At 29.4% G+C, this 72089-nt stretch overlaps 1 protein-coding gene and 2 pseudogenes across 2 annotated transcripts; 1 reads left to right on the forward strand and 2 right to left on the reverse strand.

Annotated features, from left to right (window-relative positions):
• Nucleotides 1–11892: 11892 nt before the first annotated feature.
• Nucleotides 11893–14456, reverse strand: LOC145180407 (uncharacterized; annotated as a pseudogene). The gene is made up of 4 exons (XR_016451314.1): nt 14177–14456; nt 13697–14038; nt 13160–13352; nt 11893–13080 (listed from the first exon to the last, which is right to left on the reverse strand). The product of XR_016451314.1 is annotated as an uncharacterized LOC145180407 (transcript).
• Nucleotides 14457–24512: 10056 nt separating this feature from the next.
• Nucleotides 24513–25623, forward strand: LOC149890534 (histone-lysine N-methyltransferase SETMAR-like). The gene is made up of 2 exons (XM_090081122.1): nt 24513–25489; nt 25599–25623. The coding sequence occupies exons 1-2, from the start codon at nt 24513–24515 to the stop codon at nt 25621–25623; spliced, it is 1002 nt and encodes a 333-aa protein (XP_089937248.1).
• Nucleotides 25624–33536: 7913 nt separating this feature from the next.
• LOC145181614 (uncharacterized) lies at nt 33537–35995 on the reverse strand (annotated as a pseudogene).
• Between the last annotated feature and the right edge of the window lie 36094 nt (nt 35996–72089).

Here is a 72089-nt window from a genome sequence, read left to right on the forward strand (position 1 = left end):
ATAATAATAATAATAATAATAATAATAATAATAATAATAATAATAATAATAATAATAATAATAATAATAATAATAATAATAGTAATAATAATAATAATAATAATAATAATAATAATAATAATAATAATAATAATAATAATAATAATAATAATAATAATAATAATAATAATAATAATAATAATAATAATAATAATAATAATAATAATAATAATAATAATAATAGTAATAATAATAATAATAATAATAATAATAATAATAATAATAATAATAATAATAATAATAATAATAATAATAATAATAATAATAATAATAATAATAATAATAATTATAATAATAATAATAATAATAATAATAATAATAATAATAATAATAATAATAATAATAATAATAATATTGAAATTATGAAATTAATAATGAAGTTTTCGGTCATACTCAATTTGTGTATCGAATAGTACACTATTCTGTTTCCGCTAAACAAAGTTGTTTACGTAAGTTTAATATACAAGCCAGTGCACCCGAGCAAATTGCTAGTAAATAGTTTGCTCTAGCATAAGGAGCATATACTAGCCATGTTAAGGAACGCCTCTTTCAGACTGCTGATGCACCCCAACAAAAGAAGATATCACCACAAAAATGAAATTGTTCAATTTAAAGACAATAAGACTTACTACGCAAAATCCTTCCTAAAAGATAGCGAGAAGTATTCTCTCAGCACTTTTACAAGAATTTACAACCTTTATTAGAGGTATAGCATCCATTGAATATACCGTAAAGTTTCCCGAAGACAAAAGCATCAGACTAGGAGTTAAGTTTCTTACGAAAATAATAGTTAACATTTAGAAGTAAGACATTATATCTTACTAAAAAAAACTAATGTAACAACTTCTATAGCATTGTATCTTTATGACAATTAAAAAAAACATGTAATTGTTTCATAAATTTACGAGACTTTAAGAAGAATATTATAAAATATGAATAACTAAAAGATTTTGAAAATGCAACAAATAAAATACTCATAACCACAGTGAAAAGAAGAGACAAAAATACCCGGAATAAGTAAAATAACTAATGGTGCAAATACAAAAAATGTAAAATAAAATCTCCAAAATGTGCAGGCATTTAAGTTTTAAACCGCAACGAGAAAACTTTTTTAATCTCATTTAAATAAATAACTGGTCCAAAATTATCTCTGAAGATAAGTAAAACACAACATACTAAATGTTTTATTATTTCATTTCAAAGTTTTTGCCCTTTGATGTAGCTTTTTAATATCCCTAAATCTTACTTTCTCTACATTTCTACATAGTCATACTTTGTCCTGTTTTAAGTAAAAACTAGAGTGGGACAGATGCCTTCAGAAGTGGCTAGGAGTGAGCGAATTGAACCTTTCCACCGTTTTTTACGAAACAATCCAGCCGGCAACCTTTGATGTAAAAACAACCAAAAAAAGGATCGCTGGCTCGCCCTTGATGGTGAACGTTATTGATTGCTTTCATTTAAAGTTTAGGGTGACGTTATATGTGTTGTGTCGAGTAAGGGTTATGTGGAAAGGGTAAATGTAAAGGTTAGGATCGAGGTTGAGGGTCTGGGGATCACTTGACTAGCAAAGGGCAAGGTTTGGGGACAGTTTGGTTTGAAATGGGCATGGTTTAATCAGTAAAGGAATAAAGTTTTATTTACCATCCTCGGTATATTTTCTTATGCAATATAATTCAATTAACGTTCTATTAGTGTGTAATGGTTAGCACTCTTATTCATAAGTTTTTAAAATACAAATAATACTCTCATACTCTGCTTTTAGTTTTTTGATAATGTTTTTATCAACTACTCCTCTTTTATTCTTCTTTATTATAAAATTCTTATTTATCTTATTTATCATTCTTCTTTAAACAATATTTTTTTTGATTTCTATTAAGTTCTTTACTTCTTTTAATTATTAAAAGTTTTTTCTTCTTTTTCTCTTTTGTTCTTTTTTAAAACTCCTTATTTATCTCAATATTTTTTAATCGAAAACGTTCTCACTTTGAAACTTTACTTAAAAACTTTTTTAAATACTCTCATTTAGTTCTCTTTAAAACTTCTTCGCCTAAAAGTCTTTTTTTCTAAGTTTTTTATAGTTTTTGATTGTTTCCGTTTGCGATAACTAAAATTTATTTATATGACAAGCTGATGGTCTTCGGGTTCAACTCTTTTCCCAGTTGTTTTAAGTTTTCTGCTTTCTGCTATATTATTTACTCATGTGATAGGTTGATAAATCATTGTGTGTAAATCATCTCCCGGTCATTGTTTTTGACTTTTCTTCTTTTTGCATTATTATTTACGAGTCTTCGCGATTACGTCTTTTCTTAGTTGTTTTTAACTTTTCTTCTTTTCGCTTTATCATTTATTTATCTGACAGATTGAATAAGTCTCCGTATGTTTTGCTTTTCTCAGTTATTATTTTTAACTTAGTTTTTTTCGCTTTATCATTTATTTACATGAAGAGTTAACGAGCCATAGTGTGTACGTCTTTTCCTATCGTTGATTTTTATTCTCCCTTTTCACACATTAAATAATGTTTAGAATAAATATTTTGTCCACACCTTAAAGCAGTACCCAGTTGAACTAATCTGAAAAAATTTTAATTTCACTATATAAAGTTGTAACATTTATAGACACATTGAAAGTTGCGTTAAAAAATGCTACTTTAATATTTAAATTTTGAATTAAGCTGTAAATAACATCAAGTAAATATTTCAGGTCTTCGGCAAAAAATGCATATTGAATGAAGAAAAAATAATCAACCCAACTTACTGCAGATGTTGCAAGTATAATAAAAGATAAAATTTATGTATTTTATAAACAAAATGTCTGAGACCACCTTAGTTTTGGTACAAAGTTTCTTGTTTTACTGAAAAATTTTGATTTGTTGTTTCATTGCTTTATTGAAAATGTTTTTAGGATAAAGGTTACAAATTACATTTTCTTTCAATAAAAATTGGTAAAAAGAATGATATCCCGTTAGCCAAGTAGTTTTAAAAAAAAACAGTTTCAAACGTGAAAATTAACAACTAAAAACTAAAGGTGTGTGGTTGTTGATTTTTTTTTTTCAAGTAAATGTATCTGTAAAATTAAAGTTTATACACTTTTATGTTTTAAAGATTAAAATCAAAGTACAACTTTAGGTTTGAAAGAATTAAATTGAGGACAACTTTAGGTTTGAAAGAATTAAATTGAGGACAACTTTAGGTTTGAAAGAATTAAATTGAGGACAACTTTAGGTTTGAAAGAATTAAATTGAGGACAACTTTAGGTTTGAAAGAATTAAATTGAGGACAACTTTAGGTTTGCTAAGGTTAAAATCAAAAGCAAATTTTTTTTTCATAATAATGACAAGAAAAATCATTGAATTAAAATGTGAAGAAACTTTCAAATATGCAAATCATTATGAAGTTTTCTTTGATATTAATTGATGATGATAAAAAAACTGAAACATAAAAAGTTAAGCAATTGGACTTAAAAAGAAGTCGTCAGCTGTACACAATCTAGCTGTTGAAAATTGACTCTTGAATAAATTGGTGGAGTTGATATTGTCTAAAAGGAAAATATATATTTTCAGGGATAATTGAGTCGAAAATTAAGAACAATTTTTTTTTTCTTTAGTTATATCTAAAACTAATCCCTTCGCTAGGTTTAAATGTACATATAAATCATTAATTAAATTGTTTAGTATTTACATTTATTAAACATTTGTTTAGTTAATGCTTTCTCAAAACGTTTTTTATAGTACTATGCATACAAACTTGTTCCCAAAGTTTTCACAAAAAATTCCCCGTTGACTAAATTGCTATTTTTTTAGCTCGTTGACTAAATTATAAACATGATTCTTGCTAATAATCTCGTGTTTAACTCTAAATTTTTTTTTTTGTTTTTGCTATTATATACTTTTTGATTGTGTCCAATACACTTTTTGCAGATTTTTCTTTAGTAAGAGGCTAATAGCGTTACAGAGCTAATTTGATTTATGTTTCATGATTCGAGAACTGCATGAGATAGCAATAATCCAACTGACTAGTTGAAATTGAAATTTGCTTTTCTATTAGGTTGCAATGGTGCTTATAAACAGAACTCTTTAATGTAAGTGTTCAACTGTGTTGTTTTATGTTGTTTTTACTAATATCTTTTAACGCTCAAATAATTGAAGCTTGTTTAAAAGTCGGACCCCGAGTACAACAGAGACAAAAATCTGAATGCACCATCAATGAATGTGTAACTTTCAAAAATATCCCTTTTTTTGGAATGATGAAGGCCATTCTTTCTGGATTAAATGTTAATAGTGCTATAACCTTAAAAAATCAGTTTTTAAAGTTATGGCTCTATTCTTTTCTAAGTGTGATGTGTTTCTAAATATTACAACATGACATCTCCATTTTTAAAAGAATGTTAACGGTTGTATTAATATTTTTAAACTATGTTAAACTATGACTGTACCCAATTATTATGACACGTGATTTTTGAAGTATTTTCAAAACCAGCGAATCAATTTTGATGAAGCATCTTCCTTTTTTAAAGCATCTCCCTTTCAATAAATATATAAACATTTAAAAATATTGAATGTAAACAAAGAAAATGTATTGCAAGTAAAAATGAGAAAAAATGTTTTTGACAAATGGCTTAAATAGTGTAATGTTCCAATTTATTCGCTAGCAGAAAAGTATAATATTTAAAGGAAAACTGTGATTAGTACCAGTAAACCTTTGAGTGAGGTTGCGGATTTGGAAGAAAGTTGAAAAACTGAAAATAAGGTCTGTCAAGTTTAAAACTTGGCCATTAAGTGAGCAAGGGGATTGCTGCAAATCCAGTATAAATCGCTCGAGAATTCTTAAAGTAAACTGGCGCACCCAAACTGAGTATTTAATATTTTCGTATTTATGTGCTCCATTTTTCGTTTTATTCCTTTTTGTTAAAATATTGCATTACAATATTCAAATTTTTTTCTAGTTTTCTTTGTTCTTTTTAACCTTGTAGAGGTTTTGTGTTTGTTTTTTTTTTTAAATCTTTAAGTGAAACTTGATACGGTGAAATGGAATTAAAAGTATTTAGAGCCTGTATATTAATGGGTAAAAAGACCTTTTTTTGCTTCTATTGATCTCTTTCCTTTTGAAGCAGTAACCTGACTAGGAGTATGACTGACTGAGAACCCAATTTTATATCCCATCCATTTTTTCAACAAATGTGGAATGCATCTTTTTTCACAGGAACATTTTTTAAACTTATGTTAACCCGAAGAGTCTTTTTTCAATTAAGCTAACTAGTTCAGGGTCTTGAAAAGAGTATATTGTTCAAATCGGCATTATTTTTACACACTTGTCCGAAAATGAGAATAATTACTCCGAAAAGCACCGAAAAAACCCTTTGGTGGGAACGATATACACACCTTCCTGATATGAAAAATCCAAAAATTGAAATCTTTTATGACCGTCCGAGAAAAAAAATTCACTTTGAAGTTTTAGGCATAGTCAAAAGAGTTTAAAGATGTAACATTTTTTATCTTCGTAATAAAAAACATAAAAATAAGTCAGAAATGGTATGTTGACTGCTTTGAGAATCATAATAAAACAATTTTTGCTTTTCTGAACATTTTATTCTCAATAAATACAAGGTTATTTTTCCTTATGTAAACAAAAATTTCTTCACAGCACTTTCCTCATGTTAAAATTCAAAAAACAAACAGTTTAATACAGTTTTAGTTTTAATCAAAGTTTTAAATTTAAAATGATGGTTTTCTTGAAATATTTCAATAGGTTTTCAAGATGAGCCAATGCTTTCACAAGTTTTACTGTTGAAATCAACAAGACAGTTTTGTAGGTTTTGCAAATATTCTGGATGGTCTATTGGCTTCTTGTAACTTTACCAATGTGTCCTGAAGTTGTGATGCCTCTGTGGCCTGCTCACTGTACATGCCAAGAGATTCCTTCCTGTGATCAATGAATTCCTTAACATGAAAGAAAACGGCGTGGACTTTAGGGGTCACACTTGCCTTTGGCAAATAATGGAAGGAACTTTTGAACTGTGTGATTTTTTCAGCATAGTTACTCTGCAACTTTTTTCCAAAACAAGAGGACACAACTACATCAAACTTTTTAAGTATATCAATCCATGGAAAAACTTGGAATGCTGAGTCTTCTTTAGCAAGTCTTTGAAGAAGATCAACATGTTTCAAAAGTTTTCGGCACTCATTGTCAGCAAACTAGCCTCCATGAAATGGCTGAAGCTTGATGTGAAGTTCTTTTGGCCATTCATCAGTTTTATCCTAGGTTTCTTTCAGTGCTTTAAACAAATGGTTCACCAAGTAAAAGATGAAGTTCCATGGGTGGGATCTTGTCAAGAACAAAAGTAGAGTCATGCACATCTAAGAGTTGATCATGAAAAACATTTGGAAACTACTTGGTCTTCTTGTAGTCTAGACCTGAATCTTGAAATGAAGCAAAGCACACTCTTATTGAGCCAAAATTGTGGAGTTTTCCACATTGTGACAAGTTACAGTGATCCGCATCACATCAAGTACATGGATGAGAGCTGGCATGGGGTATCACAGGTCAAAGAAAAATCTACTCCACTTAGACAAATTAAAGATAAGATGCTTTTAAGGTTATCATGATTTTTAGGAACAACCTCAGAAACTGCAATGAGAAGTTGGCGCTTAACTCCACTGTCTCTGGGTGGTTGAAATAACACAGCTATTTTGCCTGGTGGTAAAATGGATGGAAGTCTTGTTTCTTCTGCTTGAATGCCAAAACTGAATTTAAGGAAACCACTTCCACCACCAATGCCCAACTTCACCAAGTAGTCACCTTGAACATGACGTTGCAACAAGATATCATTCAGTAGCTCAGACAGATTTGTGCTCTGCCAATTGTTTTCCAATGTTAAGAAACTTTTCTTTAAATCTTGGCTCGACAACTTTTGTATTTGTGACTTGGTTTAATGTAGACGCAAGTTTTTTGATGTTGTTGTTTGACAGTCCAGTGTTGTTTTGTATGCAGACAAGATCTTGAGCTCGTAGAAGTGGCACATCACCAAACAATTTCTCGGGGTTTGAAGGACCTTTAGGAAAGAAATTTGAAAAACACCAACTTGAGATAATTAAACAGCAGTGGCCTTGATAAAAAGCAAAACGTTTTATGAAGTACTTTTACTGTTGAAGTATTAAGCATGATTCCTTTTACCTGGAGTAATTGGCATGGGACGGCCTCCACCACTTTGCGCAACTTTTACAGTTCCATGAAGTGAGGACTGTTTTGCTGAGATAACGGTCGATGCAATCTGTTCACTGGCTTTTGGATCCTTTGAAGCAAGTTCTTTAAGATTTTCTCTAAAGGTGTATTGATTGCACTGATGTGACACTCCTCTTGCAACAAGTGTGAGACAGTCTGAACATCTTCTTTGATTTTTGCGAAGCTCCTGAAGATTCTGATTTGTCCAAAGGGTGCTTTTGAATTGCTTTTAAATGACCAATTCGACAAATAATGCAATCACAAGGCTGACCACATGTCTCTGATCTAACCAGGACTTCTGTGAAATCATAAAGTTTTGGGAGAGCCACATTTTCACCTTTTCACTTTTTTCCAAAAAGAACCCTGCAGGTATTGCATATTCCACTTGGAACTTGTGAGACAGAAAAGTAAATTGTGAATGAAATTGCTTTCTTGATTTGTTCAATCAAAAAACTTGTCAATTCTCGAGTACATTTGTTTAAACATAGGAAACAAACTGCTTTCCTACAGCCATCATGTTTTTTAACAGAATCTGGCGTTTTTGCCTTGAAGTTAAAAAAAAGTTGTCACGCAGAATTTAACACTTCGTCACCCTAGAATTGGTTTGTTCAACAGACCAATTTACACTTGTTGGTAAAACGCGGTTAAAGTTTACGAGGTTGTTACTGCTCTCGTATTTTATTTATAGCTAGTATAGATGTTTTAATGTACAATCTTTACTTTAAAATTATTGATAAATTGAAATATTAAGCCTGTTTACCTAAAATTAAGACGATATTAGCATATCTAATTGGGACATTGAACAAAACTGCACTGAGTACAAAATCTTTGATAATTTTATAGGATATTTAACAAAATTTCAGGATAATGAGCAAAACAACACTAATCACAAATAACATATAATCTTTTTTTCTTTAACAATTTTTCAAAATGAAATACCATAAAAAAAATAAACTTAAAAATAATTCTTTTAAGCAAATATATAGGTTTGAACAGTAGAAAACTGTTGAAACTGTAGAAACACCCATAAAGGTAAACAAAATCTGCGAAAAACAATCACCAGTTAGAAGAACTATATTATAATTATAATATTATGTAGTTTTATAATTATAATACTATGGTTTCATAGAGTCTTATAAGCAGTCTTCTTTCTTTTTTGGTTTTGTTTTATGGGTTTTTTAGTTTTTAAAATCAATTCATATTACTGTTTGTCGATTTCATGGGGAATATACTTCAAGCTAAATCTCTCTTTTTATTTTCCGATAGTGAAAAGTGCTCAGTTTTCAGGGCCATAACATTTGGCAATTGCAGTAATTCAGTAGATTTTTGTTTCCTTGTACTTCATTTATATCCAATTCTAACACATTTAAAGTCTTCATTAAAAGATGTTCTAAAATTGACTTTTAAAATTGAATTTTTATTGTACACAATTTGTTTTATTTTCGTGTAAGGAATTTTAGGAAATAGAGAGGTTGCTGCTTTTTGATAGTCCAGAAAATCTGTGGAACCATCTACAGGATTTTAAAGTTACTTGATTTTGTAGGCATGTTTTTTAATACTCTTATCAGGCCAATTGGACTGTATATTTCTAAATTTTTAGTGTAATGCTCTATAACACTGTGCTGCATCAATCTCTTGTAAGTTACCGTGTCCTGGCTCTGAAAATTTTTGCTCTATAATTTCAATCTTCCCGCTGTCTTCTGACTTTTAAAAGTTAAGTAATGCTAAACTCATTATTGAATATTTATTTTATGGCACGCAACTGTCCGACCACAGAATGATTTTACTTATATAAGGAATGTCTTTTACTATATATTTTAACATTTTCACAACTGCAATTGCAATATCATTGCCAGATCTCCCGCTTAATATTTCGGACCATATGCTGTTATATACCTTTTTGTTAATATTACAATGAGCAGTTAAATTGTAAACATTAAGTTTACTAAAATAATAAAAGCTTGATACATTAGCTTTTGGCAGATTAAAAACATTTTCAAGATCAAAAACAACAACTATTATACCGTTAATTAACTGCCGCTCCTTCATTCTTTCCTCAAATCCTTCTACTTTTCTTTGGATGTGCAATTCTTGCTGATACTTTCTTTCCTCTGATGGTTGTTCAAGGATTTTATACTCTTCGCATTCATGACACCTATCTTTCTAAGGTTTAAAAAATGTTATCATTTTCTTGATTAAACTCCTCATTGAAGAGTTTTCTGTAAATGTTTTCTTTTACCTAATTTTCATCTGTAACCTTGTACAGATCATACATTTTTGTTAAAGTTAAACTACTATCTAAATATTGCTTGTTACTTTTGGCACGACAGTAATGTGATTCGACAACAGGAAATGATTTAATGTGATTTTTAACCCTTTCTAGTTTTTTGTTTGATGTAAGTTTTTTGACATTTCGATTGGATTTTGAATTTTTTCATGAAAGTAATATATACGTTGTTGACTGATGCTCAGTGCACCACAAAAAAATTCTTTACAAACTTGCACACGAGTATTGTTGTGTTCTAAATAATACTTGTACACATATGATTTTCTGCTCTTTTCTTTGTATGTTCGCTTCCGAAACGGTTCACCCCTAATGGTGTACTTACTATAAAAATGTAGTAAAAATGTAAAACTATGACTGCATTTCGGTTTACAGCCTCCTTTAACTTTTTGTTTTCCTTATATTTTTTTGCCAATTTTCAGGGGTCCTTTTTCTATTTTTAGTTAATGTTCCTTTACTTTCCGTTGTTGAAATCAAAGATTTAAAATTATTTAAACCATCTTCATTCTTTTCTGTAGATGTAATGTTACTTTGTTCCATATGTTCAATGTTGTAAATATCCTCTGTCATACTCATGGTTTCAGTTTCATTTATAATATTATCATTATTTTCAATTACTAAAGATTTATCCAATATAAGTGTTTACTAACTGACAACAACTTTTTATCAAACAACTTGTCACACGACCTCATTAAACAGAGCAGAACTAACGACAATTTGGAAGTTAAACCACAATTACACTCGCATTAAAATAACGTTTTGGTTTGTTCAATATCCAGATATTAAATAAAATGTTATAAATTAATGTTTTCTTATTTGGATTTTGAACAAAAGAGATCTGAATATTTTGATAAGAAATGCAGATTCTGTATATTTTATAGTAGATATTAAACAAGCTTATCGTAAAATGAAATTCTGTATCAGTAACTCATTTTCATTAAAAAGTGGATATTGAACAAACCAATTCTAGGGTGACGACTTGACAAAAACTGCTTTTTCCAGGAATTACAAAAACTTGTTTAGAATTACATATTACTGACTAGGGCTTATTAATAATAAAAAAATGTTTTTAATACAATTTCTGACTTATTTTTATGGTTTTTATTCCAAAGATACATATTGTGCCATTTTGCAAACTTTTTCGACTGTGCCGAAAACTTCAAATTGATTTTTTTTCTCGGACGGTCATAAAAGATTTTAATATTTGGATTTTTCTAATAAGGAAGGTGTGTATATTGTTCCCACCAAAGGTTTTTTCCGGTGCTTTTCAGAGTAATTATTCTCATTTTCGAACAATTGTTTTTATCTTTATTTTGTTTAAGTTTCAATGTCTGTCTTATTGTTCCAAAAAGCGCCGCATTTTTCTGATTACTTCAAAATTTTAATACATCAGCAATTGCTTTTTTAGATTTAGAATCGACCATTTGTTGGAAATTATAATACACACACAAAAACATATATGTATACTGAAATACATAATGTGGGGCCAAAACTCAGACATTATACCATTTTTTCTAAACATTTCCAGCAGGCCTGTGCGCCCTCCCGTTCTTTGGTCATACTTTGTGCATATCATCATGGCGATGTTTTGAAGCTAGTTTATCTTAACATATCTATAGAAACTATTTGGGAGCCAATTAATACCTTTACATGTGCTATTGAGCGGCCGGATCTATATATTGAAACTTTTTTATATCTTATTCACCACACCCGCACCCAATGCTATTAATTAAAAACCAGCTGTAAAATATGGTTATAAGTCATGAATTTTTTAAAAAGAAAATTTTACAATAGTAAATTGAGGGTTTTGCTTTCTCTTACAAATAATACAAACTATACGCCTTAGAAAATATATTTATAAAAAGAAGTGAAAAATTTGCTTACTTGCGTTCTAAATAAAAGGCACCCGCCAATAACTTCCCACCGCATTAAAGTAAGTAGAATTTTTTATGAAGCAATTATTTAGAAGTGATTTAAAATACACTGAGGTTCTTAAAACTTATTGAATGCAAAATAGTAAACTTCACGTATTCTCATTTTCCTCAGATGCAAATATTGTCCCCAAAATACCGAACAACCGAGAAATTGGGAAATTCGGAAAAAAAAGTAAACGGTTGCAATAAAAAGCAATTATGTCAACGGTGCACTGTGGACTAAAGAGACCGCCAGGTTTTATGTCGTGTCAATCGAATGAAACCTTTTTTATATAAGAGCATTTGTCTTATAATAATTGAAAAGAGCATTTTAAAAATCTAAACAAAGTGCTAAGGGTCATAAATGGGGCAAAAGGGTAAAATTGAGGGGCCCAAAGCCCATTTAAGAATTTTTGAGGTCCATTACAAAAAATAAAACTTTGTTTTTTTATTCTTAACTAACTCTTCTTCCGTTAAAGTCAATCACAGATGAGAGGAGTCTTCCTCCATGGTCTTTGTTTTCTTCTTGTCTTTTAAACCTATTCCATGTTGGTTTGAATTTAGAGTGAATTGATTCACCACATTGTTCAGAAAATTTAGACAAGTCACAATTGTGGTACTCAACAAAGGGTTGCACATGACACAAGAGTATGTGTACTTTCCAACTTACTGAAAGTTTTTTTCCAAGAATACCTGCAACTTCTTGAGTAGATAAAAATGAGTTTTTAAATTTTATTATTGCCTGCTGATATCCAGGCTCAAGTGTTCGACCAAAACAAGAATCTTTTACAGCCTTGAAGTCTTTCATACATTGAACTATTGGAACAAGACCAGGAACCTCAGATACTATAACATTTTCCAACTCATCTAAACACTTAAGTATCTGGTTTGAATTGTTTCCATCCCAACCTCTGCCTTGATATCCTCTCTGTAATACACCTCTAACTTTCAAAAAATTACCAAACTCTGGCCAAAGATTCATTAATAAGCAACCTAGTGTGGTTACTATTCCTATCAGGATATGTAATTCAGGAGGAGGTACTAAATGTTGGATTAGAGTATCTGGATCTTCATCAAGGTAGAGAATTCTTGGATAAATCACATTCATAAAATGATTCATTTTTGATTTCCTGGAATTATTTTCAACATTGTACCTTTGATACCAATAGTCAAGGCTTCCAAGTGTTCGTAGTTTACCACATACTTCACTTGAGTGTCCTTCACACCAAAGACAAGCTTTTTTTCCTGCATGACTTGATATTCCAAAAACTGCATTAGCACACTTCAAATCAAAAGCTGCTGAAAACATTAGATTTTGCAAAGTGAGTTTCTCCAATATCAGTCTTAAATTGAAGTTTGATTCTTGCACATCTTCAACTATGGCTAAGATTTGGCAACGCTGTACACCACTATTTAAGTATAAATCTGAAGTAGTATTTTCATTTTCATCAAAAACATTTACAATAACCTTCATGAAACCACCTCCTCCATCCATAGAAATCCGAACAAAAGCAGATTGGGGATTTAGATGACGTTGGTTTATCAAATCTAGAACAAAGCTAGAAGTGTCTTGAACAAAAACAAGGTCTTTTGTAATTGTGCCATCAACACTGTCAAGGAAGTTAACCTGAACAATAGCAATAATAACTCAGAAAAAGGTTTTTCTCTTTATCTAATTTAAATAACAAAAGATATATAAATGTTACCTTTTCTACTTGATAAAAATGTGATACGGACTCTTCTAGGTCACTCAATTTTCCAAAGATGTTGTTCTCTACTGCAGACTTACTTCCCATTCCTTTCCGAAGAATAGATACCAGCTGGCCTGTTTTATTCAGGGAAAGTTCTAGGATAATCTGAAGTTCCTTAATCACCTGAAGAGATACTTGCTTCATAGACCTATGTATAAAATGTATGTAAGTATAAATATATGCGCTTGTGTGTGTGTTTGTGTGTGTGTTCACATACAAATACTATACACATAGTATACATATGTAGACATTGCAAAGAAATTAAAAACAAATAAAAAGTAATGTTAAATAGTTATTCAATAAAATAAGTATAGACATAAATATATAAAACAAATTAGTATAACTGACTTTCATCATTTCTGAAGGAAATAATGAAAGTGATTTGATGAATTTTGAAATAGATCTGTAAAAGATAAGTGATTTATGCTATTTAATTTATATCATATATATAATATTTTATATATACTTATTTACATAGAATTAAAAAGGTACCTTCTCTTTGCCTTGTTATCAGGACATCCAACTGTAATTGTTAATGGGTTTCCACCAGAAGACAGAGTAAATGATTCCCCACTTGCAATTTCATGTCTTCATTTTTGCTTTTATTATTCCAGCAGCAACTTGCTCTGCTTGCAAACTTCCTAAACTTAATGCTAATAAGATCAGGTTTGCAACTGCAGATGAAGAAGAGCAGTTGTGTAAATGTCCTTGTGCAGCAGTTGTAAAACACTTACTACAAAGTTTAGTAGCCACAATTGAGGTTGACTTATCTGGAGTTTCTTCAATTTGAATCATTGTTGATGAAGCTGTTCTTGTCATCATCCTCCATTCAATCTTAAAACAAATTTATAGATATATAAATTTGTTTATATATATATAAAATATATATATATATATATATATATATATATATATATATATATATATATTACAAACAACTTTTTTCAATAACTTTAAAAATCATTTACACACTTGGGCAATTTTTTCTCCCCATGAACCTCTAGCAGGTTTTCCTGCCCTCAACAGGTAGAGATTTCTCTGACATCCAGAACATATAACATTTGGATAGCTACACACGTCTAGAGAATACCCTGGATAAACAAACAGCTTCATCATATCTTCAACAGTTGAATTAACAATACTTAAAGATTTAGACCTTGCTCCGAACATTTGCCAACAACAGCAGCACACAGCATCTCGTTGAAAAACAATATTTTCCATTTAAATAAATGTTTTTGTATATAATTTACTTTATGCGATTTAAAATATAGTAAATTACATTCTAGATTATATATATATATATATATATATATATATATATATATATATATATATATATATATATATATATATATATATATATATAGGCGCTACTCGACTTTCTCCCCCCCCCCCCTAATTTTATGATTGATTTTGATAGAGAATTTTATGCTGATTAAGAATCGTATAAAAACATGGGTCTCAAAATCAATGGAAAGTGCTCTAATTCGAAGTCAAAGTTGTAAAAAATCCCACTAAAAACCCTAATATTCGCCATTTTGAAAATACTAAGTTAATGATCTTTTAGCTGACAAAAGCAAAACATTAATAGCATGGTTTTTACGTTAAAAAATTCGTTAAAGTATGTTTATCTTGCGCAATTTTTTGTGGCTATGAAAATAGCCGTTTTTTGATTTATTAGAGAAAAAACTATATTGCAAGTAATGTACTTTTGTAATAAATTTAAAAAAAAAATTCAACAGTTTTGTTTCCTAAAAGAAGAACTTATGAAACTTAGTACATAGTTGTTCTATCACATGTAAAATTTAGAAAATGTAACCTTCAAACCGTTTTTTTAATAAAAAAAACCAGCGTAGGATACAATAATAATTATTCATCAATTTTTCTACATTCTCACATTCTACGTTCAACCTTTATTTGAAATCTTCCATTAATTTCATTTCGTTATAACACTTTCGTTACAATACTTTAAAATAATAATGCTAAGGCTTATGGAAACCAGGTCTGTTTATTGCGCAATGTAACGGTAATTAATTTTCGTTAAAAATGAAAGCGTTTTGAAAAAAAATGGCGAATATTAGGGTTTTTAGTGGGATTTTTTACAACTTTGACTTCGAATTAGAGCACTTTCCATTAATTTTGAGACCCATGTTTTTATACGATTCTTAATCAGCATAAAATTCTCTATCAGAATCAATCATAAAATTAGGGGGGGGAGAAAGTCGAGTAGCGCCATATATATATATATATATATATATATATATATATATATATATATATATATATATATATATATATATATATATATATATATATATATGTCTGCAAATTAATGGAAAGTGCTCTTTCTTAAACTTGAAATAACAAAAATTACACTAATATTCTTTAATAACGCTAATGTTAGCCATCTTTTCAAAAATCTTTTTATAACTATTCCGCCTGGATTTTATTTTTGTTATTAAAAATGTTATATTAAATTTTATTGCTTTAAATTGACTAATGGTCAGCAAACCATAAAGATAGGCAGAGCCATTCTAGAGGAAAGGGGGAACAGGACATTAGGCCCACGCCAAATAATTCTGCTGTTAAATCACTAATCTAAACAAAATAAAAAATCAAACAATTTTTCTCTAATAGTAGTACTAAATGGTAATAGAAACCAGCCTTTTTAATTTCCGTTAAGTTTGGTGAGTTATGAAAAAATTTTCAACAAGATGGCTAATGCTACAAGTGTTTCGAGAAAATTTTTTAAAACTTCAAATTTAAATTAGAGTAATTTTTATTGATTTTCGGACCTATGTTTTTATACAAATCTTGATCAGCATAAAATTTTCTATAACAATTAATTATAAAAAGAAGAGGGGTAAAAACTATATTGGTGCCCCATTTTGGCCCTTTTTTGGCCCTTTGCACCTAAAAAGAATTTCAAAAGCCCTTTTTTCTCTAAGTACACTACCAACACTCTTATAAAAAAAAAGTTTCAACTAATTGACACGACATAAAACCTGGCGGTCTCTTTGGTCCACAGTGGGTGGTATTAGAGAAAAATATGCTCAGTCATCTTATTGATCCGAAACTTTATATTTGAGAAATACATTGGTATTCTCAGTTTTAAAATTACTTAGGAAAAAATTTTTACTTATTATAGGAAATATCACAAAAAAAAAAAAATTGGTCATTGACCAATGGCAAATCGGTCATTGACCAATAGCCAATTGACCTCTTTATGGAATTTTTTAAAGTTTAATTTAACACAAAAAATATATATAGAAATTCTTAACGTTTAAAGTCAAATGAAATACATTTCACCGGAAGATCAAGGGGTTTGCATGGGTTGAGCTCAGTGCAGCGCTTCAATTTCTTACAAAAAAGCTTCTCTGCTACTTAAAAGAAACTGAAGTAACTGATATAATATTTCTTTAAAATGTGAAAAATTGTGTTTGAGAAAATTTTTCCAATGATAGGAAAAACTAAATTTTGTTTGCAATCTATTGCCATTATAAACTTTTTTTACAAAAATTTCAATATTCGAAGTCTCGTGTAACTTGCTATTCTTTTCTAGATACAATTTTTTTACCTGGAAAAATTACCATAAAGTAATCAAATATTATTACAACATTGCAGAACATTCATAAAAACTGTTGCTTCATTTAAAATGACAGATTTTTTAAATACTAATGAGAATATGAAAAGATGAATATAAGGTGTTTGCATTATGGGTGTCTAAAGATGGATATAGGGTGTTTGCATTATGAATTACATCAAACCCAAAAGCATAAATAAATTTAACAAACAACAGTCTAAGTTTTTGGATTGGTTTTGATTTTGAAAATAATTAATGGATAAAATTATTTTATTTATACGATGGTTTTCTTTGTTATTATTGCTCTATAAGCATAAATGAGTAAACCATTTATTCCATTATTGATAATGCTTCAAGAACGTTTGAGGATGTTAAAGTATATGCTTTCAATCTATGGAGTAAACCTGCAACTGGTTTTGTTTCAAGCATAATTATAACCACCAATTGAAAAGGTTGATGTTACCGTTTTTTCTTATCACTTCTTTCTTAATGAAATGTTTGGCTGTTATTGCCATTTTATTTTACTACTTTTTTTGAACTAACTACGCTTCATCAATTAGACTTTTATCATGTACCAGCTTAAAGTAGATAACCAAAAACAGAAAACATGCAACATAAGTTAAAATTATTCACAAAATAGTATAGCTTATTTATTAAATTATTATCAATTCACTATATATTCCGATGATATCACTGGTCCAAAAATTTTGAGTTTTGCAATAAGTAAGCAAGTTCTTTGAGATAAACTCAAACTTAATTTAGATAAACAGGTAATTTTTTTTTGATTTGGGTCCCTAAAATTGTTTAATTTATGATAGCAGCACTTCAAAAACGTTTTTAAAAAATACAAATGCGATTTTGATAGACCTGATTATGTACAATTAAAAAAAGGTTCAATGTTATATATACAAATTATACTTAAATATTGACAATTGACTTAAAATAAGTACATATTCTAAATTGAAAAGCAGTTCCAAGTACCCCCAATATCCGGATGGCTCCAATTTATTAATGAGTTTTATGGTCCCCAAAATTTTGATGAGAATTATTGTCAGAGAGTAAGAGGATAGTTTCAAGTAGCATACAATGGGAATTTTACTTTCTACATTTCTTGTGATAACTTTTGTCATTTGTATTTAAGTGTAGGTATTGATCCTGGCAACAAAACTAATATTATTAGTCAGAAAACATTCACCCATTATATGCAGTGGAACAAGTAAGATAAATAATATGAAAAAACTTTGTATAAATAATCTAGGACAATTAAGACCAAAAGATCCTGCATTTTCAAACTATCGCCTGAAATTATTATATTTCTAGTAAACAAATTTAAGAAGATAACTTTTGGTGGTTGTTTAGAAATGCTTTATTCTTAGGCTCTTTTGATCTGTTTAGTTTAAAGACTTTTTGTCAGCAGTTTTCAGGTGCTGAACCAACCAGCTTTATTAGGAATGAAAGCACTAGTTAAATAGCTCTCCATAGAACTGCTCTCCATAACAGTTTTATCGGATTGCCAATATTAGGTTTTGGCTATGCGTTATATTCACTTTGCGACATCCCCTTTTGGGGTAGAAAAATAACTTTAGATGAATAGTGTTGATTGCTTAACATTTACACTACCAAAATGGATTTGGTTTCTGAGGGTTTGTAAATATGTGGGAGTGTCTCCTGGTTCTGTGATGTGGTGGAGTTTTGACTTTACGCACGAAATGTTTTCAGTAACTATCTTCTTTTTTTTTAGATAATATCATCAACAAAAGTAAATTCTCAAACTTTAAATATGATCAAAGTATTCTTACTCTTCCTTTTTTTTAATCTAAAAGTCCTTTATCTGAATATATCTAGCTGTAAATTTTCCGACTCCTGTTCATCTACTGATATGTTTTCTATGACTGTAACTCGTTTTCCGCACATTTTGTAACCTTGAAACCTGACTTTTAACCACTTCTCAACTGTTCCATGTAATAACCTTTATATATATATTTGGTCCTTTGTTTTCGGCGTCAGCGTTTTTATATTTTCTATTAGAAATACCTTGAACATTAATGGTTGATCTTCGGTAATCAGATTGTTACAAATGTCATCTTGCTGTAATTTTTTATTAGAAATACTTTTCTCACAATATGGCATTACTGTGTAAAACTCTAAACAACTTTTAAAACCGCATTTTTGTTTCGAACTGACCTAGAATATAATTTGGTGACCTCATTTCATGTTCTAAGTCAAAATTTAAAAAGTAACTACATTATAGCGTGAAGTGAGAGAATAATTAAATACAGCGAAAAGTTGTACAAACAGAGAGTTATTCACCCTGTCATTTAAATTAACAATAAAACGTTAAAACATAACGATGAAAAAAAGTTCCGCTGTTTCTAATAAAGAAAAAAAAAGATATTTGTTTAAAGCCAGAAGAGATAAAGAGGAGTAATTGATAATAACAGTAGTAAACACTAGAAGTAGAGTAAGACAGTATTATTTTTATATTATAAACATAATGAATACAATAGAGCTTACCATTTTACACTTAAAGAACATTTCTTGGAATATATTTTATAATAAAATACACTGAGGACGGAAAACATAACGTTAACAGTTAAATCTTACCCATTCCTAACCAAACAATCCCAAAACTCTCAGCCTCAATCCCAACCTCCACATTACTTTTCCACTGAACCCTAGAACCATACCGCTTTTAAGCCTCCTATAACCTTACCACTGCAACACACTAACAAAAAACTGGTAAAAATATTAATAACACAAAACCGACCTTACAATATTAGGATTTTATAATACTAAAATGCTCTACACTTTAATGTTTTAATAAACATTATGGGTTATTAAATACAACAAACAGAGATTATGGGTTATTAAATACAACAAACAGATGTTTAAAAAAATATACGTTTTCACAACGATGTTAATCAGTTTTATGTAACTAATCGATTGACAAGCATTCTTTCAAAATGTAACATCCTAAATTAATTACATCAATATAATTAACTACTTTTGGTTGGTAAATACTCATCTTTTTAACACCTGTTCCATAAAATTTGTGACTAACTTGAATTAGCGATATTTAATTAGTAAGCTTGATAAAGTGATTAGTTTTTGGTATCAAATGAAAGCTCTATCTTTCCACTTTCAATTAGCATATAAATTCTTTGATTATTTTTTGTTTAGTTAATTTAAAATCCCAAACCAACAAGCCCTAAAAAGTCCTGTGTATAATTTTTATAAAAAAAAACATGAAGATAGAAAACACGTTATTTGGAACCATTTCAAGATGGAGGGCTGCTCAAAAGCTACAATTTACAGATAAATGAACAGTTACGATCAAAATAAACCATTGGGTTGCAAAGCTGGAAGTGGAAGAAGACCTACTCTTAATACACAAAACAACCGCATCAAATTAAGGAAAATGTTTAACAATCGAAGAAGTGTGTCCATTTCAAAGACTTCTAGAAGACTTGGTTGTAGCAAAAGCACCATCGGACGAAACTTAAAATGCTTTAAAAAGCCTATTCTTTGTTATATATAAAAAAAAGACCAAGCAGAACTCCTGAACAGAGGCTTTGGAGTCGCCGAAAATGTGGTCGGTTTTATTCAAAATATCGCAATGATGAATTTTTTATTGACGATGAGTCATACTTGACTTTATCGAATAGTACACTGGCTGGTAATAATACATACTATTCAAATGATCAAAAATTGACACCAGACATTGTTAAGTATTATGATGTTGCAAAATTAGAAAAAAAATTACTTGTATGGATCGCAATCTCCCCTCAAGGGGTAACATCTATTTACATTGTTCCTTCTGGCCGAGTGGTAAACCAAGAGATCTATTTAAAAGAGTGTTTGCAAAAGCGCTTGCAACCTTTTATTTATAAATATTATCGAGAAACCAAGTATATCTTTTGGCCCAATTTAGCATTATCTCACTATGCTAATTCTTTAACAAAATGGTTAAAAACCCAGAAGATACCATTTGTTCAAAAAAAGACAATCCAGCAAACTTACCAGATGCTCGTGCTATAAAGGATTTTTTGGCAATTCTTAAGCGGGATGTGTACAAGAATGGATGTTCTACAAATAATATATCAAACCTTGAACGTCGGATTCGTTATTGTGCCAGTTGACTTGACCTAAATGCTGTAGAAAAGATGGTACAAGGTACCGATACCAAACTTGATTAAATTCGATGGTATGGAGTCTTGTGATAAATTTATTTTTATTTTCCTTTTCTGCATATTTCGTTCTAAGAACTCATCAAAGAAAAAATTTTTATCGTGTTTACTTAAGTTTTTATTCAAGTTTAAAGCCAGTCTGAAATTTTATGGAATTGGATCTCCATTTAAAATTGGTTTTGCATCTGATTGTTTTCGATGTATGAAGAGTTGATCTAACTGCCAGTTTTCGCTGACGCATCATTTCTAAACATAGTTACAAGATAAACAACTTTTAGTTTATGAAAGGAATTCCAATTTTGCAGTTAAAAAGAGGAAAAGATTGAAAAGCAGATTGCGGTAAAAAAAAAAAAAATAGTTACACCTTATTGAATGCAAAGAGAGCTGAACTGGAGTGTTTTTGCCGTGACTCTTATATAGTTTCTCTATCTAAAAGTTAAAAGGTAACATATTTATTTTGTAAAACCTCTTGAAAATGTAGTTACTAAGTAATTTCTAACTAAATGTTTACTTCAGTTTTGATTGCGAGGAAAGCTTAAACTAAACAAAACTAAATAAGAACTTCGATCAAGAACAAAGTCTACTACGCTATGCTCAATAGCTTGTGGAGGTAGAATGCTCAGAGGTAAAGGCTGACAGCATTATGAAATAAAAATACAAACTTTGTATTATTTATAAAGTTTTGTACATATTTTTAATTCTTTTTGTGTTTTAAAATAAAAATTTTGAATTTTAACCGATGAATAACTTTCACACTTAATGACAGAAATAGAACTAAAAGCATCGGTGCATTATTGAGCAAACTAAAAAAGTAGAGGAGGTGCAATATGCTTTGTATGCCATAATCTATGTGAGAACCTAAAGAATGATGCAAAAATGCAAAGTTTAGCAAAGCAATTTACACCCTTGGAAGAGAAAAATAATCCCATGGAAGTTGAGCCGTGACATTAGATTTTTTCATCTTACAATGATGAACCTTTTATAGTCAAAACACATAAGATCTGAAGCTTGAGACAGAAGTTTTCTTTATACCCCATTTAATACTGTTTAGCTGGTTAAAAATCAATGCAATAAATTAAAGTAGCAGGCTCCAGTGCATTAGTAAAGCTTTCATAGAAATGATTCAAAAAAATAGTTTCAACAAAAAAAATTAACCCTCAGCACTTTGACAGTAATACTGAAGATCAGATTCTAAAGAAAATCTTTTAGTATTATTGGAAAATATAGAAAAAGAAATAATTCGATTGACATTAATTTATAGTATGTTTTTTTGGGTGAGAGAATTATTTGAAGAAAAGAAAAACCACATTCAAATGTATTTTGTATGCTGTACTCAAGTTCATTTGGTGTTTATAAAAAATTAAAGTAAACAACCAGCTAAAAGAAGATAAATAACCAAGATAATCAATATAGATTGATATATTGACTTTCAATGCAAAACTCTCACTAATGCCATTATATGAAGCCGCACTAAAACATATGAATGATTTAGAAATGGTTTATGGTAAGGACTATCCAGTTTGTATGTTTGGGTACGAAGCAATTTGTAAAATCTAAAACCGGGACAAATACATTTGTCAGAATCTATTTCTAGTTCTATGTAGAGTACTGTACGTCAAAAAATGAAAATCCTATCAGATGGAACACTGTCTTTTTTTCTTTTACAACATGTCGCAGCATTAGTTTGTCTAGAAAATCATGCTGCACTAACTTCAAAAACTTTAAATTGAGTGAATAATAGTGAAGAAACAGCTTATACAAGTCAAAACAAGTTTAAAACATAATTTACTCTTTACATGTTCCGAACTAATATAATCATAGGATAACTCCTTAGTTCAGAAAGATTATTTATTATATCTCCAGTATTCTTTAGCTTCTCTGCGAGAAAGTTTCAGTCACAAGAAATTTTACAATCAAATTTAGTGACATGAAAAAAGTTACAAGTAAATTCTGTGAAACAAAAAAACAAAAGAGTTGAGAAATTACAGCTAACTATGGCTTTAAAAATTTCTTTATAAGTTTTCAAAAAATTCGTAGCAAGATGTCAGCAGAATATCTTACCTCAACACTAATTTTATCTCTTAATAAACTTGTTGGTTCTTTACTTATATCAGAATATTGTTCTATGTAATCTTCGTTGATTAAGGACACAAATACATTTAAGGCAACTTCTAAATCCAAAAAATTAACAAATAAAGCAAGGATATTGCATTTCTTGAATCATGACTGCATCCTCACATATAAAACAAATATATTCCTTAAAGTTATTCAAAACCTATTTTTATGAAAGATATATCCTAAACACCAGCAAAAGAAATTCAATCTACTTTTCAGTAAATAAAAATAAATTACTTTTGCATTCTCTTGAAAAACATTTTCTTGTTTCCTTCCTGATACCTTTACATATAAATCCATTAAATTGTGATTTTAAACTATTACACGATTGAAACCTGGATTGATTGCCATCGCTACATGTTGTTTTCTCGCAGCGAACACAACGTTTCAGCTCTACATTTTCTCTTCTCCTTAAAAATCCCTTTACAAAAAGTTTTCCTTCAATTTATACTATACAAAGAACCTCAAATATGCTCATAAAATAAACCGCTTAAACTATATTTACAACATATCAAAGAAACTACGTCAATCAAACCCGCCGTAAATAGTTTCTTCACGCAATTCAATTACACCACATGGTTGGCTCATTACATTCAGGTAAAGAGTAGCAGTGGTTCTCAAAACTTCAGCTGCTCAATTGAATTTTGATAAAAACTGAGTAATATACTCCTAATAATTTTTTTTTAGCTTTTCTCACACTCAACAAAGATCAAAAATTCCACTTCAAGGTATGATGCTATGGTCTTAATTTCATATTTACACTATATTTTGGTGCTTATGCTTCTATTTAACAATGTCATATTAATTCACTTTAGATGAAAAATTAGCCATAGTAACATTCAAATGAAAAAGGCGTTCTAATCAAATAATTGTTTTGTGATTTTGTGTTCCCAAGAATCTTTTGAAGATTTGAAAAAAAAATTTTGCTAAACAGTTGGCTAAAGAAATTTGCTCAAGAACTGATAATCAAGATTGTGATGAAAATTTGTTGCCAATTTTATTATTAATCCACCACTACAATTATACAAAGTTTTATACAGCAGACAACTACCTTTAAATGGCCTCACCGCTAGAGAACTAATGAAGCATTATACAATGCAGAATACAATGCAGAAGTCACTAAGGTAAATGTTGAGAGGCTAATAGTTGCTTATTATGATGTGGAAAAATCTAAATTTATCAAGTAAGATCCTTGAGCAAACTTATAATATTTGATATCATTTAATATTACTTAGGTCGTTAGGAAAGTTCGTAGAAGTTCATCTATAAAGATACAATGAGACAGGAAATAATTAAATATTTATATATCTTTTTAAACTGCGTTTAATTATGAACATTTTAAGTACTTGTTGAAGTATTTTGAATGTTTATTAAAAAAGTTATTTAAATTTTACTATATACGTTTTCAAGAAAAAATTTAAAAATGGATAAATTTGAATATCGAGCATATATTAAAACCCGTGCTCTACTTGGAGTTTCAGCACAAGCCATAACCGATGAGTTGGTTTTAGTTCATGGTGACCAAGCTCCAAAATATAGTACAGTTGCCAAGTGGGCTACTTTATTTAAAGATGGTAGAGAGAGTCTCGAAGATGATCCTCGCTCAGGGCACCCTCAAACCACGTATACAGCTGAGAATATTGAACGTGTGCGAGCCATTATTGAAGAAAATCCTCATGCAACACATGATATAATTGAAGCCCTGACATCGATTAATCGCTTTACAATCAACGAAATCATTCACAACGCACTTAAAAAAATAAAATTAACATCACGTTGGATACCCCACGAGTTAACCGATCAAAATCGCAAGAATAGAGTTGAGGCATGTAAGGAAAATTTAGCTCTTTTCAGAAACGGTCCATGGAGGCTATGTGATATTATTACAGGGGATGAGTCGTGGTTTTATTTGAGACAAGTTGGACACAAGTCGGCTAACGCTAGTTGGGTCGGTGAAGGTGAAAGTCCAAGAACTATAGTAAGATGCGACAGGTTTCAGCCGAAAAACATGTTCTACATCTTCTTCAAAACAACAGGTGTTGTTCATTTGGGTTATGTTGAAAAGGGAGACACCATTACTAGCGAATATTATATAAAAAATTGTTTGAAACCTCTTATATGCGAAATAAATAAGCAAAGACCTAAAACAGGCACTCAAAATTTTAAATTTCTCCATGATAACGCTCGACCCCATGTGACTGAAACCGTCACAAATTGTCTAAACCAAGCTGGAATTACAATAATTCGCCACCCACCATACTCACCAGACTTAGCTCCATCCGATTATTGGCTATTCGACTTGATAAAAAAAAATCTTGATGACGATACTGACGTCGAAAGTCAAAAAACTCGCATAACGAAGCTACTTCAAAGTATACCCAAAGAAGAGTATAAAAAAACGTTTGATAAATGGCTTGAAAGGATGCAACTTTGTATAGATAACGATGGACATTATTTTGAACATTTGATAAAACAAAATTAAAAAAAGCTCTTCTTTTTTTTTTTTTAGAGGGGAGTTCTACGAACTTTTCTAACGACCTAAGTATTTGATTACAAAGAAGTTTTCCACCCTTAATTACTATGAAATAAAATAAAAGGATAAAAGTAAATTTTCATTCAATTAAGAGAAATCAACTCTATGAACCATTCTATAGTTTGGTGTAAAAAACTTGACTGACACTTACTTGCAGCAATTATTAAGTTATAATTACAAATCCTTTCTCCCCATAAAAAATCCTTTCTACAAATATTTTGTTATCAGTTTATATTGGCTCATCTTCCAAAAACTACCTCAAATACCATAACAAAAAAATAACCACTCAAACAATATATATAAGATTTCTTGTAAAAAGATAGAAATAAATTTTTTAACCAACCTTATGCAATTGTTTTGACACATTGTATATATATTGACCTCATTACGCTAAGGAAATATTACAAAGTAAAACTTTATTATAATGTAAAAGTTATTAAATGATTTTTGGTCTTTATCAGCATACATATTTAATTTTGTAATGGTTTTGAATTCTGAGATTTTCATATTTCAGTTTTTTCTAGAAGCTTGTGAAAGTTTCTACTCAATGGGAAGTTATTTAAAGTTAAGTTTTTGGAAGGTAATAGATGAAAATGCTCTGCATTTAAGAAACTTAAAATAACCACTCCCTAAGTTTATTTAAGCTTAATGAGTAATTCACAAGCATTTTTGAAGAATCAGGTCATTTTAACACATTTTTGGTAACAAAATTAGCTTGGATGTTTTCTAGAGGTAAAAGGTTCCATTAGTTTTTTAATTCAATTTTTAAGATCTCAGCAGTTTTAAAAGTAACAGCTAACACTTTTAAGGAATTAACTGTTTGATATGATTTTCTTCATCTATCCTAACATCTGAAAAGGAATGGCAGAATATTTAACTTAAAGCTTCTAACTCTAAGCAAATAATCTGCCTAAAGCATGATAACACTGTGCAACAAACAGATATCTTCTTTTGCCCGTTTTTAAAACTTTGAAAATTAATTTTTATACAATTTCTCATGGAGACTTCAATTACTTGCTCAGAATAAGGTAACCAGCTCAAGTTATTGAGAAAATTACCCCTTTTTTTACTATTATAACCACCCCTTTTTGCCCTGGCATATTAAGAACAATACCTGTAGTTTTTCTCGTAATCAACAAATCAATCAATAGCAATAATCTTCTTTCTTAACTAAAAACTCTCCTTTTTACAAATTTTCTCCTTCATATATACCCTATGCTTTTCCTAAAATATCCTTCCACAAACCGTCATAAATCACCGCAAACGCATATTTACAATTCTTGTTGGTAAAAATTATTAAAACTATTAAATCCCTAACGTCATTAAATGTTCTAGAACTTTCTGGAATTACAATACCAAATCTGACCATAGTTTTCCCTGTTGCTAATCTACACAAGATCATTGATAAATAATAAAAAGCGGCAGAAATTGAACAGAAAAGATTTTTTTTTTTATGAGGAAACTTAAAACTCCCATTCAATAACAACAAAATATAACATTAGTAAATGTAATATTTCATATGTAATAAGTATCATACCTGGACATTTAAAAAGCTCACAAGTTTCTGTTTGAAACTCGTTTTCATCATGATTAGTGAGAAGATTATGGTCAATTGGATATCTTACTTTGCGCCCTATTCCACAAGTTACAGTGCACTCACTCCAGGAACTCCATAGAGTATTAGACTTGTCTAAAGATTTTAATGAGGTTTTTTAGTAGAAAAAGGTTATACAAAGAACTAAATAAAGTTTACATCTCATTTATTTATAGGAATATATATCTTACTTATTCAAAGAACTTCCAAAAACAGAGTCAATTGAAAAGGAAGCTTATTTGCTTATTTGCGAATCCTTTCTGCTATCACTTGTCACAAACTAAAGCCTGATGATTGAGCTAAACATTTTCCTTTTTGAAACTATTTATGAAATTTAAATTCACAGTACTAAATTATAAATTGTTAACCTAAGATTTATTTTATTTGATAACTTTGATTACCAATGAAATTAAATTCACGAGTAACACTATATTTCTACTAATTTGTCACTACAAAATGAGTATGTTTTGTAACTGACCAAGACCAGAAAATAAATTTGGTAATCAAATTTCTTCTTAATAATATTTTTGCGACTTGTTTGAGGGTAATATAAGCATAAGAGCTAAAAATAATTCTAATTTTACGTTAATTTCTTCTAAATATCATTTACTAGTAATTTATACAAGCGTTTTGTTGTAAATAAGAGCATAATTTTGAAAAAAAATCTCTTAAAAAGTTTTAAAATAAAGCCTAAGTGCAGAGAAAGAATATCCTAAACTAAAAGATTTTAAAGAACTGACAAACTTTTATTAAATTCTAATTTTAAAAGATAAAATTCCCAAATATTTTTCTCAACAGTACTTTTAAATGCTTAAGTTATAAGAAGTGTATAAAGTTTGATTGATAAGAACTGTTCTAAATTTTATTGCAATAATAATATCCAACTAATAATATCCTACAAATAATAGAATGAAAAGATTGTGACTATAGTAATTTTAAATTTTTAAATAGTAAACTTCATCATAGGGACACATGAATCTCATAACTGATGTGTCCATATGAAGGCTTTTACTCAAAGATAATATGATTTACCAAACCCTAATCAGCTGCTAAGAAAGTTACAAACTACAAAGACTAACTGTTTTTAGATTTTGGTTCAATTTAAAAATTTACAACAATTTCAGTCAATATATTTCAATAACCGGATATTAAAAAAAAATAATATTCTGGTTTTGCTTAACACAATTCATACAGATTTTTCTGGATTTGTATTTGTTTGCAAAACTCTTTTAAATATTTGACCTCTAACTTCATTTTTGAACTGATATTTGTGTATAGAAATATAGAAAAGCAACTTTAACTTTTGATATATGAGTTTGATTTTTTATGTATAGTTTTAAAGTTTAGCTTAGAAAATTTTTGCATGAATAAATAAAGTACACAATAACACTTATAAAGGTATGTTGGTTTAAGTTATTATAAGATGTTTATAAAAAAAAGTCAGTATAAATATTTAATATAACCATTTAAGACCATCGATTTGTTTTGTAGTCTACTATATTTGAAATATAGTTTCCCTTTTTTTGCTAAATACGAAAGGAATGATTGATCCTGCTATTTTGAAATAAATTTACATTTACTTTTTAAATTTGAACATTAAATATTAAAGCATTTTGTTTGTTGGGCTTTTCATCAAAGAGACTTTTTATGATTCAAACAATCATCACTCCATCTTCCAGTAAATAAGAGTTACATTAAAATGTTTAAGTATTTAAAAACAAAATGAAACATCATTACTTAAAACATAGTCTAAAATAAATCTGTCAAGATGATACTTCTGTTTGATTGGGAGCTCAGCTTCTTAAATTTGAGAGTAAAAGAATCAGAATTGATTATAAAGAGGTTTTTAAAACAGGTTATAAACAAAGCTCAAATAAAAAAGGTTTGTTGAGACTGGATCTATAACCAACAAAACAAATGCCTTTAAATAACAAGATCCTACTCTTTTGGCTTTATTTTTCTGAATATTTTTAAAAAATTTTTAAGCTAATTAATATTTTTTTAAAAAGCAAACGATTAGTTTTCATTTCATATCATTTATGCTTGTAAAAAACAAAATCATTTAACAAAGAAAAGAGAGCTATTAATTTTATTAGGAACTGTAATTAACCTAATATTTGCTTAAAATTCTAGGAGTTTTTATGACAGGACATTCACTATTATTGACAAAACCGAAAAAGAAGCTTGTCATTTGCTTTATTTTAATGAACTATATATGATAAGTTAAAAGAGGAATAAATAAGTAGGAAAGCATCACCTAAGTTTTAAAAAAACCAGAGTTTTAATTTGCTGTTTATTTATTTTTTTTATGAATTAGAAGCTATTGTTAAGATATATTACAGAATTATTCACAGTTTTTCACTTCCATTTTATATTTTGAAACTGATAGATTTTTTAAACTGGGAAAGCACAAATATCTCAATTTATTGTTAATGAATTCCAATCATAAGAAAGAAAATTGAGAGATAACATACTTTAGTTGATATTATTTCAGCTACCTAAGTCTATTTCAACTATACTGACAAGTATAAATGTAAAGTTGATTTCTCCATAGTAAATAATCTTGTAAGAGCTAGGTAGATTAACTTTTGGACAGAAAATTGAAAATAATTGGTGGTAAGTTTTTAAATTTACTTGCATTTCATAAAATATTGAGGTAACTTTCAAAAATAAACAAATGATTACACCTTATCTTCAGCTCTAATACGCAATAGCCGTCTGATTAACTTTTTAGATTAAAACAGTTTACTTAAAAGTTTTTTTCATTTATTTTTAAGCCTAAACTAACAGCTAAACTTTTACTAAAATTTTTCCATATACTTAAAAAAAAAGTACATGAATGTTTTTCATTTTTACCTTGGCATTCCAAAACTGTGTGATTAAAAAAGTAGCCATATGGACAGTGGCATTCAAAAGTCCCATTCAAGTTGGTACAAGTAGAGATTGTATACTTACAGCTCACTGAGCACTCATCAAAATCTAAAAAAATGCATATTTTAATATTGTGGTTAAGTGGATAAAGTTCTGAATCTATATGAGAAAATAAATAAATAAAAATAATGAAAAATGATTTGATCAGAGCTTGGGCTATACTCAAAATCCTCAAAAATCCAAATGAAATCTAATTTTAAACTTTGAGTGAAACTGCGCAAACTATAAATTTAGATAGCAGCAGCACGGATATTAACCTTGACATTCCCAAGTTGTATGATTAAAATGGTATCCTGGTGGACATTTGCATTCAAATGTTCCATTCAAATTTTTGCAAGTAGAGTTTTTGTACATGCAGCTTACTAAGCATTCATCAAAATCTTAAAGTATACAAAAAATGCATGCATAATAGGCAATAAGAACAAAGCATTTATTGCATCAGCTCTTCAAAGTCAACCAGACTTTCGCAACAAAGCAGAAGTTTAGAAAAAAAATCTTCTGAAACCTGTGTAAATTAGCTAACCTTAAGTTAAGAAACAGAGAAAAAGCTGAAGTTATTATTAAGTGTAGCGGTATAACAGATAATTAATCACCTTGGCATTCTAAAACTGAGTGATTGTAAAAGTATCCCTGTGGACAAATACATTTAAATGTTCCATTCAAATTCAAACAGGTAGAGTTTGCATACTTGCAGCTTACTAAGCATTCATCAAAGTCTAAAATATTATACAGTAATATGCACTGCAGACAACTTGAATTAGAAATGATTTTCAACTTGAATTAGAAATGACCATCAAAAGCTAAAAATAATTTAGCTTTGAAGCAGATTTTTTAATAGAAAGGATTTCTTGTTTAGTAAAGTTTAGCACATTAAGCTTAACTTTATTTCAAAGTGAAAAGTAAAAGTTATCATAAATATACAGTTTTACTTAAGAATACTTATTCACCTTGGCATTCTAAAACTGAGTAATTGAATAAGTACCCTTGTGAACAAATGCATTGAAATGTTCCCATCAAATTTAGGCATGTAGAGTTTGTATACCTGCAGTTTTCCAAACATTCATCATAGTCTAAAATAATGAAATACATTTATTTCTGTAGATGATTCGAGTTAGTCTTGATAATATCAGCTCTTCAAAAAACAAAAGAAGTTTCTTTTGAAGCAGAGTATTTTTTAAATATTTCTTAAGAGTTTTACATGTATGATGCAAATTTTATAAAATATGTAAAAACTTAGTAGCATAAAAGATTATTTATTGACCTTGACATTCTCCAACTGTGTGATTAAAATGGTATCCCTGTGGACAATTGCATTCAAAAGTTCCAACTAAATTTGTGCAAGTTGAATTATTGCTCAAGCAGCTTACCAAACATTCATCAAAATCTAAAAGTTAACAAAAAAGTGTGTACAACAGAAAATATGAATAAAACATTTCTTTTATCTGCAAATTCATCAAGACTTAAGTTATAAATCTGCTCTTTGAAAAAAAACACCTAAAAGTTAATTGCATTCACTAAACATTATGGTAGAAATATAGGTAAAGCTTAAATTATCAAAAGAGTAAATATGTAATGAAAGATATATACCTTGGCATTCTAAAACTGTCCAATTAAAAAAGTGTCCTAACGGACATATGCAATTAAATGTCCCATTCAAGTTTATTCAAGTAGAATTTGGATATTTACAGCTTGCCAAACATTTTTCAACGTTTGTGAAAAATAAAGTATAAATTTGTGCAACATCAAATGTAAAGAAAATGATACTATCAAAAAAAAGGAGGAAGGCATGGTTTACATGGAATGATAGCAAAATACTTGATTATAGTTTTGCTTGAGATCATTAAAGTAATTATGCGCCATATTTAATTTAAAAATTTCACAAAGCATTTCCATTGAACTACAGGTAATTGATTATAGCTATCTAAAACGTTGCTAAATAAATTTTTGAAGTGGTATATTGTTGTCTAAGTAGAAAATATTTTCAACTCTTAAATGTATATAACGCAATACATATAAAAATGGAGTGGAGCAAAAAGATGAAAACTCATATGAAGAAACAAACATTGTTAATGAACTGATTTGATTTAGAAAAAAAAAAAAAAAAGAAGTACTGAACATAATTAAAACTAAGAAATAGCATAAGAAATATGAAACCTCATAAAAGAAAAAAAATTGGGTGCCGTATGTGTGCTGGTTTATTTGCACCATATAGAATTCAGAAAAAAGTTAAAATTGCTTGAACTTAAGTGTCAAGTTACTGATTGCTGCTTTTATTTACCTAATTTTAAAATTTTTATTGAAAAAAAAGGAGACGACTAATGAACATTTTTGATATTGAAAAAGAGATATCAAATTATATTTTGCAATAATATAACAGTGCTTGTGGGTGATATAACTAGGATAGCTCATACATACACACATATATACATAGAAACAAAAATACATTGATACCTACATGGAAACATTTCAGCTGTTTTTTAAATATTGAAGCCCAAACCAGTTTTAAGTTTTTTTGAATCAATTTTTTTTGAAATAGTGATTGGTTTTTTAAATTGAATTTTCCAAACTCATTTTAGTTTTTGTTTTACTCTATGAATTGCCCTACTGCACAGTAGAGGGTTGAATTTTTCATTTTTTCACTTAAGAATGAATACGTATATTTATAAAAGCTGACATTATTAAATTTGTTTATAGAAAACATGCTTTTAGATTTTTGGTTTCAAAAATATCCCCCGTAGAAACGTTTTTCTTTTTCAAATTTTTTTTTTTTAAACAAGCTAATAAGCACAAGTCATAAATTTAAGGTTTAAGTTTACTATCCGAATACCCCAAAAATGTTAACAAATATAGTAAGTGGGGCATCTGGACACTTCATTTTCATATTTAGAAAAATCTGGGAGGTATCACATTTTTAGAAAATTGATATAGAAAATCTGCTAAAAAGTCATTATTTTTGTACTTAAAAAAACTAAATATATTGACGGAACAGTAAAATTAACATAAAATAACTTTATATTACAAGTTTTTATGCTCCTAAATTTTGTATTTACACATCAACTTCATTAGACAGCTCTTAGATATATCTAAGTTGGTAAAAAAGGTTTAGATATGCTTGAATTATTTTAGGAACATAGTATGCTTAGTAAAGTAGAACATATTGATAGTATATAAATAATTTATTAGTATTATAATATAGTAAAATATTAGTATTGTATGTCTAATAACCTAATATATATAAATAATAATAATATAATAAATAATAAATAAAATATTTCAAAAACTGTTTGTACTAATATATTTATAATGTCTTTTTGAATAAATATACAAATTTTTTTAACTAAAGATTTCAATAATGTTTATGTTTTCATGTACAATTAATGTTTAATAACTTATAAAATATTTGAACTGAACACTTCAGCTATTCTTTTGCTTCTTTCCTTATGTTTGTTGCTGTACTGCGAGACTCCAAACCTGTTTATTACACTTTTCATCTTGGAATGGCAAGATTCAGATGTCTGCTCATTAAACTGCCCAAGGGAAAGGCCACTCAAATCAACAAATGTTTCCGGATGTGCTGTTACAGCATGTACTTTCCAAGTAACCGTGAGCTGTTTACCTAAAAACTAAAAAAGCTTACTATAAATTTGTTTATCAATAACTTGGTTTTAAATACAAAGGGTAAAGAAAACAGCAATTACCTCTCTGCAATAATCTTGCGCATCCTTATAGCTTTGTGTAAAACTTTCAATTAAAATTGAATAGTTTGGGTCAAGTTTATAACCAAAGACACCATGAACAACCTTATTAAATTTTCTCATTGTTTCTAAGAGAGGATACAGTTCAACAGGTATTATCAACTCAAGTTTGTCGCAACTTTTAAGTATCTCTCTACACGTGTTTCCTTCAAATGTTCCTCCATGGTAACCTTTTCGAAGGCATCCAATGCTCTTGACCCAATCTATAAATCCAGGCCAAAGTTGCATTATAAATGCTGCCACATGGTTAACAAATCCATCAGAAGGTGAAGTTCTGGTAATGGAATCTCTCTTATTATACTTAGGGATTTGTCTTCTATCTTAAGCAGACAAGGATTAATGACATTCTAAATATATGGAATTAAATTTTTTTTATCCTATTTAAAATGATAAAATGGTAATGGATGATAAATTTCGAAAATATTAACAATATATTTATTCATTTATACCTTATATTCTTTCATTCTTTTCACCGGAGATCCTGCAGATGAATACAGTTCATAGTAATTATTCAAAGATTGAAATGTTCTTAACTCTCCAGCAAATAATTCTGAAGAACCTTCACACCATTCACAAGCATACTTTCCTCCATGAGCCTAAAATTTTATATTATAATTCAATTTATAAATATATTGTAGGGTAAAAAAAACCTTTTCCTAATATAGTTTTTACCATGATATGTCTTATTATCTTAAAATTATTTAAAACAAACACACTATAATTCCTAGCAATATGTTGATTAACTTCATGTCAGAAGCCAATGAGTACTTGCATTCATGCAACTTTAATCTTTCCACAATCATTGTCATGTTAGAATGATTCTCACTTACCCTTTCACAATAAGCTAAAACAAGTGACGTATTTGCTCCTGAGTATGATTCTAAGGAGCTGCTATCTTCTGTCCTGTCCTTGGTTGGATCAAACGGATTTACTATAACTTTCAGTGATCCTCCACCTATAATATATATATATATATATATATATATATATATATATATATATATATATATATATATATATATATATATATATATATATATATATATATATATATATATACTTACACACACATATTTGTATATAAATATGTACAAATAATATTTTTTAAAACAAGTTTCCAAAAAGACGATAATTAAAATATCATAAGTAATATAAATTAAATAAATTAAATATAAATACCTGAATCTATTCCAACCTTTACAAATGTGTTTTGTGGAACCTGCCCTCGATATTTCATTACAAAATCGAGAAATGCTGTTATATCTTCAATATATACCAAGTGTCTCTTCACTGTAGCATAGTTATTATCATTTTCTTTTTCTTGAATATCTAATAATTCAGTGACATAAAAGTTGGAAAGTAGTTTACTTTTTTCATCCAGGGCTTTCTTCATGTTTTACTCAAACTTTACACCGCTTAACCTTAATGTTTTTAACATTTCATTTGACTTCAATTGACTAAGTCCTAAGGTATTTACCAAAACTTCTACATTATAAGGAATCTTTCTCTGGTCACTTTCCCGAGTACCGAGTGTTATATGAATACTTTTACCTCCTTAATATAATATAAACTGTTATTTTAAGAACGTACATAACAGCTATTTTTATTTAACAATATTTTACCTCTTCTGAGAATGGGGTTTACCTTTAGCAATTTCACATAAACATATTTGGCAAAGTTTCAGTGTTGAGCTAGTTCCCTTTTTCATACTTTTATTTAATAAACTATTTCTTCCTTGACTGCATATACTGCATAATACTGAGCAATCTCTAGAGGTTTGCAAGCTAGACAAATCAGAATTTTTCCATTTTAAAGAAACTGTGTCTGCAATAGTTTTACCAGCCTTACAGAGATACAAGTTTTTCTTGCAACCTGGGCATAATCCTGTAGGGTAGGCAAATACTTTAAGTGAAAACTCAGGCTAACAGAAAACTCGAACCAGACCTTCGAAATTTTTATTAACTGGAACGCATTTGTTGTTCTTTTCAAGGCAGCAACAGCAAATGATCTTTTGAAAAAGTACATGATTTCTTTTAAAATGGTATTCTCTCATCTCCTTAGAGAGCAGAGGAGCCATAGATTCTATATATTAGGTATCTATAATAAAATAAAAATAAAAATGCGTAGTCAAAAAGAAATATATTTAATAAAAAATGTTTTTTTGACCAACTTTGTGTATTCTAATAATGTTTATGTATAAATATTAAATTAAAGACCTTGAAAAGTTGGTATATGAACATTTTTTTAAATAAACTTCAACTTTCTGTCAGTATATTTAGTTTTTTTAAGTACGAAAATAATGACTTTTTAGCAGATTTTCTATGTCAATTTTCTAAAAATGTGATACCTCCCAGATTTTTCTAAATATGAAAATGAAGTGTCCAGATCCCCCACTTACTATATTTGTTAACATTTTTGGGGTACTCGGATAGTAAACTTAAACCTTAAATTTCTGACCTGTGTAAGGTAACCTTTTTTACGTTTTTAAAACATTGTTTATTGTATTGCATGATACGAATAATGGTAATATATATATATAATTATGTATAAATTGTTTAAATTCATCATATAGTAATTGCTTCTGCAATTGTCATATTAAATTGTCGTTGGCTATCAAAATAAGCGTGTTCAAATCAAGGTCATTAACTTGTGTTTACGAAGTTATATATGTGTGTTTAAAATGTAAAATAGATTTAATTTTAAGCATATGTAACTAAAAATTATAATTAATGAATACATATTTTAGAAATGTCAAGAATAACCTCGCAGATAGCTAAAAATCCTGAAAATATCAAAGCCTGGTCTCAATATGTAGCCCACTTTGAGAAATTAAAATCAACAAGGTTTCACATACCCAAAGTTTTAGAACCACTTAATAACTGGAATAAAATGCCGATGCTTATTCTGTTATTGGTCGGTTTATTTGCTTATCAAATTTAGAGGAGTCAGTTTATTTAAGATGAAAAAAGTCGGCCCAGAATTATCTGATTTATAGATCAAGCTTAATTTACCAAAAATAAATGAAAGGTCTATTACAAAAAAAGGAGAAATTCTCATTAACAAATATCATTCAGTTCAAAAATCTAAACAATGTCTTGAAGAAATGTGGGACTATTTATTTGATATAACTAAAGTAAATGGTAACTGGCTTAGTAACGAAGACAAAGCATTTTATTTCTTACAAGTAGATACTTATGGTAAAGTTGGTTATTGTAAATCAAAAACTGTTAGGACATCCATCTAAGGCTGGCACGAAAAGATCTAGCATGCCTGAAACAGATACAGTAGAGATCAGTGACAACAATGAAGAAGGCAATAAACAAAATGATGAGCAAGATTCTAATTATATTCCCCCAGGCAAAAAAGTTAAGAGAAAGTATGAGAACACCACTGTGACTGTTAACTTAGTTAAGAAGCCAAAACTAAGTATTAAGAAGTGAGCAGAAGTTTGCAAAAATTTATCTGAATGTGGTGTCAATAAAAACAAACCCTATCTAAATCCGGGGTTTATAGAGGTACAATGTCAGCATTTCAAAAAATGGAAAAGCACATGATAAGTTATTTGAAAAATGAGAACTGGGTGTTGCATTTTGACGGTAAAAGAATGTCAGAGAAGGAGTAAGTCTTGGTTTTAAAAAATACAGAAAAGGGGGTGAAAATAGTCATTTTTAAACTAGATGACGGGAAAGCTATTAGTATTTACAGTTGAATAGTTAAAGCGTTGGATAAATTTCAAATATGGAATAGCATTAAAGTTATAATATCTGATACTACAAGTTTGAATGCTTGGAGTAGAAAAGGAGTTGTAATTCAACTGCAAAAAGAATTACAAAAAGAAGAAAAAATCTTGAACAATATCAATTTATTAGCTGTCAGCATCATGTATTGGTCACAATTTGGAAACATTCTATGAATGAAATTCCGAACGAAGGAGTGTCAAAATCGCCAGAATTACATTACAAATTTATTGAAAACCTTAAATAAATTTTGAAAGTTTGAAGTCAAGCTTCAAGCAAGGTGAACAAATTAGTAAAGTGAAGACTAATAAATGGAGAGACAACATGGAGTTTTTGTTCAAGTTGGTAAAAAGTTACCGATACATGAAGGTGAATGGCAGCTTTCCAGCTATAAACTTCAAAAGTCTGCCATCGTTGCACAATGCCAGATGGAATTCAAGAGCAATCTATACCCTTCTGGCTTTTATTTTAACTGAATCGGGTAATAATCAACTGCGCTTGATTTGCGACTTAATTGCATCAACTTCGTCTGATATATGGTTTTCTGACATGCAATACTCAGGAAATGATTTTAAAAATTTAGAACAAGCAATAACTTCAACTTCAGCCATGAAGATCTAATAAAGATTTTGGTTACAGGACCTCAGCAGAATACAAGGAATGCAGAGATCCAATATTTATGTTAAATAGAGCCATAAAAGTGATGCAAGAAATTTATGCCATAGATATAGACTAAATGAAGCACAGATTTATTCCGCAAAACAACTTATAAATTGTAACAGAAAGTTATTTTGTCAAAATAAATTGCAATTTATCTGCTAATTTGTAGATTTTTATGTATTGCTCAAATAAAAACATATTTTTTAATTACGAAGGATGTTTTTGTAACTTGAGTTAATAGAACTTTTAAAACCGGCAATCTAATGCAGAATGTCATATTTTAGCATTATACCCATAGTATAGTAGTGAAAAAGTCAACCCTCTACTGCTTAGTAATACTAATCAAGCTAAAATCATGTTTGAACTTTCTGGAAGTGTTTTTGGAGTTCTATTTGTTATCTCTTTTATTTAAAAAGACATTTGTTTGAGTTTTTTTAAATTCCATTTTTTTAAAAAATCATATTTACTGTGATTAATAATAACCTTTCCTCTTAGATTTTATATCAGCTATAAACTGTTAATAATTTTTGTTACTATTTCAACTACAAACTACTTATTGGTATGGAATAAGATTAGTTACTGAAACCATTAGATGCATTTTTACGCTGGTTTTTAGGATCCTATAATGAAAAATGCCACAATAGAAAAGCTGGAGAAAAAAGAAACCCAAGAATTTCTTGCTACTTCCTTAATATAACGCTATGAAGTAATGAACATTATAGCTTTTTGTTAAATTTCCAGATTACCAAACTCCGAGAAAAATAAGAAAAAAAACAAACTAATACTTTAAAACGTATTGAACAATCATAGTGAAAGGTACTAACATAATATGAAAGTTATTGAGGAGGTTGTGACAAAAAAGTTAATATTAGCTGTGAATGGAGCAATTTTTATTTGTCAACTTAATAAAAGTAATTTGGAAAAAAGTATACAGGAATGGAGATTTAATGCATATTTTTAGTTAGGTTATCTATTAAGACATTTAGAAGGAAAACACAATAAGTCCACCTGCCATTTATAAAATCATATTTCAAAATGATATTATGATAAAAATTTTATCAGAGCGAAAATAACTTCTACTGACGCATGAATGTATGGTATGTTTTACATAATGTTAATGAACTAAAGTATAACACTTAAGGAGAGATAATACCTACGCAGGATGAACCTTGATTTTCATATACATAGCCACTTTTACATGTGCAAACTCTGTAAGTACCTTCCTCAGATATGCATATTTCATTTTGCATAATATTGAGACTATCATATGGGTATTCGTCTAAAAATCAAAAAGGTACTTATTAGAATAAGTAACATACAAAGAACAAATTATTTGGTTTACAACAAATTATTAGGAGATTTTTCCCCATTCCCTAAAAAATTGTAGAACTTGTTTTTTACTTTCTACATTTAGGTTATTTGAAAAAATAAATTTTAGCTCATTCTATCATAACTAATATACTTGGCATGCCTTAAAAATAAATAAATCTTCAACCCTCTCCTAAGACTATTTGTGTTAGTTTAGGGAAAGGAAATTTAAAATGTACTGCTAAATCTGGTTGAACTGCATGCGGACAGTAACTTTAAATCAAAAGTACTTCCTAGCCCTAAAGGTTTATGTTCAAGCAGCAAAGTTTATCTATACTCTGACAAGAAAGTAGAGTCTTTTTCTATTATTTCTTTACATAAGTATTTGATGACATATAAAAGATGAAGATAACTTTTATGATTTTCAAATTTTTTAATGAGAAAAAAAGTATTTTACTGTTTATGGAAGTGTCCTATTTTTTGGTGCACAAAATGTCACAAAATGTTCATAATGCGCAACTTTATTGTAATGTTAAATATGCAAGGAATTTATACTCCTCAGATAAATTTCTTCTAAATATTTACATTATGTACTAATACAGAAAGTTCACAAAAATTTCTCAGTGTAATTCTGTTTTGAATGAAAGTGAGGCATGAGACTGCATGATTAAATCCAAGCACGTATAAAACCATCTCTGGTATCAAAGTTATAAACTGTAGATAATGCCTCACTGACAAGCTTTGTTCAGCATTCAACAGATTGTGTGTGATTGGAATACTTAAGAATGAGTGGTAAGTCAACAAAGTGAGAGATCCTTGGGTTGATAACATAGTGATAGCTGGTGGTTCAAGAGTATCTTCCCAATCACTTTATCCAATCACTTGCATTAAAATAAATGTTTGGAACAGTGAATTGGCTTACAGTGTTCTTGGTACTTGCTGTGAGCCTGCATTGAAGAATCCTTTCAACAGCTTTTGGCGGTTGTTTATTTGAATTTGTTAGCATTGCAATTATTTTTTCTTTATGTGCAAAATAAACATTTTGACTGATATATATTGCTCAACAATTGCATGTATATTACTGGAAAGTACTTTTATAAGCTGTATAGCCAAATAAACATACATTGCACAATCTGTGTATAAAGGACTTTGTTCAATCAAAAACCCGTAGGTTGCATTATTGGACACAATGAAATGTGTATTGGTGTATATAGTTTTCTTTGGACTATCTGTTAATATGTTTAACCAGCAAATCCTGTTAACAAGTGTGACCCATCGATCATGGTTTAGAGGACCTGGATTTCTCACTGGCAAGTCCTGAGATACATTTCCATTCCGAATTGCATGTAAAATATCATGCAGCTATTTTTGATATCTAGACAGTTCATTCAACAAATCCCCATTTAGAACAGCATAAAGTTGTCACACAAAGTTGGTCTGAACTGAATAAGAAAGTTTTCTTAAAGTGTTGAATGTTTTTGCCGATAGGACCAGTAAAGGAGTAAGCACCAGAAGTTGCTCCATCGAAATGTGCAAACAGATACCGCATTTCATTTGTGTGCAATATAATTTGGTATTGGTATTATTGCTGTCACATTCAATAACACAAATTGTATCAGTTGCACCTTGGTCTGTAATGACCTAGAGAATACTGTTAGCAATATCAATAGCTTTACCAGATATTGGTGTTGTATAAGTAAGATTATCACTACCTGATTCAACAATTTAAAACATAATGCTCTTTAAGAATAAAGTTACCATTCTACTCCTCTTTCTGTTTAGTTCTTGTTAAAGTCCTTCCTGCCATCAAAGTAAATGTTTGTATAAGTTTCATTTTGTTAATTTTTATCTATTTGCAAATTTTTTCTAAATTTACTTCTTTCACAATCAGTTTTGTTTTTGTTAATAACTAAAGATCTTTTTTACTAATAAGTCTTACGTCAACTAGAACAGTAGTAGCAAGTGAAGTAGCAGCTCTATCTGATGCACCATTTCTGTCCGCTTCTTTTGCTGAATTTGGAAGAGGTTGTGGCATTTGACTGTTATTTTTAGCACTGCAAGTGGCAAAGTATTCCTCGCTGCTATGTAACTCGTCATCACATTCAGTAAGTAAACATCTTCTGATGTGTCAGAAGAATACAGACTTAAACTAGCATCAGGACTTAACTTTTGCTTATACTTCAAAGTTCTTAACTGCTGATCAGACTTTTACTTTAGATGCTTTTGTAGCTTGCTTGTTGCTGCCTATAAACACCAGCAATAAACATTAAACGTAATCGTCTTTGATCAAACAGAAATTTCAGTTCCTTCGTCGGAACTTTTAAGTCTCGGGGACAGTTGCAAGATATGCTCAGCTCCTTTGTAGATTCATTACACAAAATTGAACATTTGCAAGCTAAAACATTAAACAGACTGTTTAAGGTGCTGGTAAAAGTAGCAAAACAACCGGAACTTGATTTAGAGCAACACAACATTGACCCAGTTTCTATTAATACAGAAACTCGTTTAACATTGGGCTTCTGTAGTATTGTTAGAATCAACGCTTTTTTCGATAAATTAGCCAGTGCAACAACACCATATTCATCTTTGTTTGTTCCTTATACTATTGTAAAATACTTATAATCTAAAAAATTTGATGTTACATACATTGCAAAATAATTTCAAAAGAATGATTATGTATTTTTTTATGCTAGGTTTGGTAAAATTTTATCAAAATATTACAGTAGTACTTGTCACCTTTAGCTCCGAAAATGGGGCATTTTTACTTTAATATGAAATATTTTGCTCCATGTTTCTGGTTTTAGACAATATTTTAATATTATTTGACTCACACTAATATATATATATATATATATATATATATATATATATATATATATATATATATATATATATATATATATATATATATATACATATATATATATATATATATATATATATATATATATATATATATATATATATATATATATATATATATATATATATATATATATATATATATATATATATCAACCTGTGATTGTCTTTGCCTAATGTCCAGAGATAAATTTTAAGAGATCAGTAATCAGTTAATTTAAGTATTATACATAGATCATTTGACTTTGAAAACATTATTTTATTCAAGATATCTCTGTAAAGCTGTTATTTGATTATTTGAAAATATATTAGCTTATTTTATAAATTATGTTTATAATAATTATATTAATATCAAACATTTATGTAAGGATGCTTTGAATGAGTATTTTAATGAACCTGAAAAAGTAAACAATATAATTAAAAAATGTTCTTTTATTTGTATTCCAAGAATTTGAGTTAGAATTCAGCATTCCTTTAATAAGGAAGATATTTTTTAGTACTTAGAAATACTGTTAGAAATTAGAAGAAGATTCTAAACTGTTAAAAATTGTTTTAGGCTTGTCTGGACATAGAGGAAAATTTTCTTGTTTATATTATGATGGTGCGAAGTCAAATCTAGGAGAACTGAGAACTCTCAATAAACTAATGAAGCTGTACGTAATCTTTGCCAAAAATGGATATGAACTCTACAAGATTGTTATGCATGTATATCTAGTTGATGAAGCTGGATAATGCATGTAGTAATTGTAATTTCTCCAACAGAACTTCATTTATTGATGAAAACTATGGAAGAGATTTAAAAGGTGTTAGGTATGGAACTTGATATTACTGCCCGGCAATATAATTATGGGATAATTTGGCCTGAATATAACAGAGGTGAATTAGATGAAGGAAATGCTAACAAAATTCTGAAGCTACTGCATGATATAATAGACAACTAAATATGGAATAAGTTCCATTTAAAACCAGTATAACCCTTAATCTAAAAATTATATATAAAATTTTTTTGTTGGTGTTTATATGTATGAGTGCATATTTATATGAATACTCATGGGATTATGCTTAATCTCTTTTATAGGTCTGTCTCATAAATATTTATTAAAGTTCTACTTTAATGATGTGATCAATTTGTTTCCAATATGTTTATTTTGTCTTTTTTTAATCTTGTTATTGTCGTTGTCTTTTATTAGTGAACTTGAGATTGCGAGTATTTTTGTAACATTTTTATAAACATGAATTATATTGATTGTGATATTGTACTTTTTTCTGGCACGCTTGCAACATTCATGGTTTATAGCATGTACGGTAACTTACTGTTCTGAAATCATATTTGTACCGACTTAGAATAACTAGAAACTGCCAGGTTTAAATATGCCGATAATTTCAATGTTTTAACGTTTTAAAAAATTTCAATGTTTTAAAAGGGGCTAACCGTTTTTCAAAAATTCTTCAAGATACATTTTTTGTTTAACAGTCACTTCGCTCAATACAATAAATTAATTGAAGATTCCAGAAGGCGACATAGCAACTGAAACAATTAATGCATGTTCATATTTTGCTCATATATATTATGTTTATAGCATTGGCCCCAGATCATTGTATCTGGGCCAATGCTATAAACATAAAAAACGAAGTTTTTTCCGTAAAACGCGAAGTTTTTACCGTAAAAAGAAAGAAAAAAAAAGCCATTGCTATAAACATTCAAAAATTCCGTTTTTAAGATAAAAACTTTGCTATTAAACCCAATGCTATAAAAGAACAAGGGAATCGCTTTTTCAGATTAAAAATTCCTTTTTTCGAAAAAAAACTTTAGATAGATTTTTGATCTCTGTTTTAGATATTTTTTTCGTGATTTTTAGCGGCCATTCTTGGAACAACGTTGGTGCTTCAAAAGCATTGAACATTCTTTGTTTGTGTTTTTATGTAGATATTTTATAGATAAAACTAAAAAGGATTTTGGTAACTCTATAATAAACTAATTACTTAAAATCTGCATTTATTCAGTTATTTCAGTTCCTTGTTGTGTTTCGTTAACAATGCATGCATGTTTCATAATGTTTGACTAAAGAAAAGTATAAATAGTCGACAAATATGCCATATAATACACAAATAAACAAAAAAATAAAATATGCCATATAATACACAAATACACAAAAAATAAAATGCTGTCTAAAGAACTTAAAATGTTACTAGCAATAAAGATCAGAGAAAACAAAGAGGTTCTTCTTGGGAAGCTTAGTATGCTTTAATTAGCAAAACTATTTAAATAAAAATATGTATAATTAAGTTATATTTTATATATATATGTGTGTGCATTTACAAATGTTATAGTATAAGTATGTAATATATAGCATATGTTAACATAATATAAGTATGTTATCAATCAATCATTTGTTTCTAAATAAAGATTTTACATTCAAGTTTATATGCAAATAGTTATAAACTAATGTGAAGTAAACTACTAATAGTGCTAATGATATATAACAAGGGTAATAATAATGCCAATTTAATCATTATATTCAAAAGCAGTAGCAACAGCAGAGATATATTATAATATATAAAATCAACAATGAAAACATGATGTAATGTATAGCATATATCAATTTTATATAAATGTAATATATATATATATATATATATATATATATATATATATATATATATATATATATATATATACTATAAGTAAGCTTTTTTAGGCATGATTCTAATTATAAAATATATATTTTAATAGAATATTTAGTGGAATATTTAGACAGCACAGCCTACTTAATAACTGATAAAATTTATTAAGTAGGCCTACGTAATAAAAAATAAAAAAAAATTGTTGTTATCAACAACGCATTACGGATAAAAAAAGTGCGTGAATTTTGTGACGCATACGTTTTATGCTTCATAGCAATGCACAGTGGGCCAGTAGGTGGACAAAATGGGAAAAATTTTAGTTGTCTAATCTTGAAAACCCATTTAATTTTAGTATCTACATATATTAGGAGAAATTTATTGATAACTTATCAATATTAATACCCTTAGTTAGCAGGACTCTAAGCATTTGAATATTGAGACAAAAAAAAAAAAAAAAAAAATATAAATAAGTAATAAACAGTGACACCAATGTTGTGTTATATTTCAATTACATCTACGTTTTTCAAACAAAAAATTAGTACATGTTATTCTAGAATATTTACAGATAAGAAAAACCAATGTGTGAAATAAATTTGTCATAGCATGTTATCTCAGTTAAACTTTGAAAATCGCAGATTAAAAAAAAAAATTTCTTAAGAAACTTATTTTTTGCCGCACAATAACTAATAATTACCACAATTTGCCATGTGTTGTTTTATATTTATTTGAGCTATATGATGCTTCAATCGAGTTTTGATTGATTGCTCGTCCCCTTAAATTCCCGTTCAGATTTTATGTATGTTTTAACTTGGTTGCTATGGTACTAAATTTTGCATAGCAACAACTCGTTTTTACATTAACGTTGTTTTAACAGTATTTTACTTGCGCTAATTTAATTACTAACACTAACAGTTACTTAATTACTTTTAATTCTAATTACTAACACTTGTAGTAACTTAATTACTAACAAGTATTAGTAGCCCAGGCGGCATATATAATATATTATATACATTAAACTTTTATATACAAAATACTTGTTACAATAGTTATTTAGATATGGTTTTATTAAACTTAGACAATCATAACTTTCTCCAAAAAAAAATAATCTTAGTATTTCAAAACAAAATATTACTGAAAATATTACTGAAAATTTTACTGAAGAAATTTACTTAGCCAAAATTTGCTGATTTTAAAGACATTGAATTTAGCTGTTCAACGATTTGTTTACTTGTATAAAAAAAAGTGGAAATCTGTTAACTTCACTGCCAAAAATTTTGAAAAGAAGTTTGTGAACTGGCTTAATGAATATTTAATTGCTAGAAAAAAAGAAAATGAACTGCAAGTAGACGTGGTCGAAAACCAGTTGTATTTGATAATAGTTCTAATAAAACTAAAAAACGGAGTGTAACTTGTTGAATTGAATCTCATTCATCCAATGAATTATTTTTTGCTGCTAATAAAAAATTTAGAGATGAATCTATTGTTATTGCTGCCAAGAATATTTTAAATATTTCAAATACAGATAAAGCAACTAAATATTCAGCAGACGAAGCACTGGCTTTAATAATTGATGCAAGTCTGACAAAAGCTTCCTATCAATTGATTAGAAGCGGAGCCTTGAAGAAAGAAAACAACATCTACCCCGATTACAATGATGTCAGAGATGCAAAATTGAAGTGTTATCCTGCAAACATAACAGTAGAGGTTTATTCAGCTTCAGTTCCTTTAAAATAATTAAATGATTCATACTTTGCAAAGAATCTGTGCAGTTCAGAAACCTGTGCTATGTATTGAACTACAAAGCAATAAAAACAATAACACTAACGTTTAAGGCTGGTTTTGATGGTGCTACTGGCCCAAGCATTTATAAACAAGATTTATCAGTACCTGATATTAACAGAGATTTAAAGCTTGAGTATGATTTTATTTGAGGTTTGCGGATCTTCTATTGAAGTGAATTGTATTATTGAACTTACAATGATTAATGGGAAGGTTCAAACAATATTATTGTTTTATAATATTTTGATGTAATTTAAATTTGACAATGTTTTCTTGAACTATTTTTTGCTTTTATTATTCCTAAAGCATTATTTACCTAAATACTCAATTGTTATTCAATATAGGTGGGTCAAAAATCCGATAAAATATTCAAATATCAATATACCACTTTGTAACTAAGGAAAGTATCCGGTAACTAAGCAATATAAGTATCCATAACAACTAAATTTAAAAAATTATCACTTTTGTAAGAAGTGTGATCTCATATTGGTACACAAGCCAAATTAAGTGAATATAGCACTTATAAATTTCTGCAGATAACAAAAGTAGGTTGTTTCTTAGCAAAATAAAGGTATCCATAGCAACAAAATAAAAAAATATTACCTTCATAAAAAGCGCAGACATCATATTAGTACTCATACTAATTTTAGTTAATATAGCTCTAATATTAAATTAGTTACGAATTTTGTCCAGTAAAAGTGCGTTCTGGCCCACTGTGCAATGGCCGAAAAAAATACAGCGATAAATTCTTCGAGTTTACGCATTTTTTTACGTAAAAATAGTTAATTTAAAAATCTGCGTTTTTACAAAAGATTTTTATTCTCGAAAAAAACTTAGGATTGTTTATAGAATTTGCCCCTGGTCAATTTATCTGCTATATTTCGGTGACAGGAATTACCTATAAATTTATAAACTTTTTATTTGAAATATGGGATGTGGTAATTAGAGTGAAATGTCACAACAATTTTGAACAAAAAATTCCTTTCCGAAAGTCTATGTGGATAATCAAACTCTCAAAAGATAATAATGTTTGAAGGAAAGGTTAATCAGTGTATTGGATCAGCTGTCGTGATTCTTGAGGTTGATGGCATTAAAGTACATTATAAAGTCATTTTAAGGGGTTTCCAACCGTTAAGAGTTGATATGATGCTCGAAATGAGTTTTATTAAATTACAAGGAGGAATATATATTTCTCTTTCGGGAAAAGCGAAATTTGGGTTGATTTACTGAGGGGCAGCGGTTTCGAATAAGGGCAAAGTCAAGAAAAGTGAAATGAAAAAAAAAAGATCATGAGGCAGTTTTTAATGGTGTTGAATGAAGATTCAAATGGAAATGGTTAGATAGAGGCCCCAACCGCTTGTTAAATAAAGTGGTACAGCACGGAATTCCACAATACGCTTAAGCAGACTATAAAAACGAACTACAGGATTGGACTTATCGGATGTGATTTTTAGCGTATGACGAAAAAGACTACAGACAGCCCTAAGGGCAGATTCCCTTAATGGCTGTCATTCAGCGTAACAAAGAAAACAATATCCGACCTTTTCGGGAATGGAGAGAAAAAAACGATTTTATTAAAGCATATATGAAAGATGCAAATGTGTGTGTCGAAATACTTAGAGAATGGAGAAGAATGGGTAACAAACCAGCAATCATTGATTTGCGCAAGGTTTATCTTCAACTAAAAACTGATAAATTTCTTTGTTCATTTCAAACCGTAGTGTTTCGAGACAAAAGTTATTGCTTGACACGACTTGGTTTTAGATTGAATTTTGCGCCAATGATTATGAAATCTGTTGTGAGTACCGTTTTTGCTCAAGACGAATTAGTGAAGAGTGGAGCATCCACTTATCTAGATGACATTTTTGTCGACGAAAGTGTGGTGAGTCTTGATTGTGTCAAGAGGTATTTTTTGAAATATGGTTTAGAGAGTTAAGAAGTTGAACAGATTGGTGATAATGGGATTCGTGTATTAGATAATGGGATTCGTGTGCGCAAAATTGGTAATAAACTGATGTGGTACAGAGGGAATCGAGTTGATACTGTATCGTAAAAGTTAACCAGAAGAGTAGTGTTTTGAATCTACGGACAGTTGGTAGGACATTTACCAGTTTTTGGTTGGCTACCAGTGATTTGTAGTGTCTTAAAGAGGAAAGTTGTTAGTCTGACGAATGGTTGGGACGATGAAGATTTTGATAAGAAGGTGAAGTGTGTGCTTCATGAACTCTACGCTTAGGTGGAACGTTGCGAGCTTACTTGTGGTGAGGTATTAGAGACAAACGAGGAAACTATAGAAACTGAAGAAAGACCCCAAGAAATCGACATAGCTTTGCGACGGAGTGGTCGGGAGCAGTGCATGTCTTCAAAATACTTTGATTGCTACTTGTTTGATCCATAAGAATTAAGTAGGAGTGTAATTCCGTTACGGAATGTTCTACAACATCTAATGACGTTATGAATTTAATAGCTTTAATAGTTTTTACCAGTTTAAAACAAAGAGTTGTAAGTTTTTGAAGAATGTTTTAGGAAAAGTATACGGTATAAAGGGAGGAGAAAATATGTAAAAGAGAGTTTTTTATTTGGAAAGAAGATTATTGCTATTATTGATTTGTTTGATTACGAAAAAACTACAAGTTTCAATATAATTTTTAAATATTGTAAATATTGCAAAAATATTGAAAATATGATTTGTAGCAAATAAATAAGTGCCACAGATACTAGAAAAATCTTGATGTTACAGGACCTGGAAGCCATTTAGTATTTCTTAAATTTTTTATTTTATAGAAAACTTAGTCACCAAAAAACTCTGCAAAATATTTTTCATGCAAAATTTAAAAGAACCATAAGAATAATAAAGAAGTATTCTGATAAGAAGTTTTGTTTTTAATTATATTCTTAAAATTGAATTCTCACTTCCAAATATGTTAGTTGAAGGTATTGTTTATCATAATGAATTAACATCTTATAATCATCAAAAATGAATTGTTTTTATTTTTGATGTGGAAGTTGAAAATAGTTTGAGTAAGTATTAGTTATTGCATACAGTATAAAGGATTGTTTTATGAATCCTTCAAAACTAACAACAAGCAGAAAGTTTGACTATTGGCTGATTAACAAAATATCACAAGCTATTGGGTTATCAAATTTGCCCAGAAAAAGAGAGGTAATGGCAACATGCTGTTACAAAGAGACAACAAAGAAAGCGATTTGTGATGCACAGCCCATAATTTTTTTAATGTGTGTCTAACAGCAGAGTTAAAAGTCTTTTCTACAAAAAATGCCAAAAACCTGTGTCGAGTGCATGATAAATTAAAATAACAGGATTTATTTGATAGGAAATGTTGATGAAGGTTATTTAAAAAATCTTAGAGATGCATTTTTAAAAGAAGAATCTTCTAATCAACATACCTAAAAGAAAAGAAAGATTTAACTGACAGAAAGATTATATTCAACAATGTTTATCTGAAACCAAAGTTATTGCAAATACTCATGATGAAAAACTTAATGGTTAGTGATCAATATCAGCAACATTCTCTTCAAAAAGTCCTTGCATGAGGCATCAAATATTATAGGTGAAATGTTAAATAAAGTAAACAATAACATAATTGCACACGGCTAAAGTTATGCTATAATAATGCAGCATTTCTTCTCACTCCACCATTAAAGCATCTTGGTCATGACCCTGATAAATTTAATGACTATTAATTATCAATAAGCAGAGAGAGTATTAAATCTCTAAAACTAGCTTCGAGTTTGTAAAGCATGTTTAAAACTGAATTTACTTTCAGCATTCGTTCAATTGCAAAAGCTGTTAGAAGGCATAAATTTTTGACCATATTTTGATCTTCTGGCTGTCAGTTGATCAGCGGTGTAGTGTTTGGACTTGTAGTTAAACTTACTAAGTTTAACTTTAGCAGTTTAAGTGGGAGTTGTATATTCGAACATAAATTAGAATTTTAAGAGAACCTCTTTTGACTTTAAAAGTATTAACAGTGACCCTTAAAACGACAGCCGATTCATTTTTAAACATAAACTTGACAAAAATATGCTATAGATTATGTATTCAATACTTTTTTGATATTGTATTAGAAGGAGTTTTTCTAGTTTTTTTATTGCTTTAAAGAGACTAACATTAAGAATTTCAAGAGATTCTCAATTAATTAACAAGCAACTCTCAATTAATTAACAAGACTATGCATTGAATAGAATTATCAAACGAGTATATATCCATAATTTTAATAACAGATAGTCTGGCCAGATAAGCCGTTTTCACAAGATTCAATTATTTTCAAACTATAGAACTTAAAATTTTGAACTTATGTTGAAAATAGTTATTTTATCGTGCCCAGTCTACTAAGCAGTGTACTAAAAATTAAAAAATAGCAAACTTTGCAAAGGAACAGTCCTCTGATTCTTTTAAATTAGATCTAGGAACAGATGTTTTTTTTGAAAAAAATAAGTTTCAAATTGAGAATGAAAGCGTTTCAAACAACTGTAATTGCCCGTAGTGAGTGAAAAAATGCAAATCAGAGATAGGACTCAAACTTCACATAATAAAATATCACTCTAAGATTGACTCTTCAACACTGCAAACAAATGCAACAACTGATGTTAAGCATGGGTGATCATTAAATAGATTTTTTGCGCCTTAATGGTATCTGTTTGAGGTGTTCACAGCCCAATAATGACTTAATAGTGTTTAATATGACACTAAGCCACTAATAGGCAGCCCTCTAAACACAGGGAATTAAATATTATCTAATTAGGACTTCTCTTGATCATACATTTTATGAAAATTTATAAAAAATTTTGTAAGTAAATATACTCTTTGATTATTCTCATATCTAGACTGCCAAAAAGCGTTCTTGAAAAATTACATGAAGCAATATACCGCAGATTTATTTATCTCCCGAACTGCTTATAGCTAATTGGTTGTGAATGATACTGTGGAATAGTTTTTTGCGTAAATTGATGTTAACATTAAGCTGCATAGAGTTGACAAAAAATAAAAACAGTTTCACCAGTTCATTGCAAAAAGACTCGGTAGAGGTTCAATCGCACGAAAAATACTTATTCAAAACATTATTCAATGGATTCGTTTAGTTTCAATAAAAGTTTTTTAACAAATTATGCAGCTTTTATAAATTGCTAACTTACAATTCACAAAATAGTAGGTAATTAGTCAAAATCTCAATAAACCCTTCCGCAATTTCAAATGTTATAAGGTCTTAACAGCTGTTGATCCAAAAATATTAAAAAACCTGTCGACAGCAACAAAATGTACTAAGCGCAAGTAAATTGTATATTATCCATCCCAGCATCTTAAAAAATAATTTTTATGTTAAAATTTACTTGGTCATACCTCATTTCATTTCTTTGCATGTGATCAAAACTTTGCTTGAGTACAAAGTATTAACGGATATTGATAACCAAAAATAAGGAAAAATAATTTAAATACATTTAAAAGATAGATCAAATTTACCAATTCTCATTTGACTGAACCATTTAGCTGAGATAGGCTTCAAAGAACTAAAGTTTTCATAATCTTGCTTGAATGCAACTGATAGCGAATCAACACCTGGACCTTGACACATGAGAGCCTCAATATAGTATTTGTTGTTGGCTTTTAAAAAAATTTCCTCAGATTTTTGGTCTGATTTAAATTAAAATATAACAATATATTACTCTAATTCGTGCTATTTCTTTTAAAATGTTACAAAATATGTGATAAAAGTTAATTAAATGAATTAAATGTATTAAACTGTAAGATGGTGTAAACTAAATAATGTTAAATATGTTTTTAAATGATATGAAAGCCATATAAAAAGGTTTTCCTTATAGATTGATTAGGAATATTCGTTATGACTAGATTTTTTTTAGCCACCATAACTATTTCACTGTTATCATGAAATCCAATATTGCCAACCTAGCTTACCCAAGAATGCCACTTATATGGGGTGATAGTGTACACATCCCAGGGTCACCTGGTGCAAATTTTGAAATCTTTTAGGTACGTCTGCGGGAAAAAAGTGACTTTGAAGTTACAAAAATGGAAAAAATTTACCTTCTTTTTTGACATAATCGCAATAAAATCCATACAGTTAATCATAGACCAATAAAATTTGGTGGCAATGTAGCCTATGCCAATACCAAAATTTGGGTAAAATTTTATCCCAATCCCTGCAGTATAACAGAAGTTATGGAAGTTTTAGTGTTGATTTTTTGTTGATTTTTTCACTTCCAGTGCAAAACGTTACTTATTACTGCCTATTACAAGCCCCCAGGCCATAATGTGGGTAACACATGTGCTCTAGTTGAATATACCAACAACATTGTAAAATAAGGATTTTGATGTTCTTACCAAAATTTTTGTTTTCGGGGTCAAAACTGTTGTTCTTGAATGAGCCCTATTTACACCATTTGGACCATTTTCTATATAAAACCTTATATGACAGTACTATTAGTGCCCCATAAGCTTTCTTTTAACTAAACTTCTACCTTAGAAGTTAGTTGAGACATTTTAACAGATTTTTTGATGAAAATTATAAAACATCTTGACATATTTTACTCTAGTAAAATTGCGCTTATTCTACACATGGATTTAGCCCTGAGGATTTGTGAGCAAAGCAAAGAAATGCGTTGAAAACCTTTTGCATGTGGTTTTTAACTGGTCAACATGTATTGTGTGTTGAAAAACCCAATTCATACATAAAACCAGCTAAAAATGCCTAGAATTTCCTTAGTGTTTTGTTTTCAAAATCATTATTAAATGTACAAATTGTAAAGTTCAATAAATTTACACTAAAAGTGAATTAATGTCTAAAATTTATTCAACTCTATTTTTTTCTTGTGCTATCTTCACACTCTTTAACTTATTTGACATGACATTTAAAGCACTGGTCAGCTTACTATTCTCAAAATGAACATTTTTTCTACTCTATCATAAGATATGCTTAAATTTGATTTCAAAGTTTAAGGTGTTTTAATTTTAGTCTTGTTCCATTTTTGTTTTAACAATGATTAGAAAAATAAAAGGGTTTTGCATAAGAAGAATTAACAATATCAACCCATCATCACTTGAATAAGAGCGTACATAATTAATTTGATTTTTGCTTTGATTTTATACGCTGTGACGTACATATCGTAAAGAGTTAAAATCATAACAAGACTTTGTTTTTGTGGCACTGAACTGAAACATTTGCAGAAATATCCAAAATTATTAAATCTTTCACTTGAAAATCGTTGTTTGTGGTAAACAATTTTGTTTTTCATTTTTTATAATATACCAATTGTTAGGCTGAAGTAATTAGATTGATTTAGCTAAATATGTAGCTCTATAACAATATGTTATTTATTTGAAATACACCTATCTCAATGTGACGTATATGTTATTGTATTAAATTAACATTATCAAAGATGGCAGGATTCTAAAGATAATTATTATCTTGAACTCCAATCAAAATAAATCTAGGCATCTCGTATGATGACATTACAGAGAATCCTCTAATAATGTTAATTATGAAATAACATTGCCAGAATTCTTAATGTATGTCTACCATATCCTTCAATTTCATATCATAGCTCAATTTGTTTAGGTACACAGCCACAATCCACTGACTCCTTAAGATGCCAAATCAGGCAAGAAACCATGAGCAGAACAGAAAGTGTGTCTGCATGCTCTGCCTTCAAAAACGTGGCCGACAGATGGCTGCTTTTCAGGCTGAACGAGTTTGTCGTATTTACCAGACAGATCTTGATGGGTGTGACTCTTGTGTGCCTCAAGGTCTTTGTGAATCATGCAAAACTGCCTTAAGACGAAAAGAGGAAGGAAAGGATGTTGCTTTGCCAAAGTTGTTTGATTTCAAAACTATCCGAGTCAGAGCTAAAACACGTAGTCATGTGTGTGACTGCTTGATTTGCAAAATTGGACAGATTTCTAGAAAAAGCTGAACCTTATGAAAAAATGAAAGTGAATCAAATACCAGCTGTGAGATGCAGCACCTGCCTCAGCCCATTAAGTAAGGGATCACCACATCATTGTTCTCAGCTAAAGTTCAGGGAAAATATACAAAAATTGGCTTCATTAGATGCCAAAGCTGCAAAACAAATAGCATCCAATGCGATTGAAAATAAGATAGCATCTGCAAAAGCCACAATTCGTTTAGCAAAAGCATCGGGAGGTCATCCACTTCCTGTTACTCCAGGTACAATATGGTGTAAATAGGGCTCATTCAAGAACAACAGTTTTGACCCCGAAAACAAAAATTTTGGTAAAAACATCAAAATCCTTATTTTACAATGTTGTTGGTATATTCAACTAGAGCACATGTGTTACCCACATTATGGCCTGGGGGCTTGTAATAGGCAGTAATAAGTAACGTTTTGCACTGGAAGTGAAAAAATCAACAAAAAATCAACACTAAAACTTCCATAACTTCTGTTATACTGCAGGGATTGGGATAAAATTTTACCCAAATTTTGGTATTGGCATAGGCTACATTGCCACCAAATTTTATTGGTCTATGATTAACTGTATGGATTTTATTGCGATTATGTCAAAAAAGAAGGTAAATTTTTTCCATTTTTGTAACTTCAAAGTCACTTTTTTCCCGCAGACGTACCTAAAAGATTTCAAAATTTGCACCAGGTGACCCTGGGATGTGTACACTATCACCCCATATAAGTGGCATTCTTGGGTAAGCTAGGTTGGCAATATTGGATTTCATGATAACAGTGATTTATTGGCATTAACTCATATCATGGAAAATATTAAACATAAATACTGGAAGAACTTTAAGTTGAAAAGTTTATTTAGAATGTTAAATTTTGTCTTTACATTTTTTACTGAAATATCCATTAATTTACTATTTCACTATTTCAAGATTCAACATCAGCCTTCTTAAAAGCTTCTAACGGTCATTACTCGCTCAACATTAAGGCCTTAAGAGAAAAAGTATTTAAATAAAGAAAGGGATTTAATAAAGTTAGATATTACAAAAAGCGAGATTTAATAATAAAAAAAAACTCCAATTTATTTTAAAACATACATATTATAAGAACAGTTTTCCTGTAACCTTACGAAACTTATATGTTAAATAACAATCGAGAAAATTGCCCAAAAAAAGCATTAAGAGTGTTTATTCTTTCCACAAACTGAGAACATATATGTTGCTTAATGTGACTCAATTATCAGGAGTTGAGAGATTTATTCTTTGAAACGTCCAGATAAAAAACCATTTGAGAAAAGGAAGGAGGATGAAAAGTTTTTTTAATTATATTTTAAAGTTGAGAATATTTTATTAATGATAACATTATCTAAAAAAACAGATTGCTGTTATTAGAATTATATTAATAAATGTATAAAAGAAATTTTGCGCGCAAATTACAAGCACAGCTTAGTTCAAACGGCAAAATGCGATTAATGAACCGACTCTATGCAATTTGCAAGAATCTTTTTCTCATATAAGTTTTTCAAATCTTAGACACTGCTTCTGGCTACAACTACAAACGCCAGTCAAACCCCCTCATCAGACTAATATGCCAAAGACGAAAAACATTTTATATTAGCAAAAGAGACATCCACTTGTTTCTCATGCTCATGAGGAACAAGAGGATATTTCTCTTGAGCACTGTCAAACTCAGCATTAGCTTGTAGTTTTCTCGTAGCGAACGCAATCTTGCAATTCTACAATTTCTCTTCTCCTAAATAAATGTGAAACATTAGTTTCGCGTTTAATTTATACTTAACAAAGTACCTCTTATATACTAATAAAAAAAAACTGCTCAAACTATATTTACATTATTTTATTATCCCTATACGCAGTTTCTTAAACGCAATCAAATACAAGCACATAGTTTAACATGTTAAGAGCACAAAGAAAGAATATATCTTACTATACTTCAGCAATATGAAGTATAAAATTATTAAGCGTAAAATTTGTATACAATAACATTGCAGATATTTGTTCTAAATAAAGTTCCTCATAAAGAATTATTTTCAGGGTGAATTTGATCTGAAAATAAACAGTTTATTATCACTTAAAATGGGGTATGGGAGAAGAATAAGAGGAGAGAAAAAAATGTAATAAGAATGCATATAGTAATTTACATTCAAGTTGTAAACACAATGGAAGAAAGTTCTTGCTTCCTCTTAATCCCATCATTTACCATCTCTAAACTCAAGTTTTAACAGCCTTTTATATCTTGTTCCCTTTGAAACTCCCTAGTCCGTTTCTTCTTATAATGTTTCTTCTTATAATGTTTAATCGTAGAAAGTGAAAGATTTGACAAACATTCTCTTTGCTGAGTTTTACAAAAATATTTATCAACCTATTAATTCTTAATGAAAAAGAAAAATCTGCGTGACTCATAAAAAAACATGAATAATTATGACTAATGACAAAGTTTTAAGTATGTATACTTTTTCTCGACAATTTACTTTCGTTAAAGACAAATATGACCAAAAGTAATCTTCAACACACAAACTTAAAATTTGTTGTTTGCTTTCCACGTTTAAGATAACATTTAAATACCAGTATATATTTAAATAACCTTACCTTCTGAAACACTGGGAACATGTTTAACCTTTGTAATCTGAAAACGCAGTTAAATCTAAATTTTAGCAACAACTGACTGTGTATTTGGCTGGAGTCTGAGAAACTATTTGACCGACGTATTTTCCTTGAGAAAGTAAAAATGTAGCATATGCGGTTTTTTTTATGACCATATTTGAGGTGACTTGTAAATTATAAATTCAACTCGATATTTTTGAGACAGTTTTTTAAATGAGTAAAAGCAAGATTTTTATATTGTAACGTTGTGCTGCCTGCGAGAAAACTATAAGCTAACTGGGCAGTAATGGAGTCATCTTAGATATTTTCCGATATCTTCAAAAAATATGATGGGATGTCCGATGCCGAAACTTGACTGCAGCGAACCATAGTGATTGCAAAGATGCAAGACGTTAAGTTGACAGTACTTTTTCCTATCTTGTTGCAAAGTCATGCTTACGCAGTCAACGACGACTTGGGAGAAGAAGACAAGAAAGATAAAATTGAGGTATGTCGTGCAGGTAAAATTGAGAATGTCGTGTTGCAAGTCTTTTCTTTGGATACCTTCGCAGCATATGAATTGGTTACGAAGCAAAAGATGAGCGATGAGGAACGAATGAACGACTATTTGGCGGATCTGAAACATTTGTCGTGTCTTGCGAAGTTGCCGGACGAGGCGGTGCGACTGGCATTTATTGTTGGATTACCGGAAGCAGTTTCTTCAATATTTAGTAAGTAAGGGCGGCTTCAAATCAAAAGAGCGCAAATTAGTCGAATATAACCGCTGCCACCACCCGCGGCAACGTTGTGAAAACGAGTTCACCTGAGTCTATTGTGTGCTATAACTTTCGAGGGTTAAGAGTAATGTTCGGTGTTTCAAATATGAAGATATGGGACACGTGGCTGTAAAATGTACAAAGCAGCTGGAAAACGAGGATGAGAGCGATAGGTGTGCTTTTGCTCGCTCTCGAATACCCGTGAATTAAGCGCACTTTTGGTCATCCAAATCAAGGTGGATGTTAGAAAAGCAAGAGCTATTGTCAATACTGGATGTTCAACGACGATTATTTTTCAAAAATTGGTTTCGAACAACCGGCTGAAGCGATTGAGTAATTTAAAGGTTACAACATTTGGGGGCGAAGTTCAAAGATGTGTTGGAAAAGCAATGGCTTCACTTGAGATTCCCAATGTCTTCGCGCGGGATCGGGTTCTAGTGGCAAGTTTCCAATTGTTTGGACCAGATGTAATGCTTGGAATGAGTTCAAAACGATTGCTAGAAGAACTTACCATTTTTCCGTCAGGTAAAGCAAGGTTTAGATGGAATGTTTGTGCGATGGCGAAAAACGAAGAAAAAATACTACTTGGAATCAAGAAACGAGACCACGAATCAGTGTTCGATGGAGTGAATTGGACAGTTAAATGGATTTGGAAAAAAGGAGACGTTCCGAAGTTAATTGCGAATACTATAGCTTATTACGCGGTTCCGGAAGACGTTAAGCAAGAGTATGAGAGCGAATTACGGGAGTGGATAAAGCAAGGATGGTTACTGGAATGTTATGAACATATGGTGGGACCGCCAAAGGTCCAGCTACCACTAATGGAAGTGGTTTAACACAATAAAATCAAAGTTTGGCTGGTGCTAGACTGGAGAGAAACAAATATGTTCATTAAAGCATAACTTATGGTTTAAATTATCTATATTTAAACAAATTATTTAAAAAAAAATTAAAAAGATAAAGTATTTTACACGTAATCATCACTCACTAAAATGAATAATTCATTTTCTCCGAACGTTAAAAATAGGAGATAAAAGGAAAAAATTCTAACCTCACGAAATGTTTTAAACTAAGTGTAAAAAGGTTTTCATCTCATATATCTTACCTGCTCCAATTCAGATATCCTATCCATCTTTTCTGACTAATAATTTTGGTTTTGTTGCGAGGATCAATGCCTCCACTTAAAATCAAATCACAAAAGTCATCACAAGAAATATAAAATGTATAATTCCCATCACGTGCTACTTGAAACCATCCTCTTACTCTCTGAGAGTAATTCCTATCAAAATTTCGAGGTGCATTAAACCCATCAATAAAATGGTAGCCATCGGGATATTTAGGATACTTGGAATATTTTTGGCAATTCAGAAAATGAAGATTGAGAATATTTGATATTTAAGTAAACGTCTCGAACCAAAACACCAAGATCTGCATTTAAAAAAGGAAAAAGTCAGTGAGGTTATGATAATAATTAGGCTTTAAAGAAAAATAACAATAGTAGTTAAACTAATAAGTGTATTTACCATAATAAATTCAAGTTAATATTACAATATTAGTTTTTATTAAGTATACACTTTTTTAAAAAATTGAGTTTTTGAAGGTTTGTAGTGGTAAATCACTCTGTTTGACAACTATTTTAGAGCAGAAAATACTGGAATTGAACATCAGGATTTTTGGGGCTCCAAACCTTAAATCGATGTTCGTTTTTTTAGTTCATATTTGTATTTCTCCCAATGAACTTGCATATTTACTTTAAAAATCAAAGCTCATGGACAGTAATAGCGTAGGATCTGATATAAGTATAATAGATTCTCTGAGTATAATAAATAAACTGAACTAATGTCCGCTAATTAATGGATGATTTTAACTTATTTTAAATGTGTCTGTTTGTTGCATCTAATATTGCTAGTAGATTGTAGTATTACTATAAATGGTTTTCTAAAACAGGTTTTTCCAAAACAAGCTTATTTTGTTACCTAAAATTTAATGATCAGAACAAAATTTTGCGAAGATATAGCATTCTGCATTTCTTAACAAATACATTTAAATCTTACGAACAGATCTTTAAATTCGTACAGATCTTGCGTACAGATCTTTAAAATCGTACAGATCTTCCGTACAGACCTTTAAATTCCGTACAGATCTTTTTGTAATCTACTAATTCAATAAATCAAAATGACTTAAAAACGGGTCTTATGAACTTGATCAACTTGCTATAAGGTTAATGAAATAATTGAAAACATTAACTAACTGTAATGTCTTCGAAAAATGTTGACGTACTTCTTAAACGGGAAAAAAAAAATACCAAAAAGAAATTTGCTAAGTTTTAATTGAAAAGCAGAAGATTTTTTAAGTGAAAAAATTTTGTGAAGAAAAAGCACATACTGAAATTTTGTGTATCAAAATTAAGCTTATTAAATAATTATTGTCAATAATTGCTTCAGATAACTCCGCTTACAAAACAGGATAAGCTGGATTGCTTGGAACAAAAGTCGAAAATAAGTTTATAAAATTGAAGTCTAGAAAATATTTAAGGAAGAATCAAGAAAAAGGAATTCGAGAATTAGAAGGTCAGTTTGCAAAGGTGATAATGAAAACTTTTAAATTTTGAGTCACAATTGTAGATGAAAATAAAAAAAACCTCAAAAATAATTACTAGTGGTCAATACTGTTGTTAATGAGAAAAATGAGAGAAAGTAAATAGCGAATAATGAAACAAGCAAAGTAGCTCTAACTGAAAACAGCTGAGGATATGGAGAAAGTTGATTTTTTGTTGAGGGCAGTTGAAAAAAGGAATATCAAACTTATATATAATAGGTTTAAGATCAAACAAGAGAGCTGCAAGTTACAAAAATGTAATGTGATTTCAAGAGAACTGGTGCTTGATATTGATTCAGTATTCAAGAGAGCTCCAAGTAATGAAATTGAAATGGTATTAAATGTCAAGGTGGAGCTACGGAAATGATTACAAATTATACTGCAATTGAACATCAGTTTTATAAAACTCTGTGACACTTTTTTGATGCAAGTTTTGATAGCACGCAGCCATCCGATCATTTCAAATGTTTTATTAGACCTTTTATAAAATATAATGCGCTCTAAATAAATGAATGCGCTTGATCAATTATTCTTATCCAGCGAATTGAGTGTGTAGTGTATGGTTTCTAATCCAGTCATGGGAAACATCAGCAAATGACATCTTGTTTTAACTTTTACCTTTCAAATAAGAGAAATTGAACTTCCTCATAATTCGGATATAACATATGATATTAAAGAAATGCCAGAATTATTGAACAAAAAGTTTCAGGATGTGTTGGTTATTGAAGATAATGGTCCAATACTTGAATGCTACCCTTATATTGATTCTTTACTCAATCATCCTATGGAAAGTTTTGAAGAAGTAGCCAAAAGACTAATCGCATTAGATATTAAAAAAACCAGGTGCTGCTGATTTAATAAATCCTGCTGTATTAAAAAATTACGCGTGTTTAATTGCTCATTCCTTAACAAAGATATTTAGAGCATCTTTAACATGTAGTAGCACCCCAAGACAGAGATGGTCTTTCAATATCACACCATTTTTTAAGAAAGATGATAAACTTGAGCCAGGCAATTATAGATAAGTATCACTCACATCCATTCCATGTAAAATATTAGAATTCATGGTATATTCATGTTTAGAAAAACATCTGCATGATAAAAAACTCATTTGCAACGAGTAAAATGGATTTGTAAAAAAGTAAATTGTGTACAGCAAATCTATTGCACACGTTGGATTTCATATATTTTTAAGCAAATAACTTCCCAGTTAATGAAATAATATTGCATTTAAAAACCTTTTGACACTGATAAAAAAAATATAAATAAAGTTGGAAGGCCAAGGGTATGTAATAGAGGATTTTTTCTACAGTGGATTAAAGTTTTTTTAAAAAAATGCAACCAAAGGGTGGTTCTCGGCAAGTCTAACAAATATAAGTTTAAAGAATATTGTATGGGAGAAAATGTTTTAAAATCATCATATTTGGAAAAAGATCTTGAGTCGCATTACCAAAAATCATTATATGTAAAAATTAACTGGTTGCTGTTTCATCTAAAGCTAATAAAATAATTGGAATGATGAGGAAAACTATTATTAGAAGTCTGGCATTTATACGACATCACTTAGAGTTTGCAGTTAGTGTATGGTCACCTCAACCTAAAACGAATATATATTTATTAAAAAAAGTTTAACACAGAGTAACTCGACTGAATAGTGGTCTGAGAAAATTAACATACGAAGAACGATTGAAGCAATTAAACATTATAATATTAAAAAAGAAACCTAAGACTTATGATCTGATTCAGCTCTAAAATCATTTAACAGTTTAGAACAAGTTATGCAAGTAAAAGATTTCAAATTCAAAACAGAACATTTAATTAGGCGGCATAGCTTGCGATATAATAGAAATATAACCAATTTTAACAGAACATCAATTCAAGTAATTTTTTTAATTCAGTTAATCTAAATGGATTATAAAAAAGGTCATTGGCTTATCCAGTCACAGCTATTACCACTATAACTATTAAAGCTTTTGAATAACTTCAAATAACCTATAAAAAAAGAGATCATTTTGCTCAGATTATTGCTAAAAACACATTTTAGTATGAAGATTTAAAGAGTTAATTAAGGTCATAAAAACTACTTTTATGAAGATGAAATCTGAATAAAGTTTAGCTTAACTACTGTATTATTACTCTTGTTCTTTAAAAGATAAAAACGTAAATTAAGAAGGTGTCATCTCTGAATCGTTTAGAGAGATGTGTTAGTATTAAACAAGCTTCTTCGTTTTTCAATAGTGTGTTGGATAGTTTCATGTACTTTCTTCATCTAAATGCAACTGGATACTTTTTTAAGGACGACAAACCGAAATAATTGTCTACTTTAAATCCAGGAACTGGCTCTCCAATATTAGACATTTGTGGTGTAAAGCCTCAATATCATAAAAGTAGCAATTTTTATATATCATCATTTTTTCAAAGTATGTTTTAAAAGACTAAATGCATGTTGCCAAAATGTCAACTTTTAAACTCTCAGTTTTACTCTCATAAAAATTCCATATTTCTTAAATTTATAATTTTTTTGATAGTATAGATAATCTACAATTTTATCAAAAGTATAATAGGATTTTTTGATATTTTAAAGTGTTGATATTATAAGTAACGCTTTTTGGTCAAATATTTTATATTCGTTAACATTCTTTGTTCTGTTTATAGATCAATGCTTTTAACCTCGTCCTAAAAGTTTAAACTTCTATGTTTTGAGTTATTGATATAGTATTGCCAACTGTTAAATTTCTTGTTAATTTATTCTTTAACACAGACCAATATTTAGAAAGCCATGGGCTTAAATTGATTATGATAAAATCTTTTCAGGCTCGAATAATTCAAGCAGTTTGCATGACAATAAATATATGTTTCTCTTTCAAAATCTCAGTGAGATCGGCACTTTCTCAGTTAACGAGTAAAAAAAACCCTCCTAAAATTTAAAAACCTAAATTTATTTATCGAATCCGCATGACAAATGTTATACACAGAATAAATGCTGAAATATTCGAAATAAAGCCCTTGATTTGTCAAAAAACTAATTGCTTAATTATAACTTCCCCAATAGACCACAGCTGATTAAAACAAATTCAATTTAAAAGTAAAATAGCCCTTTTTATAAAAACCAAATGGTTAATTAAAGTATTTCTTTGCTAAAAGTGGACTTTCCTAAGTTACGGTTAAATCAGGAGCAAGTGAAAAGAGATGAAAAAGTTTTAAAATTCATTTTAAATTACTATTAATTTAAACCAGCTGTAAGACGTGATTACTATTTAAACAGATTGTATATTTGATTTACACTTAAGACATAAATTTAAATTTATTTACCAAAAAAGTGTTCAGCATTACGTTTGAAATATAGTTTCCATTTCTGCATATTAAAAACATATCCGAGAACTATATCCAAGAAATTTCACTTTGAGAGATTAATATTTATGCAAGCTTTCATCACGCAGGTTTAAAGGGAAATAGTTTTAATTTTTTATCTTCAAGTTGAAAGAATTTCAAAAAAGAATGAGGAAACATGAAAATTTTCAAGAAAACATGAAAATTTTCAAGAAAACATGAAAATTTTCAAGAAAACATGAAAATTTTCAAGAAAACATGAAAATTTTCAAGAAAACATGAAAATTTTCAAGAAAACATGAAAATTTTCAAGAAAACATGAAAATTTTCAAGAAAACATGAAAATTTTCAAGAAAACATGAAAATTTTCAAGAAAACATGAAAATTTTCAAGAAAACATGAAAATTTTCAAGAAAACATGAAAATTTTCAAGAAAACATGAAAATTTTCAAGAAAACATGAAAATTTTCAAGAAAACATGAAAATTTTCAAGAAAACATGAAAATTTTCAAGAAAACATGAAAATTTTCAAGAAAACATGAAAATTTTCAAGAAAACATGAAAATTTTCAAGAAAACATGAAAATTTTCAAGAAAACATGAAAATTTTCAAGAAAACATGAAAATTTTCAAGAAAACATGAAAATTTTCAAGAAAACATGAAAATTTTCAAGAAAACATGAAAATTTTCAAGAAAACATGAAAATTTTCAAGAAAACATGAAAATTTTCAAGAAAACATGAAAATTTTCAAGAAAACATGAAAACTTTCAAAAAAACATAAAAGTTTTCATATAAATCTATAATTTTAAGATTATATAATCTTAAAAGTCAGTAACTCAACCTCCACACGAAGTTTTAGCTAATACTTTGATACAAATGTGTAAACTAGAAAAAAAAGTTCACAAAAACTTTGAACCAAAACACAGGAAATTGTCAAATGTTTTATAATGGTCAATTAGAGCAGCAGGTTGTAATTTATCATCATACAATTAGTCAGCTGTATTTTAGCGTCATATTTATCGCTCCCCCACTTCAACCGTGTAACGTCTCAAAAAAAGTACTTTGTAGATGTGTGTTTATTCTGATAATAAAGACATGATCTTTCTATTAAAAATCTGTAATATGCAATAATAGTTTTATTTCCATGGCTTTTTAACATGTATTACAATGGTTCTTTGTTTGATGGGCATATTCTTTAGGTTTTTTAACTTTAAAGCACTTTTTCAAAAAAATGACTAATTTTTAGATGTTACAATATTAAACTGGGACAGCAAAAGTTGAGTATGTTTAGTTAACTCATAAACTCAAAATTAGATACTAGAATGCCATCTCTTTTGAATTTTCTATTCTACTGGAGATGGTATTGAGGAAACAAAAAACTCAAGCTTTTTTTTCATTTCCTAAGCGTAACCTGTTTCAAATAGCCATCAATACACATTTAATCACATAGAAAAGGCATGCTACCCTTGAGCAAATTACTATCATAACATATGGAATCGCTTGGTATTAGCAATAATGAAAAACGCCAGGTAACTCATTGTACTTGAAATGTTCATTCATTAAACAAAATATTCAGAATATATTTTGTAAATGGTGAGAAAGCAGCTAAAGGACATGATACAGAGGATGTTGCAGTGACCATCAATAGGGGAACCTGATGTACCTCTGACCAATTTATGCTTGCAGGCGTTTTTTTTTCTGGTTTATTGAATCAACTAAAAAAATTCAAAATTTGTGTTATTCTCTTACATTTTGAGCAAAAATTATACTTTTCACTTTTTTCTCTTTCAACCAAAAAGTATCATTTTTGAGCGTTTTAAAAAAGAAGCCAAAAGATCAAAGGAACAACATAAGATGTACCTTTGACCGAGGTGTGTTGTTCTTTTGTCCATAATGTCATTAATAAGTAATCATGAATTATTAGTACTATTGCAGCTTTTTCATGTTATAAAGAAATTTTTGGCTAACTAGATGGCAATAAAAGCTTATATAACCATTTTGTAAGCAATCAAAGATGTCTAAAATGATTCCAAAAAATCAACCTTTACAACTTAGGCTTTCCGATGATTTTTACATATAAGAGCAATAACAAACAGTCCATCTGATAAAATTGATGAAAATTTCATTAAAGCGTTCTCTTAAAGTTCGCAAAATATCTGTAATTACAGCTATTTTTGTAGGACTATCTTTCGTAGGGGAGATGGGGGCGCATTGATCGCCGGGGCAGTATGATCTTTTGGCTTTTACTCGTTCATTTTTGCCTTACTAGAAGTGAGGTTGCAATTTAATTAACCATTATGCTTCCCTAATTGATTATTCGTAATATTTTTTCATAAGGTTATCAGCGTCAAAAAAATAAAGAAAATATTGTTTTTCGTCATAAAAAGTGATTTTTTTAAATCGTACTATAATTCAAATATATTTTTATTTAGATGTCTGTATGGGTTAACAACAATTTTGTTTTAAACTTGTAAGTGTTAGGTGTATAATATAATATATAATTTTTATTTGGCTGCAATTTATACAGTAGATATTGCTATCAATATGTTACCTATACCTATTGGGGTACATTGATCTTTGACTATGCGGGGCCCATTGATCGGAGGATCAAAGTGCCCCATAGAAGACGAAGTGCCCCATGTTTTTGTTTATAAGCAATACAGTTAAACGAATGGAGTTGTATTTATAATTTAAAAAAAAACTATATATAAACAAACAATAGCTTTTAGCATTTAATTTTTTAAATCTACTTATGTTATAAGCTAGTAATAATAATACTATTATTTTATAATATCAAAAGAATAATATTTAACATAATAATTAAAAAATATTTAACATAATATTATTATGTTAAATATTAGCATTTATTAAAAACGTATGTTTTTATTGATATATTTTTTTACAGATCTTAAAATGGTTAGAAATAGAATTAAAAAAACAAATAAAGTTGCTATACCAAGTGAAACAATGAAAGTAGCTGTTAACAAAGTTTTAGAAGGAACACAACTGAATGTTGTAGCACGTCAGTTTAACATAGATAGAATGACTTTAAAAAGATATTGTCGTAAAAAGAGGCTTAATCCAAATGAAGCTTTCAAGCCTAACTACAACAATAGACAAGTTTTTACAGCAGAAGATGAAAAAAGTTTATCAAGTTATTTACTAATTGCATCAAAAATGAACTATGGCCTTTCAACTAGGTCAACGCGATTATTGGCACATGAATTTGCTTTAAAAAACAATAAGATATGCCCATCATCATGGATCAAAAATAAAATTGCAGGCATTGATTGGTTGCAAGGTTTTATGAAAAGACAACCAGAGTTGTCTCTACGAACACCTGAAGCAACGAGCTTTGCTCGATCAACAGCTTTTAACAAACACACTGTAAGAGAGTTTTTTCAAAATCTTAAAACGGTAAGAAATCGATATAAATATAATCCTAACTGTATATATAATGTTGATGAAACTGGTTTAACAACCGTTCAAAAGCCGGTAAAGGTTTTAGCTGGTAGAGGAAGCAAACAAGTTGGAAGAATCACATCTGCAGAACGAGGAACATTGGTAACTGCATGTTGTGTCTCTAATGCTATTGGAAATTCCATTCCTCCATTATTTATTTTTCCTAGGGTAAAGTTTCATGATTACATGATTAAGGAAGGACCTCCTGGATGTGTGGGATTTGCAAATCCTTCTGGTTGGATGAACTCAGAAATTTTCATAGAATGGATTAAACATTTTGTTAAATATTCAAAGTGTTTTCAGGAATCTCCGGTTTTGTTACTTCTCGACAGTCATGAAGCCATATTTCTGTTAAAGGCTTGGAGCTTGCAATTCAACACGGAATTACAATGATAAGTTTTCCTCCCCATTGCAGCCATAAATTGCAGCCATTAGATAGAACTGTTTTTGGACCATTGAAAAGGTTTTACAATTCTGCATGTGATAATTGGGTTTCAAACCCAAGACCAATGACCATTTATGATATTGTTTCAATAGTTCGAGAACCGTATACAAAAGCTTTCTCACCATCTAATATACAGACAGGATTTAGAGTAGCTGGCATTGAGCCATTCAATTCTGAAATTTTCAAAGATGACGAATATCTACCATCATCAGTTACAGATAGAGCTGCTCCAGATACAGTTACTATCACTCCTGTCAACAACATGGAATCTGAAATGATACCAGCATATGTTAATCACATAGAGTCTGAAATAACTATAGTAAATATTGAAACAAGTATTTTAAACAAAGTGTCAACAAGTGTTGCTTCTATAATCTCACCTGAGGTTTTAAGAACTTACCCAAAAGCATCTGCCAGAAAAAAAAAAGTTAAAAGTAGGCAGTTAAAAACAAGGATCTTGACTGATACTCCTGTCAGAAATGAAATTCGTTTGTCAAAAGAAAAGAAAATTTTGAAGCAAACCAAAAATCAACAAAAAGTCTCCACAAAAGATAAGAAAGAAACTAAGAATTACTTGCTTAGGAATAAAAAACAATGTAAACCAAAAGCTGCTTCACAACTTGACTTTCACAAATGATGAAATATTCTTAATCAAAATATTGTACTTTTAACAAGTTTTGTAAACTTAAAAGTTGTATTCTTATTTCAGTCTTTATATTTCAGTTCTTATAAATTTCAAGTTGTTGTAAAGTTTTAAACGTATATAAAGCGGGTAGCTTATAGCTGCTGTGATTTATACATTTTTTAATTAAAAATTAGACTAGTGGGTTTAACTGCTATATTTAAAAAATAATTAAAAAATTTAGATGTATTATATGTTATACAATATTACCCTTTGACTAAATTATTTACAAGATTTAGTTATAGAAGTGTTAAACGTTTAGATAATATTACGCATATAAGATCAATGTGCCCCAAGTCGGAGATCATAGTACCCCATAGTTTGGGGTACATTGATTTTTTGAGAGGGTTGTTTAAAAGTTAAAATTATTCATGTTTATCATTTTTTTAAATCAAAATATTTATATATTCCAAAAGCCAGATAGTTCTACATGTGTTTCGTAGTTAATAAGTTTTTACATCTCTTTCAGGTTTTGCGCAATTTTCGAAACACTGCTACGGCGATCAATGCGCCCCCATCTCCCCTACAGTTAATGTGATTATGGATATGCCGAAAAACTTCAATGAAGTCAAATGCGTTCATTATGCCGGAAGGGTTTTCTAATTCTAAGCTACCCTCTGGTGTACCGTTTAAAAATTCTTTTTTAAAGCGAACTCTAAAAAATGTAAAACCGGTAGGGTTGTGTTGCCAGTTGCTCCAACTATGGCACAAAATAGTCATTTTTCCTCGTTTTGCAGATAAAGCATCTTCTACCCACTTTATTCCCTTAGGAGCATCTAAACGAGGAGTTTGCATAACAGTAGATATTCCCGTTTCATCTATATTAAAAATGTTGTGGAACTTTATGTTACCGCAAATCTTTTTCATAATTTAAAAAAAGCTTGGATAAATTTACCTAATTGAAGCTTGATGCTCTTGAAAGACTTGTATTTTCAGGATTGTGTTATCTTAGTGACAAATACTTTCTCATGAATCCTTTTATCCAGTCTACTCCAGCAAATTGATTATCTGACCAAGATTTGTTAATTTTAATGCCAAGACTTTAAATTTAGTTGTTGGACAATTTTCGAACTTGTTTATAAGTAAGACCATATTGGGTCTTAACAATTTTAACTAAATAAACAACTAGGAGTTCTTCTTGCTGATTTGTAAATATTAACTGGTTTGTGTACTTAGAGCTAAATGCATACTCCTTATTTATCTCTTCTAATTTTAAGGAACCTTTGTATTTATTCGAGGAATCTTTTTATCTTTTGTCTGTTATATAAATTGAAAACAGGTATGTCATTGGTTTTAGCACTAACTCAGATATATTTGTTATCTTTTATTATCATATTAACTTCAACACATACTTTTCCCTCTCATTTCATACATCGTGTCGTTTTCCTAATATACATGCGTGACATTTTACTAGAAGCGAAAATGATTTATTTAAATTACTAGTATTTAAACAATTATGTTAAATTACATAGATGCATAATTTATGAGAACATTAGTAAAACAGTTGTGAATAAGAATCACATTATAAAAACTATATCTTACCATGTTTCACTGTACCAAGTATGAATGTGATCTATAGAACAGATATTGATAATTTTGTACCATTGCATCCCGATTTAGATGCGTCTTCGATCATTTTAACATGGAAAATATGTTTTCCTTCAAATAAGTAAATGCATTCTAAAGGGAGTTATTATATACTATGTTTTTATGGTACTTATGTAAAAGGAAAGTTTTGTTTTAAGTTGTTTATGTAATGTATATAACGCAAATACATTTTGCAACTGTTCTGGAAAATCCATCATTTTATCATAATTAAAACATGTCTAACTTACTTCATTTAATATGAACAGCATTTATTTACTTGAAAATAAATCCGCAATTACTTTGTGCTGTATTTATGCTTTTAAATTTTATAAAGCAATAACATTTTTATTCTCTAATGTTTTAAACAGCTAGTCACACAAAAGCTGTTTTACTTGCTGTTTTTAGTACAATATCATGTCATACTGTTATGTTACGTTACCGTTATTAGCCGTTATGTGATTTTACTATAAAATTAAAAGTAAAAAATTAAATTCTTCTAAAGTTTGTAACTGCACTTGAATGAGTACAAATGCTCCGTTTCAATTCCAAGATTTATATATTTTTTTATTTGTACACATTTGTTCTGCTTGAGTAAATTTTTATAGTTACTTATCCAGAACAAATAAATTTATTGATTTAAGTAACATTAATTGCATATTTTAGCTTTTTTCACGTTTTGAGTTTTTACTAGGTTTCTCATTTTCTCTTTTCTAAGTTTCTCATTTTCTCTTTTATGCACAGTTAGTAAATCACATGAGGATTACAATTTAAAAAAAAGATTTTGCAAATAGATATTGAAAATATATAAATATAAAGTGGGTTGCAAAAATAGAGAGTCAGTTGATTTTTAGTACGATTTTTTTTATGTTTCTTTTAAATTTAAAGCAAACAAGAAAGTTAATAATTTAAATTGTTTTAAATTTTATTAACAATGGTTTTATAATCAAAATGGGAAAAAATATTTAAAAAAAAAATAATTTAAGAAACTTTTTTATGAGAAACATATACAACTGTTAAAAAAAAAAATAAACAAAAAAAAAGAGCAAAAATATAGAGTCAGGGTGCATTTTTGTACTTTATATGCGCACCACGATCTTTCACACATGCAGGAACACGTCCAGGCATAGATTTAACTAGTCGGATGCATAATTCTCTTGGAAATTTATTCCAAAGCTTTTCTAAGGCCTGCTGTAACTGCGCAACACTGGCTATGCTCTCTTTGACCAATCTCTTGTTTATCCAAGCCCAAATGTTCTCGATGGGATTGAGATATGGAGAACGAGCTGGCCAAGGCATGACCGTAATGTTTTTCCGATCAAGCAACTCCTAACCAAGATTGCAGTGTAAGCCGTTGCGCCATCGTGCTGTAAAATCTCTTGTTGTCGTCTTACGTAAATAGCTCTGGCTGTTGGCAAAACTTTCGAGGGTCTCTTTGTAGCTGCACTTATAAATTCTGCCTTTATAAATGTTGTATGACCCTGTTCCTTTATGTGAGAAGCATCCCCATATTCCATCTGATCCTCCTCCGCCTTGTATCCTTGGTACACAAAAACGCTCTTTGAACTTTTCACCAGCCAGCCTCTTGATGATTAATCTTGACTTGCAATTTATCACCTCAAAATTGGATTCGTAGCTGAAAATGACTTTGGCCCAGACTTCTACAGACCAGAGAAGTCTTTCCACACCACTTTAATCTTTTTTAGGCGATCTGAGACACGCAAAAATGGTTTTCGAAATTTTAGGGTCTTGTCTAACCTTTCGATAGAGATAACTTTGGTCTCTTGA

The sequence above is a fragment of the Hydra viridissima genome, unplaced genomic scaffold (genome assembly GCF_058129835.1).
Source record: "Hydra viridissima isolate aposymbiotic clone 2 unplaced genomic scaffold, HvirCarnegie_v1 scaffold_3, whole genome shotgun sequence".
In the NCBI taxonomy this organism is placed as follows: Eukaryota; Metazoa; Cnidaria; class Hydrozoa; order Anthoathecata; family Hydridae; genus Hydra; species Hydra viridissima.

What these genes read in the sequence shown, in the direction of transcription:
- LOC149890534 (XM_090081122.1), top strand. Translation starts at nt 24,513, where the DNA reads ATGGATAAATTTGAATATCGAGCATATATTAAAACCCGTGCTCTACTT. An exon ending in AAAGAAGAGTATAAAAAAAC is followed by an intron (nt 25,490 to 25,598) that starts GTTTGATAAATG and finishes TTTTTTTTTTAG; the next exon opens with AGGGGAGTTCTACGAACTTT.